Here is a 60,797-nt window from a genome sequence, read left to right as displayed (position 1 = left end):
TGGTCCATGGCAAGGCCCTGAAGCTGAAACGCTAATTTCCCTCCCAGTGGTCCTGCGTAGTCCTAGGCCCTCTTGCTTGTCACACCTCCTGTGTTCTAGAATAGCTTGGGCTGAGGGACCCTGCCCCGATAAGGTGGAGACACACAGGATATGGGCCACCAGGTCACGGAGCAGAGATTCAGCTGGGGCCCAGATGAGATGTAGAAGCAGGTGCCAAGGCAGGACTGGAGGCTGGAGTGAACATCAGTGGAGTCCCCCACCAGGGACCAAACTTTCCATGCACTGGGCACCGGGCCAAGAGCACTCTCTCCATACGTGCCATCTGGGTAATGCTGGTTACACTTACACACACACACACACACACACACACACCACTCCTCCCCCCTCCCCCCCGAAGCAAGGCCCACATTATCATTGTCATTATCTAGAGCTCATTGCCCAAAGTCACTTGCCCAAGGTCATGCAGTCAGTAGGTGATGTGTGGTGATGAATTTGAATCCAGTTCTACCTGACTCCATTTATTGGAGATGTTATCCTGCTCCTCCTCTCCTAGAGTCCTAGACAGCTGTCTCCAGTCCCTCCCAGTCTCCCATAGATAGGCCCTCCGGTGAGTCCCGAGTGTGTTTTTAATCAAGCACCAAAGCCCAGCCTCCTCTTCTGATGCTAATTGCCACAGCTGCCTGCAGGTGTTAGTTTTTATTTGTTTTTAAACCAAGACCTTATCATGAATTCAGAGATTCAGAGATGACTGTCTTTCCCTCCCATGAGCCCCTGCTGCCGGGGACTCCCTAGTGTTCCCAGAGCTGCCAGCTCCTGTGTACTGTCTGTGTGCGTGGGAATGGCTGCCTCCTGCCCAGGCCCCTTGCTCTCCTCTGCCCTCCTCCCACCTGCACTTCTGCTCTCCTTGCCCTCCCTGCCTAAAATGACCACCATGAAGTCTGATAAGGGCTCAGGCTACCACGATGGACTTCACCTTGGAAATGCCCAGGTATTTCCAAGGGACTATGTGGTCTCTGTTTGAACATTTCTAGAGACGGGGAGATCACTACTTACCAGGGCTGAGCTAGTACCATCTGAATATCAAAAATGTCTTCCTTGAAATGAACCCAAACTCCATTTACCTCTTCCCCGTCATTCCTGGCCACCCAGAATACATCCCCCTCCTCTACACGACAGCTGTTTGAAGTCAACTTGCTTCCCAACGCCAACCCTCTAAGCCAGATAGTACAGATGTTGAGTACTCCCCAGGCTGACAAGGGCTCCCCTGCAGATCGCCCCCACTTGATCAACCCTAACTCTCCATCTGTTGTGTATATGATGCCGCTTCCAGATGCTCCCCCCATCCTCTTCACTCCCCTCTGCTTCAAGGTGGCCCTGTGGCACCCCAATCAGCGTAGGGTGTCGATTCTCTCACGTCCTTGTTCAGGAACTCTGCATCAGAGGCACTTGAGCCTAGTGGTTAATAGCACGGGCCCTGAACCTAGACCAAGCCTGTGCTCAAAACTCAGCTCCCGTCACTTCCTAGCTGTGTGGTCTTACACAGTTTGCTGAACCCCTCTGATTCTCGGCTTCCTCCCTGGAAAATGAGGATGACAGCAGTGCCTGCTTCATAGGGTTGTTGTAAAGCCCACCGCCTGCCACTTAGTGTTCTTACTTTCGACTGGATATGTGTGGGTGGCAGGGGGAGGTGAGAATAAGAATTATTCAGCAAGTTTTCCAAACGTAGATATCGCTTATCCGAACTCTTAGTCTCTCAACGCAGGATTGTACCCATTCGCAGAGTGAGGGATGCTTTCATACATGTCTGGGTCCCATCTGCCCAAATATTCCACTCATGATCGTCTACCAAATTAGAATCTCTTGCAGGGAGGTGCAGGTGGGGGGCTGCTCTATGTCAATGCCTACAATGACCTTTGTATCTCTGGAAGCCCGGTATCCACCCTCTGAAGGTTCAGACGAGTCTCACTATTGGTGGAACACCTCCCTACCCCACCACACACACACACACACACACACACCCGCAATATTGCCGTTAAATCAAGGCTCTCCTGCCCCACGTTTATACTGGACACATCTTTGTCATAATAATCCCAATTTAAACTACTTACCCGGGTGGGGTGGGGAGCCTGTGCCGGGATTAAATAACGTTTTTGAAGTGCCTGATGCAGTGCTTGTCAAAGAACAAGTGCTGGGCAATGTAAGCTTGCCGCCCCACCTAGGATGTAAGCTCCCGGGTGCAAGGGACCTCGACAGCTATTTATCTTGCATCTCCTCTGAGTACCTGGCACGAGGACCCAGAGCTAGCTCCTAGGTCCTGTTTGCCAGCCCATTATCAAGTTTGAGGTGGCCTTGTTCACTGAACTACTGACCCGGATCGCTTCTTTAGTTGAGGGCTTTATGTACCTGGATCAGAACCTATAAAATGCAAATGTGTTGCCTGGAAGGGAAACCTATTAAAAAAGTGTTTAGGGCCCATTAGCCAGCTGGGGCCTGACCTAACGGAACTGGGGCCAAGGCAATCTGCTGGGAGAGAAAATTCCGGGAAGGCAAGTCCGGATGAGGGAGCCCAGGACCCCCGGAGTGGAGACTTCTTACCAGAAGCGACAGATCTGAAAAGAAGCCAGAAGGGAAAGGCTGAAAACACCCGTTCCCTTCTGTCCCGGGGGCTGGTCGCCTCTCTGTACTTCTCTCGAGGTGCCCCTCACCCCGCCCCCACCCCGCCGCCTTTTCCCAGGCCTCGGCGAGGCGGTCGGGGCCGCCCAGCGCTGGGGTTAGGTGGCTGGCTGCCTTTGAAGGCTCTGCGGTTAGTGTGTGAGCTCGGCTCGCTGCCGGGACTGAGCAAACAGGAAGCCGGCACATCCTGCGCGGGGCCGGGACGCGCCGTCGCGGCGCAGGCCGGGAAGGTTCTGCCTGAAGGCTCCCTCGCCGGCCGCTCCGGCCGCCGGACCCCCAGGAGCCCCGAGCCCTGCAGCCACGTCCCCCACCCGGCGCCCCCGATCGCGCCCGCCACCCAAGGCCCGCCGGGTCCCCGACACCGCGCCGCGCAGCCTCAGCAGTTCCCGCGCCCGCGCCTGGGGCGGCAGGGGAGGGACTTTCAGTCTGGAAAGCGCAGGCCCGGCGTGGGGGGAGGGGACGGGAGAGCGTGGGCTTTTCGCGAGTCTACCCGGCAGGCTGAGTAGGACGCAGCCAAAGAAGTATGGTTTCAGCTTGGGGGAGAAGGACCTCGTCTTTCCTGAGCTCATCCCCACGGATGGCTGCTGGGAGGGCGTAGAGCAGGCTGGAGAGTAGGGGCGAGGAAGTCGCCAGAACATCTTGGGAACAGCTCAGATTTCACAGGCGTCCCAGAATGGGAAGCCTTAAAAAGATGCACACCTTTCTTTTAACCCAAGGATTCCCCTTCTGGAAATCTATCCTAAGAACAAATTCGTGGCTATACACGAATATTTACTTTAAGGATGTACAATTAAGAGTAAAAATATCAAGGCAACGTAAGTTCATCTGTAGGGGCCTGGTGAAATAATCGTGGTGCATTCGTACAATGGGCTGCTCGGCGGCCATTACAAATCACGTCGTAGAAGAACATTTCATGGCAGGAGAAAATCTTGAGCCTGTGCTCAGTTTGACAAGCAGATGCAGTGTGTGAAGTGGGACTTTAATTTTTAAAAATTTAAAAACAGCTTTATTTAGGTATAATTTAACTACAATAAGCTGCACATTTTAAAAGTATACGATTTGTTGAGTTTTTACATATGTATACACCGATGAAACCATCACCACAACCAAGATTGTGAACTACCCATCACCCCCAAAAGGGTCCTTGTGCCCCTCCTGATCTCTCCCTCCCCTCCCCATCCCCCAAACCACTGATCTGCTCTCTGTGCAAATCATGCTGCAGAGAGAGAGAGAGAGAGAGAGAGAGAGAGACACACACACACACACACACACACACACACACACACACGAGGGGGGGAGAGAGAGGTTAAATGCTCAAAAACAGAAAAATATTCATGCAAATAGTATGGAAGATAATTTCGGAGAATTTTTGAATTTTGTTTATCCTTGTTTTCTAAATCGTATATGACGCATATGAATTGCTTTTGTAATAAGAAAAAGTAATTAAGGTTATTAAAATATCTGCCACAGATAACCCACAAAGCGAACATTCTAAACTTAGCACATAGACATTCGAGAAATGCCTGCTGAAAGGGACATTTGCTGGTGGTGTGGAGTTGCAATTGCTTTTTTATTCATGTTGATGGCTGTGGTGGTGATAAATATAAGTGGTGATGGCCAAGGGATGTTGACTCTAGGTGTGAGTGCTCTGGTGAGAACGGCTGCAGGTGTGCCGGTGACAGTGGAGATGACTGCTGCAGGGTGATGGTGGAGGAGAGATGGCTCTAGGAGTTATGGTTGTAGGGGTGAGGGCATCAGTGGGCATGACTGGCTATAGTGATAGTGTCTGTAAGGGTGATAGCTATGAGGATGATCACCGTACCGGTGATAGTGGCAGTGGTGAGGCAGATAGAGACAGATGGCCGAGGGGTGTTGACTACAGGGGTGGTTGTTTTAGCAGTGATGGCTGTAGTGGTGCTAATGGCAGTGGGAATGACTGCAGGGATGATAGCTGAAAGGTGTTGGCTGCAGGGGTGTGGTGATGGTTGTAGGGGTGATGGCTGTAGGGATGATGGTCGTGGGGTAAGAGTGTCATGGGAGTGACTGGCTGTAATGTCCGTAAGGATAACAGCCGAGAGGATGATGGTTGTGACAGTGATAGCAGCAGTGATGACTATAGGGGTGATGGCTGTAGGGATGGTTTTTCTAGCAGTGGTGGCTGTAGGTGTGCCAGTAGCAGTGGAGATGACTTCAGGGCTGATGGCTGTAGATAGGAGTGATGGCTATGGGTGATAGGAGAGGGACTGATAGCAGTGATGACCTTGGCGATGCAAGGTGACTGGGAGCATTGGCCCCACAGGCAGAGAGATGGTCCCACTTCCGGTTTCGGGACTCTGGTCAGTGAGATAAAGGGCTTGAGTAGGCCGTATGTCAGGTTGACTGGCTGAAGGACTGGCAATGGTTGCCATGAGATGGCAGGGTAGGGACTTTTCTCTGCTTGTTCAACCCAAGAGCCGTCTGCATCAGAATCTCTGGAGACTGAAGCTGGGACTTCCTTCCTCCCTAGGGGCCGGCAGGGGCTGCGATTGCTGTAAGAGCAGGTCACGTGACGGGGCTTCCTGTATGCTGCTGCCGCCGGGTGTCCATGGCCCGCACCCCCAAGCTGCCAGTGCAGCAGTCAGAGTGGCAGCCGGAGGCTCAGTCCATGCCGTGCCCCCTGGACGGTGCCGGCGAGGCTGAGCAAGAGGCCTCCGCATCTCGATACCTACGAGCGCAGGGGCGGAGCATCACCAGGGTAGAGGACCATGTTGCGCCGTAAGCCCTCCAACGCCAGCGAGAAGGAGCCCACGCAGAAGAAAAAGGTGAGGAGCATCTTTGGGAGCTCACTGCTTCCTTCCCTCTCTCAACCCAGCCTCTCCGGGACTCACGGAAGTGGGAAGAGCTGAAGGCCTTCTGTTGAGTCTGTAGGTGAGGGCCATACTCCCAAGGGCATGGGACGTGGGCCCAAAGGTAACTAGAGTAACAGAAGTACAGAAGAGACAGATTCTAGAGAAACGGAGTTACAGAATGCATTCTTAGAAGTCTAAAAGTTGTAGGATTCAACCCTACGATGGTAAGATAGAGACTTAAAATTGGGGACTAGAATCCTAGACTAGAATTCGAGAATTATAAAATACAATTCTCACGTTGAACCCTAAGACCGTACTTAATTCTCTGTTCCCTACACCGGGCCCGCCACTGGGAGCCATCTCACTCAGAGGGCCCCACTGGGCTGCCCAGCCAGGAGCCATGATGCTCCCAGGGCCCCCGCCCTTTGGCCAGAGCCCAGGCTCTGCTCACTTGGTTCAGCTCTGTTGTAGATCCCGGGGCCCAAAGGAGAGGGGGCCCACCTGAAGATGGGGCCCAGCGTGATTTCCAGATTTAAGGAAAGGGCCTCCAAACCTGCAGTGGGATGCTGGGGGCATACAGGTTCTTCCCAGGTGGAGAGAAATTATTTGTGAAGAATGAGAAATGAAGGTGCTGAGACGATGAGTAGGAGGGAGGGCTGAGGAGGAAAAAATTCTGAGGTGCTCATCTTCCTGGAGTCTTGAGGCCAGACTAGAAGATTCCTTGAAGGCTCTGCCACATTTAGGTTTCTCTAGTTGGATCTGAGGATTTCTAGACTTAATTTTTTGACTCGATCGTCAGATCCTCCCGGGCAATCAGCAAGTACGTTCCGCACATCCAGCAGGAGCCTAGGACCATCCCAAAGCAGGCCTGAACCAGGTCCAAGAGGCCAGGCGTAGCCACAGGCCAAGGTCCAGGGCCTCCAGGCCCTCACTGCACCCCACTGGTTTCCCCTGGAGCCCAGCTCAGGTGCTCCGTGGGGGAGCCCCTTTGTCAGGGGAGTAGCTTCCAGACGGAGACTGAACCAGCTGAGAAGCCGAGCATCAGGGCACTGGGGTGTACATCCTGCCCCATCTCAGGTCCTGGGGTGGCTGCCACTTCCAGCTGTACTCTCCCCACTCCAACTGCTTCTCTAAGGTTGCAGTGGAGGTGGGCGGGTGGGAAAGAGATTCATGAATCTTCTCACAGGCTCTGTCACCCCTGTCCAAGCCCCACACGGCGCCAGCCCCCGGCAGACTTACCACTGGCTGTCACTGCTCAGTGAGTGGGTCCACTTCCCCTTGCTGTCCGGCTGATGGGGCTGGGAAGCAGAGACCGCCCTACACACTGCTGGGCCCCAAACCACAGGGGAGCTGAGCTGGAGGAAAGAGTCTGAGAAAGAGCTAACACTGCAACGCTGGCACGCTGTGCCGCCTCAGGTGGAAGTGCCCAGAGGCTCACAGAAGCCAGAAGTCCCGTCTTCTTTCCCCACTTCCATTATCCAGATTCTGTATTTGGTGACTGGGCCTCTGGGATTTCCCACAGGCCTCTCCCCGGAGAGTCAAGGCCATTGTGGCACTCTGTGGACCATGTCCTCTAGGGCAGCATCGTCCAGGCAAAGCCTACCTCGCCCCTGCAGAGCCTGGGCCAGCCTCCAGAGCCACTCTCCAAGGCCCATCCCATGGGAGTGCCCTTAGAAAAGCCGACTTTCCAGAAGGTGGAGACGGCATCTTCCCCAGGCCCGGAGGCAGCGGCGTGGCTCCAGCACTGTGACTCGGGCAAGTCCCTTTCCCTCAGAGGCCAAGGTGACGTGGTGGAGGGAAAGCACAAAGGCAAGAGAGGCCTCCCTTTCCTGTCCCTCTCCTCCTTTCGGGCCTACCAAGTGGAGAATGTGCTGGGCAGAGGACAAGAAAGCAGAGTTGGAATCTACCAGGTTCCAGCTGTAGGACCCTGGACAGTTCACTGACCTTTCTTGGGCCTAAGTTTCGTCACCTCGGAAAAGGGAGATAGTTCCTGATCTGCCCACCTCAGGAGGGTGTGGATTGCCTGGAACAATACGTGTGAGTGCACTGTGTCACATGTGTACATGTGTCCACGAGAGGGTGTACGCTACAGGCGTGGGTGGGGGTGGGGAACCCGCTGCAAGGACCGAGCTTCGGTCCCAGCCCTGAAGTGGAGAAAACAACACCTAACAGCTCAGCAGGTGCCAGGTGCTGTGCTGTGCACTCCACCCATCCCTTAGCCCGTTGGCTCTTCACGACAACCTTGTGAAGTAGGGCAGGCATTGTCTTCATTTTATGCCTGAGGCTCAGGGAGGTGAAGTGACTTACCCGAGGTCACACAGCTAGTAAACTGCAGAGCAGGGATCTAAGCCAAGATTTGTTGGTGTCCAGGGTCTTGACCCCTTCTCCCTCTACTCTCTTGTCTCCCTACTGATCTCAAAAGCACTGGTAGAGTCTGATGAGCATAAAAGACTCAGCCTATCGGCAGGAGAGCTCTGCAGGGCAGGTCCAGATGGCCAGGGGATGAGTGACCTTCAAAGCAGCAGAGCAGAGTCGGAACAGGCCCTCTAGGATGGTGGGGTCAGGATGTGTCACCTGCTGTGCATCATGAAGGATTGGGGAGACGCCCGGGATGGGGGGAGCAATACCCCTTGGCTGCCTTTTGGAGACTTTTGCCTCCATCAAGTGTCTCTCTGCACTCTCTTTGGTCTGTTGGAGTGTAGGTAGTCGACAGGGGTTTGTCCTGGGACCTACCTCCCCTAAGGATGGTCCTACCCCATCACACCCCTACTTTTCGCTACATCCCAGACCTCTCACCAGGAGAAATGGAGAGGAATCAAGGCTCCCATTCGAGTGTGCAGCTGTCCCGTCCTTCCAGTCTCTCCCTGCTCCTCTGTTCCCCAATCCCAGCACACTACTTCCCCCAGGCTCCCTTCCTACAGCACACATCTGGCATCCCCCTCCACACCAGCATGCAATTCATATTTCCAGTGGCTCCTCATTGCCCACAGGCTGATGCCATGGCTGGCAAGGGCCTTCTGTGGCCTTTTATGCTCCTCTGCCCACCCCAAGCACTGGCGTACCCACCATTCCATCGCCACGCTTGGAACATCCCAAACTCCCACTCTTGACAAACCCTTCTCAACTCCACCTGGAGAAATCCTGGCTCCCCTGCTACAGCCCAGCTCAAATGTGCCTCCTTCTCCGCGAAGCCCTCCGGAGCCCTTCTTCCTCCATGCCCCCACCTGCTCTCCTGGTAGCTTCCTCCAAACAACGCTTGCAGTCGCCATTGCCCTTAATCCACTTCTATACTAGGGGGCAACTTCTTGAGCTCTGAGCACAGGAACAAGCACGGGCTTCCAGAGTCACAGACATGGGTTCAAAGCCCTGTTCCTCCCACTGTCAGCTGTGCCACTCCACCTAGGATGCGTCATTTCTCCGATTCTGTGTGCCCAGATGGGAAGCGTGATGTAAAGACAGGGCTGCAGTGAAGCTGAAGTGAGCGGACACACACAAAGTGCTTGGCAGGGCACTGGGAACAGGGGCGGTGTTTGACCCCTCGTTACCGGATTCCCACACATGCACAGGCCTGTGCCCAGTGCCCAGAGGGCGCTCGGTCTTAGGAAGCAGGGGAAGAAGATGCCAGTGGGGGCAGGGTGAGGCTCTGAGGGGGTGATCAGGGAAGGCTTCCTGCAGGGGGCAGTGCCTTTAAAACCGGATTTGAAAAACCTTTTTTATTGAAGTATAATATCCATAGAAAAAGTGCATAAATCATAAATGTAGCACTCAGTGGAGTTCCATTCAGTGAACATCCCCATGTAGGCAGCACCCAGATCAAACAGAACACTTCCAACACTCTAGAAGCTTCCCTCATGCCCCTGCCCAAAGGCCACCACTCTTCTGACTTCCATGGATTAGTTTTGCCGGGTTTTGAACTTTCTGTACGGGGAACCATATAATATACTCTGGTGGTGGGTCCCTTCTGCCCAGCGGTGTAGCCGTGAGAGTCACCGTATTGTTGGGGAGAGTTGCACGAAGCTCATTGCCATGTGCTCTTCCCTCATGGGACTCGGCCACAATTTGCAAATCCACTCTACAGCTGCTGAGCATTTGAGTTGTTTCCAGTTAAACTGGATTCTGAAGGATGGGAAAAACTATGGTTGACACAGAGAAGGGCAGAGTGTTCCAGGTGGGGAATGCAAGGGCTAAGAGCCTGGAGGTGGGCTGTTGGAAAGGCTAAGTAAGCCTCCCTGAACGTGCCTCGTGGGGCTGCTGCATCCCATGCTCACCCCTGTCATCCGCACAACAACCCAGTGAGGTGTGTGCTCCGGTCTTCATTTCACCCATGAGGAAACGGAAGCCCAGGGAAGTTGAGGAATTGACCCAGCTTTACACAGCTCGTCAATGGCAGAAGCAAGATGTGAACTCTCGCTAGCCGACACCAGGTGAAGAGACTGATGTTCGGGGAGGTCAGATAACTCACCGAAGGCCACACATCCCAGAGCTGAACTCAGCAATGTGTGACGCCAAAAAAGTAGTTCTTTCCAAGAGGCCCATATCCTCCCCTTAGATATGAAAAAGTGGCCGACGTGTACGGTACAACCTCCCACCCAGGACCCCCAGGAAGGTCTCACCCTAAAGGGAGGCTAGGCAGAAAATCCAAAAGGGCCCAAGGATGTCCACTCACACCTGGCTGGGGGGGGGGGGTCACTTCAGGTTCACCGAAAGGCATTCAGGATATTTGAGGCCGCCCCTGAGTTTAGAGGTGGGCGGGGCAAGAGGCCCCCCAGGGCAAACAGCCCTCACCCTTAGTCACCCAAAGAACTTGTCTAGTTCTTTCCCCGTCCCTGGGCTGAGGAGTGGCCTGCCAGGCCCATGTCCCGGCGCCACCCACATGGTCCTTTTAGGTGGTTTTCTCCCATTTTGAGCTAAAGCTGGGACAGAGGGGCCCCGACACAAGGTCCCAGGAGCCAAAAATCACTTTCCCAGCCACCCCCAACCCCGACTGAGCTTAATGACAGAAAAAGGCAAGAACTGCAATTAGAGGGCAGCCTGGCGGTGAGTCCACTCTTCCTCAGCAAAGCCCACCTCCAGCCCCACGCCTGCCCTCCTGCTGGCTTTCCAGGATCACTGGTCCCTGGGGCTTCAGGGGAGACTCCTGGGATTGGGACGGGTGGAGGGGAGGCCACAATAGGCCCCATCGGCCTAAAAATAGCACCCCAGCCTGCCCTCCTTGGGCCCAGGCCAGCCTGGTGCCCATCCTCTCTCTCTTCCCTCTTTTCCAGGCAATAAAAGGAGGAAGTTATCCAGGCAGCTGCCTCTTAGCCATACAAGAGGAGGAAATGAATGGAAGGTGGAGGAGAGAAGGGGAAAGCAAGGAAGAAAAAGAGGAAAGAATAGCGGGCAGGGAAAACCAGGGAAGGAGGATGGAGGAGAGGCAGGGAACAGGAGCAGTCACCCCACCGCCGTGCTTTCCCCTCCCTGTAACCCCTCAGCCCCCTTTCCCAGCTCCCCAGCATCCTGCGGAAGAGGCTTTCTCCCTGAGGCTGCAAGTGCCTCACCCAGGAGGCCTTCATGGTGGTGGTGTCTGCTTGGCCTGACCACTGACCTAGTTTCTGGTCATCTAGCTTGCTGTGACCTCTAGGAAGGTGTGGCCGCTGTCCCTGACTGCCGACTTGCTTTTGGTCAAGACCCACCAAGAGAACTGAAGTGTTCCGCTGCAGTCCCCAGGAGCCGGGGCTAGTTGTGTGTATGCTGAGGGGGCAGGTGACACTGCCCCTGCCCTGGGGGATTGTCACTGGACCCCCCTTTTGTAGGAAAGAGGATGTGAAACTTTCAGCTTTGAGCGGGTTTGGGGCTTCGGTTCCTCAAGCCCTTATCTCTGGTGTCTGCCGCCGACCCGCTCTATCTGTCTGGCCATCTGTGAACTCTGGTTCCTGTGTGTATCTCTGGTCTTGACTGTTGCTCTTGATTCGGGCTCAGCCTCCACCTCTTGTGTCTAAAGTCGGCCCTCCTCACCTGGCCCGGGTTTCTCCTGGTATTCTGCCATGTGCGTGGCACGTACAGTTAAGAAAAGCTCATTTCCTGAAAACAGGCTTGTCAGCACTGTCGACTGAAAAAAAATGCATAACCTAAAAGGTGAGAATTATGCTTTATTCAGCAGACTTTCTGAGGACTTCAAGCCCCGGAGGCGGCCTCTCAGAGAGCTCTGAGGGACTGCTCTCTAGAGGTAAGGGAGAAGCCAGGATATACAGGGGTTTTTGCAGCAAAGACCAGGTAGTGGGAACATCAAAAGATTTACTGTTAGTTCAAGGAAACCAGATATCCCAAGTAGTTGAATTTAGCACTTTTCTGTGTATGGGAAGATGCAAGAGTCGGGGCTTATTGAAATCATTCCTTTGCTATGCGAAGATAAGGGCTAGTATCTTTCCCACCCTGTGTCTCCTCAGGGTGCACCACTGGGGGCTTCACAGAGGGCAGCCCGTGTGCCTCCATCCTGAGTTCCCTCGGGGCTCACCATCTGGGCAGCAGTAGTGGTCGATGGCTCGCTGGCCGCAGCATCCTTTGTTTGCTGATATGGCCGGCAGCATTTTTCATTCACAGCACAAACAATAGGTCGGGCCTACAAGTCTGTGAACACTGGCACACGTCTAGTGTAGCCAGCTCGTCGCATTAGCAGCTAAGTTAAGTTAAAAGCAGAGATGAAGACAGAGAAAATGGCAGCTTTCTTTTACGATATTCAACCCAATCATTTGTGTCTCAAATCTGCGGGGAAACCTTCTCTGAATCAGTCTGTCCTGTGGCTTTCCAGAACGCGTAATGCCAGGTCTTACTGGCCCCTGGGGGGATTGTCTTCCTCTTCTTGGGACACAGATGCATCAGCCTGGAGGCCCCAGTGTGTTTGCCACGATCACCATCACAGGAAACCATGCTTGGGGAAGACAGAGTCTGGAGGCCAGGCTGCGGGGTTTGGGAGGGTTTGCCCTGTTATATAAATAAAGGTGATGCTGCGGTTCGTGCTGAGATATGTCTCCAGTAGGAGATACGCGTTTACTCAGACTCATTTAGTCTTTCACCACAGGGTTCTGGGGACCAGACTTCAGGTACTGGTGGAAAGCCGGGCTTAGTCTGAGGCCTGACCGGGGTGGAGGCTCCTGAGGCGAGGAGCTTGCTCTGCGGCCTGCTTTAGGGGCCGCTCACAGCTAAAGAACAGGATGAAGCCCGGTAGCCAGCAGGGCGTCGTGTAGCTTCACCTCCTTAGCCCCGTGGCCCTGTCCAGCCCTGGGGTACATGCGGTGTGTTGGGAGCAGGGACAGCTTTTTGCTCCTTACTCGGCCACCATTTTTAGTGCCACTGATGGCAACACCTCTGCTTCTTCCAGCTCTCGCTTCAGCGCTCCAGCAGCTTCAAAGATTTTGCCAAATCCAAACCCAGCTCCCCAGTGGTGAGCGAGAAGGAATTTAATCTGGATGATAATGTGAGTTTCAGAGCCTCCTTGGGGGGATCTGGTTGCCGGCCCTGGGTGGGGTAATGGTGGGGAGGTGGGGGGAAGACCCTTTTAGGATTGTTGAGGCAAAGTCTTTTTAAATACAATGGGCCCACATCTCTCACCCAGCAAAATTCTGGGCCCTAAAACCTCACCTGCATTCTTTTCGATTGCAAATTAATTGTCAATTTAAATGCAAATGAATAGGGCCAATTTAAATACAAACGAATAGGGCCTAGGACAGGTCTGGGGCTAAAAGGGAAGGGATGGGGAGCTCTCTTTCCCACCCCTCCAGCATCTGCCAGGACCCAAAAGCCGCCTTCTGCTCCCAAGTCGTGGACCCAGACATGGTCACCAGGGTTCCTGGACCTGCACATTTATTGTCACAGATTCCAGAAGATGACTCAGGTGTTCCGCCCCCAGAGGATGCTGGAAAGAGCAGCAAAAAGCTGGGGAAGAAGTGGAGGGCCGTGATTTCCCGAACCATGAACAGGAAGATGGGCAAGATGATGGTGAAGGCCCTGTCGGAGGAGATGGTGAGGCCTGGGACCCATGGGAGAGGGGACAGGGAGGACAGGCACCGCTCTGGTAGGCTTTGAGCACGGCCACTGTGACAGCCACGCTCCGGTAATGATGCCTGGCCCCATACAAGCAGGAAGGTCACCTTGGGAAGGGAGCTCCCTCAGCCATGGACATGGCAGGAAGGTATGGTCCTGAGGGAGCAGTAGTGGGGTCTGAGGAGGGATGAAGTTCTGGGTAACAGGAGCTTCCTGGGCAGGCAGGTCTGAGGAGATGAGATCACATAGCGCAAATTCATCCACCGCAAACTTTTGCTTGGAACCAGCCCCTGTGATTGGGAAGGCTTGATTCAAAGAGGCCCTATGAAAGAAAATCGAGAAGGCTGGCTTTGGCCCAGGGAGGGAGGGCAGAACACACAGCTGTGGGGCAGGCACGTCCAAGTTGCTAAAGTGACACAGCGAGTCTGGTTTGCTCCTGGTTCTTGGAGGAGGTGCCCTGGCAGCAGTGTGCTAACTGGCTCATGCCAGCTCTGGATAGCAGTTGGTCAAATTTTCGGGAATTTTGTGAGCCAGGTGTGAGATACAACCATTACTGAAAATTAACTTCTACCAACTTAGAATTAAATCTATATTTTAAAAATAAAAAGACTAAAGTCAGTCTTCAAAACTTATTTCCTAATTCTTGTACTACCTTTCACTGTCCTCTGTGCCCTTGAGGTTACTGGCATCTACAGTCTTTGGGGGGTGGAAATAGCCGATGATGCTACTCATTCAGTGACACCAGAGTGGTAGCTCTCTGTTGGCCACGGTGGGGAATATTTACAGTACAGGAGCTGGCAACTTCTACAGATCAGGGCTTTTATTGCCACTGAGTCATCTGTGAAAGTTACCACCGCACTGAGGTGTGGGGAGGCCCAGGAGCCCTAGTGTCAGACCGACTTGTCTGTGGGCTCCTGCGTGGCCTCGGGAACGTTCCTCCATTACTGCTCATCTGTAAACTTGGGACGATGGAGCACATATCCTCAAGTGAGGATTAAATGAAATCCTCTGTCTGGCACATAGGAGCACAGTCAAAAGTAGTGACTCTCCAGCGCCGTGGTCTGCCTGGCTACGCCCTAGTAACAGCTCTGAGTCTCAGTTCTGGCACTGAGGCCTTTTCTGTGTGTAAGTTGGCACTTTGAGCTGACAAAGTGCATTCACACAGCACCCCCGTTGAGCCTCATTCCATGACGTGGGCAGGGCAAGGACTGTCAGTCCCACTTCACGAAAGAGGAAACTAGGGCCCAGAGGGCGCCATGCAGCCCGCAAGAGGCAGAGCTGGGGCTCCAGCCAGGCCCCAGTTCTCCCTGGAGCCCAGGCCCATTTCCTCTGCACCCGGGGCTGCTCAGGGCTTGCTGCCTCTCCTCCCCTCCAGGGAGATACTCTGGAGGAGGGCTCAGCCTCCCCGACGTCTCCGGACTGCAGCCTGGACAGCCCCGGCCCTGAGAAGATGGCGCTGGCCTTTTCTGAGCAAGAGGAGACGCAGCTCCCAGCACTCAGCCGCCAGGCATCCACAGGTGAGGAGGGGAGGAGGGGCACACCTGCTGAGTCTAGAGGAAAGGGCGGGGTCTGGGAGGGGGTGGTAAAGAGAAATGAACCTTTACTGTCAGCCTGCTGGGACCTTTCCCAGCCCTCTTCACGTTAAATCTTCACAACAATCTCATGGGGCCGGTACTATTATTATCCCCACTTTATTGATGTGAAAACTGAGGCTCAGGGAGGTTAAGTGACTTGCCCAAGGTGACCCAGGCTTGAACTTAGTTCTGCCTTAGAGGAGCCTCCACTTGCTGGAGGGCCCCAAGGGCACAGGAAGAACCCCATTGCCCTCTTGGACCAGCCCTCCCTCACCTTCCAAGGGGAGCTAGAGGCTACGGCTCCCTGGGCCTCTGACATCCGAGGCTCGGGTGAGGGAATAGGGTCTCCAGCTGTGAAGACTCAGCCTCATGGACACCAGCCCTTGGTTTGCTGGGCTCAGGGTGCCACTTGGCATCTTCTAGATGTCCGTGGGACTGGACAGGAGCTTCCAGCAGCCCTGCCTGGACAAGGGGCTGCAGGCTTTGCGCTGCAGACCTACAGAGGCATTGTCGTTCTCTCCCTTCGGATTAGTTCCAAGTCCTCTGATCTTTCTCTGGCTCCAAAGACACCTCCCTATCCCCATTGAAAGCCACTTAGGCCCTCATCCTGCCCTTCCCAGAGAGAAAGTCTTGAGTTTCCGTGTGATGTTGTAACTCGACACAGAGTCTTATTGAGTAGAGAAAGTAAAATACTGATGCACGATGTGGCTTCCTGGGTGGAAGGTGGCTTCCAGGAGCACTGGAGTGGGAGTCAGGAAGCCTGGAGTCTAACAGACCCAGTGCTGCCAATTATAAGGTGAGAGGCCTTGGGCAGGTCACTTGGCCTGTCTGGCCTCAGTTTTCCTCATCTGTTCATTGGGGTGTTGGCCCAGTTGTTCTCTAGAGACCCTTCCCATTTGCCCAGTCTTTGATCTGTGAGCCATTCCTCCTTCTATGGTCAACTATTTTCATGCCTGGGATGCCAGGAGGGAAGCTATGCTCCTTCGGGGTGGCAGAGGGGTTGGGTCAGAATCCCTTCTGCAGTGTGAGCCTTACTAGAGCTCAGTTTTCTTCCCCAGCATGTATCCTTGGGATTTCTAGCCAGACCCCGTGGAAGGTACCTGCTGGGCACTGCCGCAGCTGTCCGGGGACAAAGGTGACCTTCCTCCCTGCCCCATTTCCTGCAGGCAGTGAGCTCTGCAGCCCCAGCCCAGGCTCTGGCAGCTTCGGGGAGGAACCACCTGCCCCCCAGTACACAGGGCCCTTCTGTGGCCGGGCACGAGTCCACACCGACTTCACTCCCAGCCCGTATGACCATGACTCACTGAAACTGCAGGTAAGGTTGGCATCCAGGCCCCTGCTGAGACTGGCAGGCTGTACCCCATACAGGTAGAGGGTACAGGAGGCCAAGGGGCCACCTTGCCCCCACTCTGTTCTGCTCTGCTCTCCTCCCACAGAAGGGAGATGTGATCCAGATCATCGAAAAGCCGCCTGTGGGCACGTGGCTGGGCCTGCTCAATGGCAGGCTGGGCTCTTTCAAGTTCATCTACGTGGACGTGCTGCCCGAGGAGGCTGTGGGACCTGCCCGCCCCAGCCGCCGACAGAGCAAGGGCAAGAGGCCCAAGCCCAAGACTCTGCATGAGCTGCTGGAGCGCATCGGCCTTGAGGTTTGAGCTGGGACCTAGTCTAGTGTCTAGGAGCAAGGGATGGGGGCCAGGGCAGGTCAGCTCTGCGGGGAGAGACAGGTCGTAGGTGGGGGCAGCTTGTAAGCGGCCGCGCTGGTGGCCTGCTTCTGCCCACAGGAGCACACGTCCACCCTGCTGCTCAATGGCTACCAGACGCTGGAGGACTTCAAAGAGCTGCGGGAAACACACCTCAATGAGCTGAATATCATGGACCCACAGCATCGGGCCAAGCTTCTCACGGCTGCTGAGCTGCTGCTGGACTACGACAGTGAGTGGCCTTAGGAGCGGGGGAGGGGGCGTGAGCGCTGGAGTTGGGCATGTTAGGCGGAGAGGCCTGCCCGGGTCCTGCCCCAGCAGCCCTCTGCAGTGCGCAGGCACTTTCCACACTTGAATTCCAGTCTCGGGCAGAGCTTGTGATGAGAAGGGGTTTTAGGAACGATCGGGCTCAACCCCCTTTGGGATCAAACGGGAGACTTAGGGCCGGAGAAGATACGGCATGGACTCGAGGCCTTCACGTTGGGTAATGACAGAGCCACGATTCAAGAGCAGGTGTCCTGGCTACTAGCTCAGTGCTGAAGAAGCTTGAGCTCCTGGGCGGGAGAGCTGGCCTGGAAACCACTCCCACCAGAAGGGCCGAGAAAGGGCAGGGGTGCTTGGTGGTGGGTGACCAGAAGAAGAGACGGCCTCCAGCGGGCTTCCCAGGGTCCCTCCACCCACATGGGGCCCCCAGGGTTTCTGAAGCCCCTCCCAGCTAAGGGCCAAGCCCCCCACATTCCTCTCCCTCCCTGGCCCCTGGCAGCCGGCAGCGAGGAGGCGGAAGAGGGCGCCGAGAGCGGCCAGGAGCCAGTGGCGCACACGGTGGCAGAGCCCAAGGTGGACATCCCGCGTGACTCGGGCTGCTTCGAGGGCTCAGAGAGCGGGCGCGACGAAGCAGAGCTGGCGGGTGCCGAGGAGCAGCTACACGGCCTCTCCCTGGCCGGGGCACCTTGAGGCAGCAGTGTGGGCCGAGGCTGGGCCTGAGCAGCCCAGGCCGCGGGGCTGGACCCAGCCTTCCGCGGTGGCCCCGGGCCGGAGGACTGGCACCGAGCCCGGCCCCGCTCCCCCAGGGGTGCCTAGGTCAGCAGAGGCCAGCCGAGCCCTACAGGCGCGGCTGGAGTGCACGACAAGCTGAGCCGCCGAAGCCGGGCCGCCTCCCTCCACCAGCTACTTGACAGCACAGCCCTTCCAGCTGCGGCCAGAGCAGGGGGGCACTGAGGGGGCACCGGGCCCATGCCCCTCACCACCAAGGCCTCCAAACCCTCCTTGCCTCCACACCACCTTCCCCTGTCGCGCTGCTCCTGAAAAGGGGGCCGAGTCGGTGGTTCAGGTCAATCTCAATACCCTAGGGAAACCTGGTCATCGAAAAGGACTCTAATTGATCACAGGTGAATCCAGATTCTCTAAATAAGGTTTGAAGCCACATGTACATGTATCTTTCCTACTTAGCCACTAAATCACTGTGCCACTTGAACTGAGTGCCTTCCTCAATCTGGGTCTAGGACAGGTCAGAATAAGAATGGATAGTTGCTGAGGGCCAACTCTGACATTCTGTGATATTAAACGTCTGCTGTCCTGTTACCTGTGGCCCAGGACACCAGTGGGGCTTACTAAGGGGGCTGGAGGGGCCTTGGGCTCCCAAATGAAACATCTCCTGCTCATCCGTTCCATACTTCCCCACGTAACTCAAGCCAAGCTGCAACTCCCCCAGCTTAAAACAATGCCCACACCTCAGACAACAAGCGCCCTCCCCTTCCACTCCCAGCCCCTTAAATGACACTTCTCCCAAGGCCAATGGCAGATGGCCCGACCTGACTTCCAAGGGCAGACCGGCCCCTCAGAAGCAAGACTTGGCCTCTCCTGTGGGTCCTTACAAGCAAAGAAAGCACAAAGCTTGATACTGGGGAGTCCACTGTCCCACCTTTACTCTGCTAAAGGTTTTGATGGACCTTGAGCTCCAGAAGGGGAGGGAGAGTCAAGGATCCTGGTACTTGACCCCAGTGCCAAGTCCATGCCCAGAATTCCCAGAGTAACCCTTTCCTGGGGCCCAACTGGCCTGAGGGCAAACAGTGCCCGCCATGTCTTGGACTGCCTGTTTAGTGGACACTTTTGGACCTAGTCCCAGGAACTCTGGTAGAAGCCATCTTGGGGGAGCGGTTTGGGTGTAAATATGAGGGGGGTGAAGGGAGATGGGTTGGTAGCAATAAACAGGTAGAACTAAATTACCGTCTCCGGTTATCTTTCCTATGGAGAGAGCGTTGGGCGGGCGGGCGGGTGGAACAGACCAGTCTCCTTCAAAGCTGGACTCAGCAAAATGTTCTCCACTGTCAGGGCCGTCTGTCCCTTCCCCAAAGATGCTCAGTGCCCTTGACCCTGCTGACCACTAACCAGCCCTCCTCAGAGCACTGGCTCCCGTGGCCACCAGCTTGCTGGGGTCTGAGGGTGGGGGGTAGCTATTCCCCTCTTCCTAGAACTATTCATTGCCCACCCTGCCCCCCGCACCCCACGACAAAGGGCCTGCTCCGAGGGCTGTCCAAGAGAGGGAGATCTGCAGTGAGCAGGACCTTCCCTCTGAGGTCACCTCTTCCTGGGTCCCACCGCGTGCCCACTGAAGCTACACCATCTCCTGGGAGGTGGGCTGGAGACTCCTGGCTTCCTTTGGTTCTCCGGCATTAACTGCACTAGGGAGGGCAAACTGGAGTGTGAGCTTTGTTCTCAGCTGCACTCGTCCCACTACCCTTAGTGGCTTCGGGCAGCCCAAATGGCCTCACCGCCGTAGTGGTACTGAATAGTTGCTGTCATTTCGTAAGCAGCGACATGTGTGCTGGGCTCCACGCGCTTTGCATGTATCTCTCCTGTGATCCTCATGCTATCCCCCTCCCACTGAGGTAGTACCATCATCTTCCCAATTTACAGAGGAGGAAACAAGCTCAGACAGGTTGAAGATGTTGAGTGGGAAGCCCAACGAGCTTTCAGAGCCCCGCCAGCCTTCCGGAGGGCAAACTATCACTCCTGTGATGTGCCTCTGACACCCTCTGACCCAGCCATTCCCTTCCCAGCATTCCATCCCTACAAAGAGCCACACGAGTGGCCACAAATATATGGACAAAGATATTCACGACAGCTTTGTGTAAGAAATTGGAAACAACGCAAATGGGGAATTAGTTAGATACCTTATGGTTCATTCATACAGTACCATTAAACATGACGTTGTAGAAAAATATTTAACGACACGGGGAAAATCTTTGTGATTTTTTTATTGTTTAAATTGAAATTTTAAAATTATACAAATAACGTACAAACGTTCTTGTAAAAGAAGTCTGTGCAATATCATGGGGGAAAAGTGAGTAATAAACTTTATTTATAGGGTGATTCCATTTTTATTTAAGAAAAGGAAACATACACAAGAATAAAGACCAGAAAAATCTGCACCAAGTGGTTACCAGTGATCTTGTGAGGGGGTGGGTGGGATTAGGGGAGCGAGGAAGGGAAGTGTTCACTTAATACATTCTTGTCTTATTTGAATTTCAAAAGTATTATTTTTATATCTATAAAAAGGAACAATATTTTAAAATTTGAAAACAATGAAACGAAATAAATAAATAGGCCTAAGCCTCCAATTTACGGTAGCAGCAAAGTCATGATCCTGCTGCCTTTTGATGGAGGCTTTTGGAAAGATGGGGAGTGGGGGTGAATAAGACCCAAAGTGCTTAAAATCCACATACACCAAGGGGAGCCTATCAGAGGAGATTCCTAAATCTTTTGAACCCCCTGGGTAATACCTATCTATTAGCTCCAAGCTGGGGAAAGGAAAATTTCAGAAAAAGAGGAATGACTGAGAAAATGATGTTTTAAAATCCTCCCCTGCCCTGGGTGTGTGTGGGGGGGGGTGTCTCAGAGCTACAGGGCTTCAGTTTGGTCTGTAGGCTGAATACAGGCTGAAAGTAGGTAGTTGTGCAAGGGCTCCAATGATCACCAGACTTAGGGAGGGGCCAGTGAAGAGGGGCAATGAGGAAATGTAGACTACAGGCCAGGGCCTGAGGGCGAGAAAAGCAGTGCCTCTGTAGGTCTGCAGTGCAAAGCCTGCAGCCCCTTATCCAGGCAGGGCTGCTGGAAGCTCCTATCCAGCCCCACGGACATCTAGAAGATGCCAAGTGGCACCCTGAGCCCAGCAAACCAAGGGCTGGTGTCCATGAGGCTGAGTCTTCACAGCTGGAGACACTATACCCCCACCCCAGCCTCGGATGTCAGAGGCCCAGGGAGCCGTAGCCTCTAGCTCCCCTTGGAAGGTGGGGGAGGGCTGGTCCAAGAGGGCAATGGGGCTCTTCCTGTGCCCTTGGGCCTTTCCAGTAAGTGGAGGCTCCTCTAGAGCAGGAAGGTGAAGACTAGCAGTTAGGAGCTCTGGCCAACCTGAGTTCAAGTCTTGGCCCTGTCACTCACTAGCTGGGTCACTTCGGACAAGCCGCTTAACCTCCCTGAGCCTCACTTTCCACATCAGTACAGTGGGGATAATAGTACTAGCCTCATGGGGTTGTTACACAGATTGAATGAACTAGTGTATGTAGAATACTTAGCACAGTGTCAAGCACAAAATTCACGCTCAATGAATGATAACAAGTCACCACCCTGCAACCTCCATTTCATTCCCTTCAAGGCTAGTCTCACCTTGGACCCCTAGCTAGTGTAGTGACCCAGAGCAAAGGCTTTGGCATTCTAAAGTGTCTTCAAATCCTGGCTCCACTGCTTACTAGTTAGTTACAGAATTTGAGGTAATTACATACACATATATTTCTTTTCTGTAAAATAAGAACAATGATCTATATTGCGATATATAAATATATCAAGTGAACACATTGCACACCTTAAACTTACACAATGTTATATGTTAATTATATCTCAATTTAAAAATAATTTCAAATAAATAAAAATTAAATTAAACAAAAAAGAATAATGAGCTAATAATACCTACCTCTTGGGGTTATCAGAGAAATAAATGAGATAGCGTATAAAGTTTCTGGCACATAGTGACAATAAATGCTGGGGATTTTTGAACTTTTTTGTAACCTCCAAGGTACTGAGCTCAAGAATGGGCACAAAGGCCACTCTGACATGTGCTTGTCTGCAGACTAACTGCTGTAGCTCAGAGACATGCTATATCAAAGCTCCCAGAGGGTGCTAGGATTCAGGGTAGAGGGTGCCAGCTCTGGTGTCCCGAGAGGCCGGTGATGGGGAGAAAGCCCACCTGAGAGCCTGGGACAGCCCTAGCTCTGCCCAGCCTACAGTACGATGATCAGCCCTGGGTATCAGACTTATTTTAGGCAATTCCGCTGGACATCCATGGGCTGCTAGAAAGAAGAGGATAAAGGCCAGATTCAAAAAGAAAAAGTGTAGATAGAGTCCAGCCAGCTCCTCTCCAGTTCAGGATTAGAGATACCGCCCCAGCCCATCAGGGGAAGCAGCTGGGGGTATCAGCACATTCTAGCTAAACCATCACCCCTGCCTGTCACTCCTTGACTTTATTTCCCCAGGTAGGTCCTGATCAGCTCCCCCCTCCCCCCAACAAAAATGGCTATCGCCTCCACAAATTCCCTCTCCTGCTCCCGCCCAGACTCTCAGGCAGCATGGTCTGCCTCTCACTCATAGAAACCCCGCCCAGGCTTCTCACAGAAGTGGAGGCCTCAGCGGGGCCACTAGAGACCAAGGGCATTAAAACAAAAGCTAAAAGAGGTTTGTAAGGGGAAAATGGGCACTGATCACGGTAGTCTCAGTGAGGTTCAACACCTTCCCCCCTCCCAAGTCAGGAAATTCAGGATGAGGTATGAGGTTTCCCAGCTGGGGAAAAGAAGTGGCTCTCCCACCTCTCCTTCACAATAGAGGCTACCTTGGCTTCTCATACAACGTGGGCCACATTCTATATTATTCAGCCAACAACACAATCAAGTGGGAAGGAACTGCCTCTCCTCTAGACCCAGCCAACATTCCTCCTCCAGGAAGGTCCTAAATAAACGGAATTCTATAGCACTTGATATGTAGGCTTCACCTTTTCCTAGAACTTCACAGTTACCAATACAGCATTTGTATACCATTGCCTCTGGGACCTGCCAGGGATAGCGTCAGAGAGAGCCCAGGGCAATGGCCCTCACAAAGGGACAGGCGATTTGACTGTGGGAACTCGGCAAGGCAACTTCCTGACTTTCTGTGCTAAAGAAACCCCACCACCAGTTCAATCTAAGTGCAGGGGTCTGCAGAGAGATTTAAGAGATTTAAGTCCAAAACAAAAACCCAACAACTACCCCCATATCAGTCTGACTATATATAGTCAGCCCTCTGCATGCCCAAAAGGGAGAGATCATTGGTAAAATTCATCCAAAATGGCAAAAAAATCCTAAAATTATTGCTGTTTCTCAACTCACAAGAGAATGGGGTCAGCAATGCCATTTCTCCTAAAGTTAACCCTAGCACATGGTCAGTTTTCAACAAGTATTTATTGAATGTTAAATGAAGGAAAGGCTCATTTCATTCAAGTGACACTTGGAATTATTCAAACTCCTTTCTCTGTCTACACCTGCTCGACTGAGGGGCAGGGGGTTATGCCAGAAAACTCTCTGGACTGGGAGTGAGGACATCTGGATTCTGGTCTCTGCTTTACCAGTAACTGTCCATGTGACCTTAGATAAGTCACAGTACTTAATTTTCTGATGAGAGAGAGAGGCAGCAAGAGTGAGCACAAGCAACGTGGACTCTACATGATCAGTGTTTTCCTTTCAGGGGTGTCATGGACAGAGGCCAGGTTTTATGACAATCATGTCTCTAATTTGGGGCACAAAACTATCACCCACTTGGCCAAGTTGGAACAGTCAGAAGCTGAAGATGGGCAGTGGCTGGCAGAAAAGGCAGTGGGAGGGGAGCTTGAAGAGAGCGAAGGGACATGGAACTTTAGGGAGGTAATTCTATGCCATGCTCCAGAGTTGTAAAACAACTTCTAAATCAAGGCCCCTTCACTTCCTGGCCCATGGTGGAGGGTGAGCTCCAAGCTTTCATTATTAATTGAGTAGAAAACCCCCTAATACCAGAAGAAAGATAAAGGACTTGGAAGGCCAATTCGCAGAATACAAAAAGCAAGAAACATAAAGCAGGGGGAGGTGTGGAAAATGTTTAACCTCATTATTAACAGAAGAAATAGAAATTAAGAAATGAAGGCGTCAAGATACCAGTTTACAGCTAGCTACTAAATTACCAAATGTTTAACTGAGGTGTGTTGAAGGAGGCTCCCTGATACAAAGCTGGTAGGACAAACTGGAACAGCCTTTCTGTAAAGCAATTTGGCCATATTTATCAAGAGCCTTTAAAAGAGCGCTCCCTTTGACTCAGTAATTCCACCTCTAGGAATCTATCCTAAGGAAATAAGATATGCCCATATATCAGGAAGTTCATCACAGCAATATTCATAATAATGAAAAATTGGAGACACCTAAATGTCTGACAATAGGGAAAAGGTTATGCACGTATTATGGAGTCATTAAGAAGTATTTTCAAATAATTTCTAATGATATGGAAAACGCTAAGTAAAAAAAGCAAGATTACAAAACTATATTTATAGTTGAATTCCAGTTATGTTCAAAAATATATATGTACAGAAAAAAGACCACAAAGAAATACACCAAAACATAAACAGTGATTATTATATTTGGTGATGTGTTTATGAGTGATTTTTCAATCTTCTTACTTTCCTGTACTTTCAAAATTTTCAACATGTGCTACTTTTAAATTTGATGAACATGTGTTACTTTTAAAATTTAAAAAGCACGTTAAAGGTATAAGGGGATGGGGCGGTGTTTGTTGATTTTCTAAATTTTCCAAATATTTAGAGGTAGAAAGGGACCTTTGAGATAATCTAGTCCAACAGTTCTCAACCCTATCAGCCCCAGCCCTCCGTTGGTATATACAATATTTTGCAGCGTACCCTTCGCCACCCTGAAATGAATCTCATAGTTAATATAAACTGCTTATACACGTAATTTCCAGAATAGCAATATAATACACTAACTATAGTATAAAGGAGAAATAAAAGGAAAGTCATTTATAATCAGATAATAGATATTTCAGTACACAAATGCCTGCACAAGACTACACTAAAAGATTAACAGTCAGATGCTTCCACTTATATATGTAGATTCACTGCGAATGCAGCTGCTACAGAGGAAGACTAAGTATTGGCAACTTAAAAATCCATGAATGGCATTGCTACTGGCGACATGATTTTCAAAGATCACAACTCTTGGTAAACTTCTGTAAAATAAAGTACCATCTTCACTCAATTTACACAATTGTTGCATTACTGGAAATTCAGTGTATGATATTAAAACTATAAAAATATGTTAGTTCCCATTCCCCTTTCATATTTATCCAAAACATGAAATCCACAATGACTCCCTTTTTTGTGAGTTGGGCTTGCATCCTTTAAAACTAACGATATTTGCAGTTCTAGCCTTTGATACAGTTTCTAAAACGCCCTGCTCAAGAACAGCAAGCAATTCCTAGAATGTATTCTCAAAACTGACACAAATGCTCTTTGAATTATTGGAAGTACTGGTCTTCTTTAGTATCACCAAGGCACAAGAGCAAATTATCATTAAAAAAAAATTTACTGTGATCCCTTGGTGATTTTCCCTAGCCTGGCCCCAAGCCTAAAGGGGTACAAAATGAACTGAGCTAGAAGAAAAGGACTAACGGGCCTAGGCTATGGGGAGAGGGAGGAGGGCTAGGTTGCTAGGTTACCACTTGAGCCAATCCAAGTGGTCTCAGAGGGGCACCAGACACACAGTTCAGGTCCCTCTCTCTGCCCCACTAGGCTGAAGGCCCTCTCAAAAGAAGGGGGTCAAAAGGTGGGGGAGGGGTCTGATCACGCACGCTAGGCACAAGTAAAGAAATGAGGCAGAAGCACAAAGAAACAGACATCCCTGTATTTCTAAAACCATTCAAATCTCCTTCATTAATTGGCTTCCCCCCGAAAAGAAGGATTTCTTTATTACGAAACACCAGAGTGAAAAACCCAGCACACATACACATTTGTAGGCTCACACAAAAGTGCAGAGATTTACATATTAAATTGCATTTAAGTTAGAAAATAGATTTAAAAACAAAATACTTCTTTTTCCCCCAACAAGGTAAAGAGATTTGGTCAGTAGGAAAAGGGGCCTTAAGGGTAAACGCAGGAAGGGCAGGGCAGGAAGAATGGAGTTTAGCTGCTATAGAATTAGAACCCACTGCCGCCACTGGTGAAAAAAGCAAAGGGGGAGATGGTGTTCTCCACTGTGGCAAGCAGGGCCCCAGGGCCAAAGGGACATGAAAGAAAAAAAAGAGGCCTCAAAGAGCCAAATTCCACCAACCCCCAGAGGTTTTGGATCCGTGCCAACCACCCTGGTCTGGGGAAGTGGGGTGCATAGGAAACTTAAGGAATGGGGAGGAAGGGGAGAGGTGGAAAGAATGTCAGCCATTGAAAAGAGCAAACAATTTAAAGCCTATTCCCCTGGGAGGGACCAATTCTTCAATCTCCCCTCTGATCAGAACTCAGACTAGGAACAGTCCCAGCCGGTGCATGGTATGAACGGGACAGATCTTCAGGCCAAGGTCTTCAATGCAGAAGATTTATATAGGAAAAGAACAAGGGTAGGGAGTAGGGAAAAGCAGAAGCTTTTAAAAAAAAAGATCATTTCACACTAATGATAAGGGGTTTCCATTCTGACCCTTGACCTCAGAAAAAGAAAGCTTCTCTAACTCACACAAGGGTCAACAGAAGAGTGGCTGAGGTAAGTTGAGGGAGGAGAGAGGAGATGGGCTAAGACAGGATGGGTTGAGAACTGACTAAAAATGGGTTCATCTGAGTGGCAGGTTAACTGGAAAAACCTAGTATCTTCCCAACTCTCCAGGCTTGGCCTTATTTTGAACTAACTAAAATCTAACTACAAGGACAAAACTGAGAGAGCCAGAAAAAGAATGAGAAAGTAGAGGCAGATAGGACCGGAATCTGAGTCAGTCAGAGTCCCAGTCTGTCTCTCTGTCTCTCTAAGGATTGCTAAACTCAAATCCTGCTACAAGAAAATAGGAAGACATAGAGAAAAAGCTAGGAGCGGCCGAATTTCATTACTTCTTTTTTTTTTTTTTCATTACTTCTGATTAACTGGGAAGAGCGAGACAAGAACTGGTAAGGGATCTTGATTACAGACCATTTAAAAAGAAATATATACCATCACTTGTAAAAGATCACTAACAAAATATTTCCAAGGGGAGGCCCTGAGGAGCCTGCTTTAATAACCAAGACTCATCTGCAATTAACAGCATCCATCTGCATAAAAACAATATCCTATTAAAGAACTTGTTCTCTTAATTTAATATAACCCCTGACCCTCCCAATCTTTCTAACACTGTTCATGGCCTTGAAAGGCCTCTTTTCATAGTCAAGAATACGGTAAACTTCAACCCAGAATGTAGTATAGGTCAATGGAGAGTTTGGGAGCTACCTCTCCAACCCAAGGGCCCCCTGGAAAATGGAAGTATGTGTAGTAACAAGCACCCCCTTCAACCCCCACCCCCACCCCACCCCCCAAAGATATCCACACCCCCATGGTGGTTCTTGAAATGGAAGGGGGAAGGAGGAGGCAGGCAGCTTGCATTAGACACAGTTTAATCGCCTTCAAATAGATTAAAAGTTCTGCTTTACACTCCCCCCCTCCCCGGAAGTCATCCAGACAGGACCCTGGCTTAGAAAAACACAGGTGCTCTAGGAAATATAGCCACATATAATACATAAATCTTCTTCCCTGAAATAGAGCAGGTCCTGAGTAGAGCTGACTGGGGGCCACAGCCCACCCCCAGGGTGAAGCGGCTCTGGGACTCTGCCGGTGGAAGTGCTGGAAGAGCGGGGCCTGGAGGAAGCCCCCGGTGTGGTTACCAAGCCCGCGGTGGGCCAAGGCCTTGGAGTGGGTCCCCCAGGAGGGCAGCAGTGCGGGGCTTTCCCTCCTCACTCAGCCGAGGCCTAATGGAAGTACTGGTTATCCTTTTTTTTCTTTTTTTTTTCTTTTTTGAGGGGACATAGGGGGAGAGGAGAGGAGAGCCTCTCTGTGCCTTAGTTTCCCCATTTGTGCATACAGGGCCTCTGCAGGCCTCACACAGGGAGTCTGAGGGGGTAGTGTTTAAGTGAGCACTCGGGCTTCCTCTGAGGAAAAGGAACCACCAAAGTGCAGACTTTTATTACTGCCGTTCCTGCTCCCAACGGGAACAAGAGTCAAAAGGAAAACAAATTAAAAGGGGCTAATGAGAGAGGAAGAGACATGAGACAGAGAGTGCGAGGGGCCGTGCCGTTGGCATCTCATAAGTTCTTATTGAGAACGGCACAGGTATTAAAAAGTTTCTGGGTAGTCTACGAGAAATGTGAATTGTTATCTATACTGCAATTACTTACATATATCTCACTGGAAAAGCGTGGGGCTTGGGTGTTAGAGAGTGGACAGGGGACAAAGGAGAAGCTGCACGAATAAATACAAGTGGAAACTGCCTACCCCATTCCTGAAAGGATTTGCTGGCAATGTTGGCACTTTGTAGCCAGGAGAATCTTCCAAGCCCACTCTCCATCCCCCTCCATTCTGAAGGCCTCAAGAATCCAGTTAGAATTCCCTGGCCAGAGTTCTCTGTGACTGCCCCTGGACTCATGATGCACAGCAGCTTGAGAGGATCTGAGTCAGTCTCAGGAACCTTTACCCCAGAATTGGGCCAGTGACCCCAAGCAGGAGAGCTGGGATCTGGGAAGAGAGGGGAGTCCAAGGGGCCTCTGTGGCTGAGGCCATGGAAAACCAGTGCCAGGGCCCAAGGGACCCATTTGTCCAGTTACCAGAGGTGACTGACATCTTCTGCAACTGCTTGGAGTCCAGAAATTTAAAAAAGCTTGCAGCAAGAAAATGCCAGTTTACAACTGGGTGAATAAAGACCAAAGAAAAACAGTAATAGGAACAGCTTACTTGCTCTCTGTCTCAGGTTATCTTCTCCCATTAAATCTCTCACAGCCCTAATCAGACACAACAAAAGTCTCTTTCATAGATAGGCTACTTCTCAGCTTCAGTGGCCTCCTGTGAGGGCTCTGGGGGCTCTGGGGGTGGCATCTCTTCAGGAGTGCTGGTGTCCTCCGGCATCTCATCGGAGCTTAGATGGTCTGTTGGAGCCTGAGAAGGAAAAGATATCAAATTCAATACAAAGCTCTCCCTCAAAATACAAATGGAGATAACCCATAGACACTGAACTCTTCCTCTGAACCCATCAACCACACTGACGCTACAGATATGCCGCCACCAACACCAAACTCAGAACCAAGACTAGACTGTCGTCTTCTCAGCAGAAGGCAATTGAAGTTTATTTGAGTTCTATTCTTAACTGTCTGTTGTGGACAGATATTTCTATTACTATGCATGATAATAATAAAAGGGATCACAAATAATTACACAGACCACCTTCCCTCCTTCACAACACAATGTTATAACATATTTGTCTAACAAGGCCTGACATGGTGGTTCTCAATCTTCTTTCGGCCCTAACACATACCTCCCTAGAACAGTGATTCTAAACCAAAGAGGGTGGGGTGGTAGAATCTTCAGATGGTATATCTGGTTTGAAAATGCCTCCTGAGTGATTCTAAAATACCACCCTTCCCCACATTCAACTGAGAATCACTAACCTGTACTGTAATGATTTAAGATCAGACTCATCAGAAAAACAATATTCAAAATGATGATAATGATATATAAACATGAGTTTGCTATACTTCAAAAAAGAAAATTAAAAATTTAAGAAAGGCAAAGTAGAGAACAATTATCTAACTTACAAATAGCATTCATCTAAGAGTAGGATTCGATTTCTTTTTTTTGGCCGCGCTGCGTGGCTTGTGGGATCTTAGTTCCCCAACCAGGGATTGAACCCCGGCCCATGGCAGTGAAAGTGCTAAGTCCTCACCACTGGACCGCCAGGGAATTCCAGGAGAATTTGATTTTAAAAGAACGTTCAAGTCTACTAAAAATCTATTAGAACTAATAAAAGAAGTTTAGCAAGGTTTCAGGATACAGAATCAATATACAAAAAAACCAACTCGGCTTCCCTGGTGGCGCAATGGTTGAGAGTCCGCCTGCCGATGCAGGGGACATGGGTTCGTGCCCCGGTCCGGGAAGATCCCACATGCCGCGGAGCGGCTGGGCCTGTGAGCCATGGCCACTGAGCCTGTGCGTCTGGAGCCTGTGCTCCGCAACAAGAGTGGCCACGATAGTGAGAGGCCCGCGCACCGCGATGAAGAGTGGCCCCCGCTTGCCACAACTGGAGAAAGCCCTCGCACAGAAACGAAGACCCAACACAGCCAAAAATAAATAAATAATTAAAAATGAATATCTGCTAAAAAAAATCTGAATTGAGTTGTGTCAAAAAAAAAAAAACTTGCATACACATGTTCATTACAGCATTATTCATAATAACCAAAAGGTGGAAACAACCTAAATGTCTACCAATTGATGAATGGATAAATAAAATGTAGTCTATCTATATAACAGAATATTATTCAACCGTATAAAGGAAAGAAGTACTGCTACATGCTACAACATAGATGAACCTTGAAAATACAAGGCTAAATCAAAGAAGCCAGTCACAAAAGACCACATATAATATGATTCTATTTTTATGAAATGTACAGAAGAAGCCTACAGCAAAAGAAAGTAGATTAATAGTTCCCTAGGGATGGGGCTGAGGGAACTGGGGGGAAAGGGAGAATGACTGCTAATGGGTACAGGGGTTTTTTGGGGGGGCAATGAAAATGTTTTAAAATGGATTGTTGTGATGATAGCACAGTTCTGTGAACATATTACAAACCAGTGAATCCTACATTTTAAACAGGTATTTTATGGTATCTGAATTATATCTCAACAGAGCTATTACAAAAAAAAGAAAGTTCAACTAATAATTTTAGGAACATACTTTATTAAAGCATATGTGATCAGTATAGCTCGGAGAGTTTCCACATCTGCATATTCCAGTGAGGAAGCCTCCTTCTACCAAGGTAACCACACCACTAACTCCAACCCACCCTCCTGACCCCTGTCATTGCTCCTATAGCATTTTATGCTTCCCTCATCAAGGCACTTTTCACTACACGGACTAATAACCTGTTTTCTCTCATCCCCACTAGACAATGAGCTCCATAAGAGCAGACGCATTATGTGACTTGTTCACTGGTGTATCCCTAGCACCTAGCACACTGGCTGGCACAGAATGTTGAAGAAATGACTAGATCTCAATCTATGTCAAGGGCACAAAGATCTTAAGGCAATGTCAGGGCAGAAGCAGAGACGGAAGCTGGAGTGACTGGACACAAAATTGCCTAATTATATCTCTAAGGTGTAAATTTAGTCTACACCCTCTACCCCCAACTCAGTCTTAAAGTCTAAAAGCCTTAAAAAGTCAGGAACACTTACTGGGCTCTGAGGCAAGAGGCTGGTACTGGCCTCTTGAGTACTGGGAGGTCGACTTCCACTTTCCTCCAGTGGCAAAATACCCCTTCGATCCAGCACACTGAAGGAGACAGGAGAGTTAACAAAGCACTTTGCATCCACCTCTCCACCCACCCACCCCACTGAATCTTCCTGTGTGTGCTGGAAAATATAAACCTGCCCTTTGGCAGTCTAGTCTGATCCTAGCACACATCTCCTACCTTCCATTCACTTTTTCTTCCACAAACCAGGGAATACCACATTAACAAGGGAACAAACAGATAAAATAAGAATGAAAGGTCATCCCTTCAAAACAACCAGCCCATGGCCTATGGTCCATGTAGATATGGCACCAAGGGACAATCCCTGGGAAGACCTCTTTTGACACGAAGAGGCCATGTTCAGAAGAATGCATCACACCAGGTGACAGGATCAGGTCAAACTGCTTGTCCCAAGAGTTCCAGGATCTTCTAGTCCTCTGAGTACCTGGGGGGCAAGGGGCCACACAGCACTTCACAGCAGTTCTTCACAATATTGCCATGGCTATAGGGATTCTGGACACGATTCTTCCCTGTCCATGAGCCTTTGATCTGCAAGATAAAAGCCAAGGCTTAAACATTATGTTGAAGAAATACATGCAGCACAGGAAGATGAAAAAGTTCTGGAGATGGATGGTGGTGATGGTTGCACAACAATGTGAATGTACTAATACCACTGAATTGTAAACTTAAAAAATGGTTTAAGATGGTACATTTTAAGGACTTCCCTGGTGGTCCAGTGGTTAAGAATCCGCCTGCCACTGCAGGGGACACGGGTTCGAGCCCTGGTCCAGGAAGATCCCACATGCCACGAAGCAACTAAGCCCCTGTGCCACAGATACTGAGCCCACGCGCCTAGTGCCCGTGCTCCGCAATAAGAGAAGCCACCGCAATGAGAAGCCCACGCACTGCAACGAAGAGCAGCCCCTGCTCACCGCAACTAGAGAAAGCCTGTGCGCAGCAACGAAGACTCAGCGCAGCCAAAAAAAAAAAAAAGATGGTGCATTTTATGTGTCTTTTACCACAACAGAAAAAAAAAAGAGAAATACATGCATAGCCACGGAAAAATATTCACAATAGAGTAAAAAAGCAGATACCTGAGCGTTATGTATTATTTCCATTTAAAAATACATAATATATTCACATAAACAAACGTGAGAACAAGTCTAGACAAGTCTAGAAGACTATAGATCATACCATTGACAATGGTGATGCCTAGGAGGTAAAATTACAGGGACTTATTTGCTATTTTTTACTCATCTGTACTTCCTGATTTTCTACAATGAATATGGATTAATCGGTAAATTTTTGTTTTTAATTCATTAATTTATTTATTTTAGGCTACACTGGGTCTTCGTTGCTGCACGCGGGCTTTCTCTAGTTGCGGCGAGCAGGGGCCACTCTGTTGCGGTGCGCGGGCTTCTCATTGCAGTGGCTTCTCTTGTTGCGGAGCACGGGCTCTAGGCGTGCAGGCTTCAGTAGCTGCGGCACGCAGGCTCAGTAGTTGTGGCTCACGGGCTCTAGAGCGCAGGCTCAGTTGTTGTGGCGCACGGGCTTCGTTGCTCCGCAGCATGTGGGATCTTCCCAGACCAGGGCTCGAACCGGTGTCCCCTGCATTGGCAGGTGGATTCTTAACCACTGCGCCACCAGGGACGTCCCAATCGGTAACTTTTTAAAAGCAAGGACTTATTCAATGCAACTGTCCCTCTCCATTCCAAACCCAGAGGCACCAGTTAGCTTTTAAGGACCTATGAACAGCTAAAGACCTTGTGCTCACCCAACCATATTCAATCTCTTCTTCCTAATTCCCTACAGGCATTCAGCTCCAAACAAAGCAGTCTGCTTTTTCTTCTACACACCTGGTTTAACAATCTCCCACACCTGGCTTTCTGCCTGCCTCAACCTCCCAGGCCCTGGAGACTCAGTTCTCCAGCAGGTAATTAGAGAATAGGCTTTTGATAGAAGAATATGTAATGAGGAGAGGAAAAGTTGACTCACATCTTCATTGGTTGTCTGGTTGAGAGCCACAAGGAAAGTGTGGAATCCAGTCAGTCCCACGACGGACCAGAGTGTGAAGAAGCAAATGAGTACTTCTAGAACAGTGAGGTGTTGGTTAAGGAATATTGAAGAAGCCACACCACGGAACTTGATGCCGCAGCCCATACTCATGACACCAGTCACACCATCTTTACCCCTTGGAACATATACCACAAATATATATCCATACATAACAACGGGTGAATTCTAAACTTGCTGGCTATATCCCTCATGAAAAGTAAAGGATGCCTGTTTATCCACTACAAGTAGCTCTCTAACAGATCTAGTCTATTTAGGTGTTTGTCTGTTTATTCATCATTGGCTCTTCGAAGGGGACATTTAGGAGGGGTCCAAAGCTAAACAACGTTGGCCATCACTGCCAATGGAAAACACATCAAAAAATAAACTTTATAGATGAAACAACTGGTGGGAAAGAAACCAGAATGTGATTTCTAGAAATCCCATCTGAATCTCCTTTTCAGAAATGTAACTTCTGTACAAAATAAGCTTAGCTGTAACAGGAAGGTGGGACTTCTAGTAAGTGATGCAAGAGGTCTATTGAGAGCAAAGTATAGCCCACTAGAGAATGCAGGGCTGAGCCTGGGATCAGAAGGACTTGGGAGGGAGGCAGTGGAGACAAAGTTGAAGGAAAGACCTCCCTTTAAGCCCTGGCCATCCTCCATTCTAGTTGCTACCACTAAGGCTACATTTAAAAATTTTAGACGTTGGCACTCTCTGATGTCTGAAAAATGAGATGGTGGAGAACTGCAGACAGAAAGCATGCTGAAAAGTAGTTTAAGAGGGCTTCACGGGGACATCCTGCCAGGGGAGGATATGTTCCAGGAGTTTCTTTCAATGTCTCCAGGAAGCCAATTTTCAAGGATTCTGTGAAATTGGGAGGAGGAGTAGAGAGAAAGATTAGTAACTTTAGTAAAAAATACACACATACCCTAGTGCCTACTCACTTTCTTCCCTCCCTATCCCTTGTTACAAGCCGGCAAGAGATAAGCCCTCATTCAGGCAAGGGACTCACACCTCCAAGCTGGTACTCTCTTGACTAAAGGGTCCACCTTCTCAATACAGGACCCAACACTGGACTAGAGAGTCGGCCACAAGCCAAGCATCTGGCTCCCCTCCCTTTTCCCTAGCCTCCAGCTATGGCCATGGAGCGGGAAATTCATTCACAGATGAAAGAAATCAGAAATATCCAAGAAAAATCCTCTCTCTTCATCAATCCATATCTCTTCACTGCTCAAAATCCAGCTCAGGACTCATCTCTCCCCAGGAAGCTGCCTGGATTAAGACCACTCCTTTAACTCCTCATCCCATCTGCCCTTGGGCTGTTTTATGTGTGTGTATGTGTGCATGTGCACACGCGCACACACACACACACAGGTGTATATTTTCTATCTCCCAAAGTAGACCATGAGCCACTAAAAGACATTTCTCTGGTGTAACCCCTTCTACCACCTGACACAAGGGCAGGTCTTATGAGGCAAAAGAGGTGACACATACAGGCAAAAATACATCCCCAACCTTTGGGATCACCTCAGAAATGCCCAGTACTCTAGGTACAGACCAGTAATTATGGTGCTGGTCTCCAGCAGAGGGCCACTGAGAAGACCAACACACTCGGTAAATCCTAATTGATGTGAGCTGAGGTTTGGAGCTCTGTTCAGGAGGAGATAGTAGTGCACACTTCTAACTGGTCCTAAGGTGGCTTTGCAATGGTAAAGTCCCGCCAGGATACGGAACCACTCTCCTAAGCTGTCCTCAAGTCTTCTCCCACCACCCACCCCTCCAGCAACATACACTGCCCTGTATACTCACTGAGGGCCACGTAGACGATGTTGAAGGCAAAGACATAGATCGTGAGGAGGGACAGAGAAAGGATGAAGAGGTAGAAGTAGCGGTAGTTCCTCTTTCCAACACAATTCCCCACCCAGGGGCAGTGATGGTCGAAGCGCTCTGTGGGAGAAAGAGAGAGTCCAGTGCCAAAACCTCCAAAACTAAGCACAACCCTGCCATCCACTTAATACCTAAGTCCAAGACCCCTAGGATCGCTGCCTATTTCAACTGTAAAAAAACACTGGTTTTGTATACACTGATGTGTATAAAATGGATGACTAATAAGAACCTGCTGTATAAAAAAATAAATAAAATTCAAATAAATAAATAAAACCAAAAACACCTATTTCCTTCCAAAATAAATTAAAAAAAAAACACTGGTTTTTATTTTTTACAGTGTTTTCACAGCCATCTCATTTGATCCCCACAATCGTCCTGGAAGTTGGGCAAAAGAAGATATTCTTTTCTCCATTTTACAGATGAGAAAACTGAGACACTGAGGGGTTAAGTGATCTGTCTCACTGTCAGTTAACAGCAGAGACCTTGCTTTTCCAAAGAAAAGTCTTAGTAAGTGTGTCTACTAAGCACAGGAAGAATAAATAGGTGTAAATAGCCAAGGGACTTTTGAAAAATGAGTAGCGTGGTTTTTCTTAAACTCCAGTTAGTAAAAAATTATAAACCTACATACCTGGAATGGTGTGGCATAGCTCAATGGAATGGAAATCACCCAGAAACAGAATATATAAAAATTTACTGTCTGAGAATGGTAGTGCTTCAAAACCAGTAGAGAAAGGAAGTATCATTCCATCAACAACTCAGAGACAATTGGTTACTTGGTTGAAAATAAGGTTAGATCTTTTTCCCTCACACTATTTACCAAAATTAATTCCAGATGAATTAAAGAGTTAAATGTAAAAACAAAGTGAAACCTTAAAATAACCATAAAGAATAGGTGAACATTTGTCTCCTGTATGGAGAAGGACTTTCTAAGCATAAAAGTAATGGAAAAAAACCACAGATGACAAAGAAAAATAGATTTGACTCCATACACTTTAAACAATATTTCATAGATGTTAAAAATACTATAAAGAAAATTAAAGAGGAAAAAAAACCCCGAGAAAGTATGTGAATTTTGTAACTTAGTCTATGAAAAGTCCTTACAAATCAATAACAAAATACAAATACTCCTTCAAAAATAGTCAAAAAGCAAAACAGTTAATAAATACCATATAAACATATATTTAAACGTTTTCAGATTCACTAACTCATCGCAATACTAATACAACAATAAGATACTTTTCTGTCTATCAAAATAAGAATATAAAAAATAATATTCAGTGCTAGTGAGAACACGGGAAAACATACACTCTAATATACTGTTTGTGGAAGTACAAATTGAGAGAACCTTTCTGGAAAGCAATTTGCCCGTATGTATCAAGAGCCTTAATAATGCTCACACCCCTTCGGCAGAATAAATCCATTTTTAATAATTTCTCATAAGGAAATAGAGATGTGCACAGAAATTTAAGTTCAATACTTTTTTATTAATTTTTTTATTGTGGTAAAATATATAAAACATACAATTTGCCATTTTAACCAATTTTAAGTGTAAAATTCACTGGCATTAATTACATTCACAATGTTGTACAACCATCACAACTACCTATTTCCCAAAATTTTCATCACCCCCAAACCACCGCTTGGATTGTCTCCATCTTTTGGCTTTCATGAACAGTGCTGATGTGAACACTGATGTACAAGCACGTTTGAGCTCCTGTTTTCAGTTCTTTTTTGGTATTGTTATGGACAGAACTGTGTCCCCCTAAAATTCATACATTGAAGCCCTAACCCCAGTGTGACTGCATTTGTAGACAGGGCCTCTAAGGAGGTAACTAAAGTTAAATAAGGTCATAAGGGTGGGGCCCTAATCCAATACAACTGGTATCCTTATAAGAAGAAAAGGAAGAGATACCAGAAGCGCACGAGCACAGAGAAAAGGCCATGTGAGGACACGGCAAGAAGGTGGCCACCTGCAAGCCTCACCAGAAATCAACACAGTCGGCACTGTGATTTTGGACTTCTAACCTCCAGCACTATGAGAAATTCAATTTCTGTTATTTAAGCTACTCAGTCTGTGGTATTTTGTTGGCAGCCCGAGCACACTGGGTAATATAGGTATATACCCAAGAGTGGAATTGCTGGGTCATATAATTCTATGTTAACTTTCTGAAGAACTGCCAAAATGTTCTCCACAGCAGCTGCACCATTTTACATTCCCACCAGCAATGTATGAAGGTTCCAATTTCGCCACATCCTTAAATTTAATAATTTTTTTAAATTTAATAATTTTGATTGCAGTTTTATAATAATGAATAAAACAGGATCGTGAATAATATCTACTGATATGAGACCACCTAAATAAAGTAGAATATAGCCATATGATGGATTATGCAGTCATTAAAATAATATATTCAAAAAACATTTATTAAAGGTGTAGAAAAATGCTCAGGATATAATGGTAAGTGACAAAGGCAGGACTAAAAACTCTAGTATGATCCAATTTCACAAACAAGAGAAAGACTAGAAGGAAATACAGCAAAATGGAGAGTGAGTTTGGGATTAAGTTTTATTAATACCTGTACTTCCCATATTTTCTACAATGAACATGTATTATTATTATTTTATTATTTTATTTTTTTGCGGTACGCGGGCCTCTCACTGTTGTGGCCTCTCCCGTTGCGGAGCACAGGCTCCGGACGCGCAGGCTCAGCGGCCATGGCTCACGGGCCCAGCCGCTCCGCGGCACGTGGGATCCTCCCGAACCGGGGCACGAACCCGTGCCCCCTGCATCGGCAGGGGGACTCCCAACCACTGCGCCACCAGGGAAGCCCAACATGTATTATTTTAATGAATGAAAAAAGCACAAAGAATAAAATATATCATTTTTAAAGCGCAGTGAGCTGTGTACCAGTCAAAAAATAAGGCTGTAAAAACAGGTGCATCTCCTAGTTAAAGGGCTATATCTTTTCAGAAAAGGGAAGGAAGATATAGCCTTACTTTAAGCAAACCTGCCACATAAAAAACACTGAAGAATGCAGATTTATACAGATATATTCAATATTTTTACCATCAATATATTATAAATCACACTTTTTTCTGATAATATTGATACAAGTAATACATGCTCATTGTAGAAAACTTGAAAATAATTTTTTTCTAATGAAGGAAACAAAATCCCTTATTACCCCACAACCTATAGATAATAGACAATAAACGTTCTAGAGTACTTCCTTGCATAATTCTTTATACATACTTATATTTTTTTAAATGTGTAACTGAGATCACACTATAAATGTAGCCTATCTTCTATTTTATTTCATTTAGCTTTCTGGTATGAGCTTTACCCATAGAAGTCCACTGTATGTTATGTCCCACAATTTATTTGACCATTTATCTACTGATGGACAATTAGTTTCTTTTCAATTTTTCATTACTATAATAATCTGGAGGTAAATATGTCCATACCTAAATCTTTACCACATCTCTAATTATTTTCTTGGGTTAGATCCCTAGAAGGCAAGTCACTGGCACCAAAGGGTATACATGTTTTAAGGTTTTCATGAATTTTATTAGGTTGCCTTCCAAAAAGTTTGTTCCAATTTACACTCCTACCAGTGTAGGGTTAAGCGTTATCAGGTTTTCCTTGCTAAATTTCTAGGTTTAAGATCTTGTTTTAATTTTTATTTCTTTGCTTTTTAGTAGAGATGAACCTTTTTTTCATGTGAACTAAGTAATTGCATTTCCTGTTTTATCTGCTGTCCATATTTCTACTGAAATGTTATTGCTTCTTTTTTAAAAAATCAATTTGCATGAGTTCTTTATGTTTAAGAATATTAATAAGGAGAGGGAATACTTTTTGAAAACCTTCACATCACACTTCCTTGAAATATCAAGTTTCCTGGCTCATTTAAAATGAGTTTCAATTTATAAAAATCCTATCTACATATAGCTTTTACCATATAAAGTAAGATATATCTTCCCAACCTTAACCTAAAAAGAATTGGCTAATGAGAGGAAAGCAATGTACTCAGGCATGCTCCATGGCATATATAAAGAATGCTGGAAGTATGCCTATTGATAATATAAGGAATTGCACATATCTGCCTATCAACAGACGTATTTACTGCCTGTTTTTGATCTTTCCCAGGGCTCAGCATACACTAGGCAGTGATTACAACTAAGTCACATATATGTAGCTAGAAGCACAGATCTCTGTATTATGCACACATACACCCCCCACCCTTGCAGCAGAAGCAGAGAAAGAACAAATGAGGGTTTTGGAATCAGAGCTGTTCCAGCTTCATCTCATACTAATTTAATTATATGAACCTACACAAAGGTGCTTCATCTATTTCTTCATCTGTAAAATGAGGATAATACCTATCTTATGGAGTTCTTATGAGTCTTAAATGAGAGAAAGGGAAAGCACTTAGCAAGTGCCTAGTATATATTAGGAATTCAATAAATGCTAGCAATTTTTTTCTTCCTGGGAACACCACTTCTTATTTAGCCCTTCCTTCCCCGATGCTGCCCTCCAGTGGACTAGGATTCTCCTCCCCCTACGTAAGGTGGGTTCCACTTGAAACAGATCCAGTAGAAGAAAATCTAGATTTGAAAAACAGGTAAAGTTTATTTCTTTATTTACCAAAGAGGTTTTTTTTTTAAACTAGAGGATATTTAAATTATGATTTGATCTACAGAAGTACAGCTGATTTGCAATTGTTCGGAAGCTTGTTTCCCATCTTAAGTTTCTTAACTAAAAATCTAGCTTGTTTCCTATCTAAATCTATCCTCCCACCCCCACTGATTTTTCCTGAGAAAAATCACCCTGACCCTCTTCTTCAACTCAGCCTTTCCCCAGGCAACATCTCTTTGGTTTTACTCACCCACACAGTTGTCACAGATGCTGCAATGAGAGGCCCGGGGAGGCCGGAAGATCTTGCATGTATAACAGTATTTCAGCTTCACAATCTGGTTGTTTATCTGGAAATTCTTGATACGAGGGGGTGGTCGCTGGCCTTGGGGTACTGCACCATTGGTAGCTTCTGTAGATCAGTAAAGACAGTTAACACCACTGCTAGCCATTATTTGAGACCAAAAGCCTTACCACCTCTCCAAGAGCAATGGGAGTAATCAAATGTTCCCTAGGCCCACTGTCCCCGCCAGGCTGGCATTTCCAGACTAGACTCTCAACATCACAGAGTATCCTCCCCAAATTCCACTGAGTGCCATGCAATTATTTTGTGTACACGTAAAAAAGTGTTTCTTCAAGCTTTTTGGCTGATTACAAAGAAAAACATTCATAATAGAAGAAATAAAAATGGCTAAAAAACATATGAAATGAAAACATATAACTTTACTGATAATCAAAGAAATTAACATAAAGATACCATTTCCACCTTCTATATTAACAAGTATTAAAAAGAAGAACCTAGGGGCAGGACAGGAATAAAGACGCAGACATAGAGAATGGACTTGAGGACATGGGGAGGGGGAAGGGTAAGCTGGGACGAAGTGAGACAGTGGCATGGACATATATACACTACCAAATGTAAAATAGATAGCTAGTGGGAAGCAGCCGCATAACACGGGGAGATCAGCTCGGTGCTTTGTGACCACCCAGAGGGGTGGGATAGGGAGGGTGGGAGGGAGGGAGACGCAAGAGGGAGGAGATATGGGGATAGATGTATATGTATAGCTGATTCACTTTGTTATAAAGCAGAAACTAACACATCATTGTAAAGCAATTATACTCCAATAAAGATGTTTAAAAAAAGAATAAAAATACCCAGTGTTGGCAAGGATAGGGAGAAGGTATTTTTATACATTACCAGTAAGCAATATGGCAGTGACTACCAAAATTTTAAATGTGCTTACTTTTTAAAAAAATTTATTTATTTATTTATTTTTGGCTGAATTGGGTCTTCGTTGCTGCGCGCGGGCTTTCTCTAGTGGCGGCAAGAGGAGGCCACTCTTCATTGCAGTGTGTGGGCTTCTCATTGTGATGGCCTCTCTTGTTGCGGAACATGGGCTAGGTGCGCAGGTTTCAGTAGTTGTGGCACATGGGCTCAGTAGTTGTGGCTCGCGGGTTCTAGAGCACAGGCTCAGTAGTTGTGGCGCATGGGCTTAGTTGCTCCGCAGCATGTGGGATCTTCCCAGACCAGGGCTCGAACCCGTGTCCCCTGCATTGGCAGGCAGATCCTTAACCACTGCGCCACCAGGGAAGCTCCTAAATGTGTATACTTTTGACCCAGCCATTCTACTTCTAGGAACTTATCAAAATTACAAAGAGATGTACAAAAGATGGTAACACAGGGTATTTGTCACAGAAGTCCCTTTTAATAGTGAAAGACTGAAAATAACCTTAATATTATAATAGAAGGTTGGTTAAGTACATTATGATACGTGCATGGGATGGAATATTATGCAGCCATTTCAAATGATGTACACATTTTAAATATTCACAACATACTGAAAAATGAAACTGTACACTAAAAAGAAGCATTTTACCTTGCAAAAGTAAAATATATGCATGAAAAAAGACTGGTAATATTTAGAATCAGAAAAACAATTATTTAAAAATAAGAGTAATACATGCTTATTGTAAAAAATTTGGAAAAAACAGAAAATATGAATAGAAGACAAAAAAATCACTGATGGTCTCTCAACTCAGGGATATTTATGCATTTTGGTATATTTCCTTCTACTCTTTTTTATTTTAAATAAATTTTAACTTATTTATTTATTTATTTTTGGCTGCATTGGGTCTTCATTGCTACACACAGGCTTTCTCTAGTTGCGGCGAGCAGGGGCTACTCTTCGTTGCAGTGTGTGGGCTTCTCATTGCAGTGGCCTCTCGTTGCAGAGCACAGGCTCTAGTCGGGTGGGCTTCAGTAGTTGTGGCTCACGGGCTCTAGAGCGCAGGCTCAGTAGTTGTGGCGCACGGGCTTTGTTGCTCCACGGCATGTGGGATCTTCCCGGACCAGGGCTCGAACCCGTGTCCCCTGCATTGGCAGGCGGATTCTTAACCACTGTGCCACCAGAGAAGTCCCTTTCCTTCTACTCTTAACAAATAAATAAACATTCATGATTTTTTAAATTTGAGATTATATTTTAGATACAATTTTATACCCTGTATTTTTCACTTAACGTTATACAGTAAGCATTTTTCCATGGTTGTTAATTTTTTTCTGAAAACATCATTATTGGCAATACAATTTTCTATCATATGCATGTACTGTAATTTATTTAACCAATTCATGTTATTGGGCATTTAAGTTGCCTCTGGTATTTTGCTTTTTAAATGATGCTGCATGCAAAAACTTAAAACATTACAGACAAAGCTTAAGTCCCCTTTGATCTCCACCCTAATCCCAACCCCCTCCTCCCTTCCTCAAGAATATGTTCATGTGTTAAAATTAATTTCTAAAACATAAAGAAAAAAAGAAAAGCATGTTGAAGTCTGAGCAGTAATATATGAAGTTGCTGGCATTAAAATAGCTAGGAAAAAGAAAAAATGATGCATTAAAAATCCTTCTACAAGTATTTGTGTAAATCTCTGATTATTTCCTTTAGCTAATCCTGAGAGAAGTGAAATTACTGGCTCAAAGGGTATGAACCCTTAAAGCCCATATCACTTATTGGGAAACTGCTTCCCAGACAGATTGTATCAATTTGCATGCCCGCCCATCTGCAGCATATGAGAGTGCCTGTCTCATTGCACCCTTGCTGTGCAGGATAATTCTAAAAACAGAATATTTTTTCAATTCACTTTGATTTTAAAAATATCTGCCATATGGAACTTTTTTCCTTTTTTAGCGGAGTGGGGTGGATGCTGTGAAATCAAACAATAACAGTGTGACACAAGTCTTAAAGAATGGGGATAGCTATTCATTAGAGGATGATATAAGTACCAGCATGCCACCCTAACATTCCTCTGCATGTACTTTACATGAGGGCACCTGGGAGAGAGTTCAAGGCTCTCCCATCCCATGAGGTGCGCTATGATGCAAGGGAACCAACCACATGTCTTCTTCTCTCCCCCACCCAGACCCTACCCACAGCATACCCAGTACAGGGCTGAATGTAAGTTGACAAAAACTTGCTAACATAAACATACGTATGAACTCAAGAACGCACTCTACTATTGAGAGAAACATGCTAAATGCAGAGGTAACAACCTGACAGCTTAAGCCTGGGCCCCGGGCCCAGCAATCTGGCAAAACAGAGCTAACCTTGCTAACAGCCTGCTGTGAGAGGCAAGATCAAGCCAAGGCACTGCCTTGACCTTCAGTTTCTCTATACGTGATGGAAAGAGGAGGACAAAAGACTAACCCAGAGAGAGAAAAGACTACACTCACAACTGTCCCTTCCTATCTTGCTCCTAACTAGTCCAGGTCTCCCCCAACTCCAGCTGCGCCAACACACCTCGCCTCTGTTTCCTTCCCACAATTCCCACCTTCTCCCCACCCCTAAGTAGTTTGAGCTCAGATGTGCACAAATCTATGTCCCCTTACCGCAACTAAAATAGGCTGAAATTTTTCAAAAAGAAATCCACTAAGAAGCTAAATAAACACAGCTAAATAAACAAAAGAAATACAAAAGCTGGAAGCCTTCAAAGCAACCTAAAAAAGTATCAAATCAAAACGTTGTACACCTTAAACTTACACAAAGTCATATGCCAATTATATCTCAATAAAACTGTGGGGAAAAAAAAGAAACCAACTAGAACTGGGAGAAAATATTTCCTTGACAATAGCATGCATATAAACAGGAATAAACTCAATATGAGAAGTATAGAAACTATGTTAAAAAAAACTATAAAAATTCTATTAAAGGGCACAAAATTCAGTCTAAAAATACAGAAAGATGTACTATTTTCTTGGGGATAAGAAAATAATTATAATTATATAAGTGTACACTTATAATTATATAAGTGTAAATTCTCTCAAAAATAATATATAAATATAATACCTATTAGAACCCCAATGTGTCTGTCTTTTTAATTCAATAAAATATTAAAATCCCAACAAACAAACAACAACAACAAAGCACCTGAAAGAACTAAAGGCTAACCACAGATTGGTACACCAATGGTACAGCTTTTAGTCTTACAAGTCCTGGGTCCCTTTCTTCTACTCTACGTGGCTTGGATGCTGACTCTAGCTACTTGGGTACCAGATTTGAGAACAATTTAGGTAGGCACCACTGTTGGATCTGGTGGGCTCCAGTCCCTCCTAGTACTGGCATCAGAGCCTTCTTTCCCAGTGTGAGCTCCAGGAGTCTCCCAGGAGTGTGAGCTCCCAGGAGTCTCCCAGGAGCTTCCTGGGAAGTTCTGCTTCAATTCATGAAGGCACCCTGGCTCCTGGTTAGTGTAGCTCTTCATTTCTGTCCCAAAGAGCCCTACCCTGAGCTGCAGACTGTACTGTGATTAGCCTGTAACTACTTCCTTTACCATTCCTATAATTCCCAATGGTTCCTGTCCCCTCTCATCTTGTGTGTTCCCCTAAAGCAGGAATCCTTGGTTAGAAACCCACTCATGTGCTTCAAAAGATCTATGAATCCCTGAAATTATATCCAAAATTGTATGTATGTGATGCATATAAGAATATTTTTATGAAGAGGTTTATAGTTTTCATCAAGAAAATCAAATGAGGGACTTCCCTGGTGGTCCAGTGGTCAAGAATCCACCGTCCAATGAAGGGGACGCAAGTTTGATCCCTGGTCGGGGAACTAAGATCCCACATCTGCGGGGCAACTAAGCCCGCGTGCTGCAACTACTGAGCCCGTGCACTCTGGAGCCTGTGTGCCACACTACAGAGCCCACACGCTCTGGAGCCCACACGCCACGACTAGAGAGAAGCCCGCGTGCCACAACCAGAGAGAAACCTACGAGCCACAACTAGAAAGAAGCCCACACACTGCAACGAAAGATCCCGCGTGCTGCAACTAAGACCCGACACAGCCAAAAATATAAATAAATAAATAAATAAATTTGAAGAAAATCAAATGAATTGGGCTTCCCTGGTGGTACAGTGGTTAAGAATCTGCCTGCCAATGCAGGGAACACGGGTTCAAGCCCTGGTCCGGGAAGATCCTACATGCCGCAGAGCAACTAAGTCTGCGTGCCACAACTACTGAGCATGCACTCTAGAGCCCGTGAGCCACAACTACTGAGCCCACGTGCCACACTACTGAAGCCCACACGCCTAGAGCCTGTGCTCCGCAACAAGAGAAGCCACCGCAATGAGAAGTCTATGCACCACAACGAAGTGTAGCCCCCGCTCACCACAACTAGAGAAAAGCCTGAGAGCAGCAACGAACACCCAACACAGCCAAATTAATAAATAAATTAAATAAATACAAAAAAAAATCAAATGAGTTGACAACCCCCAAAAAGTTTTTTAAAAAATCCTCTTGGGAACAGTGCAGCAGGACCTTGGCAAGATATCCCTCCTAAAATGCAACACAGAACAGGGAAGAATGAAGTTCATATTCTTCACAGGGTAGTAATGATCTCAGATTCAGGATCTCAGAGGGAAAAGGCTAGAAGTGATTATTAGTCTGCAACTACAATTATGATTCCATTCTCTTACTAATCAAAGCCACCCACTGTACAATATCTTGCCAGCTGGTTAGAAAACTCACCTATCTCCATTTCTATGAAAGCTGCTTCATCTGGTAGGGCCCGAGGGATCACTCCAGGATCACTGAAGCTGGTCCTCAACAGTGTAGCCATGGAGAAAAGGAAGAGCATGGCAGCAAACACAGGGATGGCAGGTGACAGCTGGACAGCCAGGTAGCGGCATCTGAAGAAAGCAAGCAATTGAACATCTAGTTATTCCTACCCTATACTGACCTGGAATTGTTACCAGTATGTCAATCTGATCTCCACAACAAAATTACAGTACCTCAAGGGCAGGGACCATATTTTTTACTTCTCTCGAATTACTGAAAAGTCCTAACATTTGGTTCTGCACATACTAGGCGCTCAACAAATACTTAACTGATCGATGCCACCTATAACATACAGAAGATAGCCTAAGGAACCTCCGTTACCCTCAAGCCCAGTCCCTCCCATCAGCCTGCTGGGGGTCACATTTCCTCTGTACCTCAGCAAAGGCTCATACCTGTTCAGGTCAGGGACCCAACTGAACCTGGATTGTAAGCACCATAGGTTGCTCTCACTCTGGGAATGTCTAGAGCTTTTCATATCCACTCATCTGGCGTTAGGCCTGAGCTCAAGGAGGGGGAAGAAAAGATGAGGACCAGTCATGAAGCAGAGTCCCAGTGTCAGACAGACGGTATGTCCAGCATGCTTGAAGGCCAGTGAAAAGCTTCAGGGCTGCTGACTGACTCTGCAACATCCACTCACTCCTCTTCCTTCCTCAAAGAGCTGAGCCAATAGATGACTAGTGACCATAAGCAAGGGAATAAGAAAATTGTATCTCCTTAGCACCCCTTCTCAACATCATGTTTGTTCCCCTCTTTCCATAATTCACCTGGAAGGCCATTCCTCTTTCTCTCTGGATATCCCAGCTCTACTCTTCTTTCAGATCCAAAGCCATCAATGCCGTCACTGTCATCATCACAGCCACAATTTATTGAGAACACACCAGATGCACTAAGCTCTTTAGGCACATTACAGCATCCACTTCTCACACTACATCTATAATAGCTGAAGAATCTGGGATTTAGCGAGGTCTTGGCTCTTCCAAAGGCCTATCCTAAACTGCACTGTTTTTCACTATGTTGACCTCATCTCCCCCAACTGAACTTCATAAGAGCAAGAACCTTGTCTTTTAGGAGTGGGAATGCCTGGGTTTGAATTCTGGCTCTACCAGCTCCTAGTTGGGTAACTGAGTTAACTTCAGTCTCCTTATCTGTGAAATGAGGATGATAATGACAGTATTTCATAGGGTGGTTGTGTGGTTCAAATGCATGAATAGAAATAAAGTGCTTAGAACTGCCCTTGACACATAGTAAACGCTAAGTAAACGTCAGTTATTAACATTATCATCACGGTTCTCTATCTCCCAGAGCCTAATACAAGTATGAGAACAAAGAGGCTATCAACAAATACTTGTCGAGTTGAACTGAGTATCAAACCAAATAAATGGGAATACGTAATTAGAGTTACCACTGACCTATTTTTACTCTCCTCCTCCTGAGGCATATTTTCTCCTTCAACATAGACATCTTCTCTTGGAGGCAGACTATAAGTGGATGAGCAAGGACCAGAGGCAGAGTGAAGAAAGTAAGCTAAGGAAAAAGGCTTATCTCATCTGCACAGGGATTAAGCAAGCTGCTGTCCACTCAGAGTAAACGTTTAACCCTGGGTTGTACCTTTGCTGCAGGTTTGGAACAATCCCCATGAGATCCTCCTCCTGCCTCCGTGCCACACACACGACTGCATGGGGAGTTCAAACCAACTGTACTGAGCAGTTTGCCATGAAGGTGAACATACGGAGTGAACTTGCAAAATGATTTCTGTGGCTTTTTGTTTGCTTGCCTGCTCGTTTGTTTTTTAATAAAATCCTTGGTCTTAGCTTGCTTTTGTAAGATTTTTTTCCTTCTCCTAAAAGCCAAGGGTAGGATCTGGCTAACTGAGTTCAGGGTAATGAAGGTCCTTCCATATCACTCGCTTGTGGATTACCCTCTTTTCCACTATTCCCCTTCACTGGTACAGATTATTAAGAAGTGAATTTAGAAAAGTCACCTCCACTTATCAGGGACCCAAAAGGACACAGGAGAATCACGAGGCTCCGTTTCACAAACAAGCCAAATGAAATTACCATGCTGACAGAAAACAGCCATCTTCCTCATCACTGCCCATCTCTAAAATCACTCTTGAAAACAAAGAAGTGACGTCTCCAGGATTCAAACTGCCCTGGGTGTATAGTCTCCAACGAAAACCCTTAGAAAAATCAGAGCCATCTGATTGGCCACCTAAGGGAGTTTAAACTGTTTTATTAGAGGGAAAAGATACAGAGAAGGTAGAACACACACACACCCACACACACCCCACACACACACATACTAATGTCGCCCCCATGCACAGAAGACTCAAGCTTAACTAAGTCCTATTTCAACACCTGCTTGTTGACCAGACAAAGAACAACTTAGATTTCAATTACACTATGCCATTAAGGATAAAGGTCTCTGTAATCTCCACACAGACTATCATCTGCACCTGCTAAAACAATCCACTCTGTATGTCAACAAGTACACAACAGGCCCATTGTATTGTTCTCCAGAGACAAGGATACTGGCAGCCAGTTGTCACTAGTGAGTGGGTGTGGCTGGCAAGGCAGATGTGGGACCAGCAGGCCTTTCTACCCCGAATAAGAAGAAATAAGAGAGCCAGCGGCCAAGACCACTGTGAACTACAACCCATCTGTCTGTCTTTAATACCCACCTAGGTCAGTCCCATAATTGCAGTAAGCTAGAGATCTGTCTTGTATAGGAATAAGCTATGTGAAGATTTGGGGGTAATTCCCAGTATCGACCTCAAAAGTCAGGAGTACCCTCAAACATCACTAATTTGTCCTAGTGAAACACGGATCTGTCATCCACAAATATAAGCTGTTTTTGAAACCCCGTAGTAGTTTCCATCTATATCGATACGAATAATGATATCCATACACTTCTTGACACAGAACTCTCCTTTGTCTTCAGAGTACCACGGGGTTAGAAGTTGCTTTTCTCCCTTGTGAATCTTATAAATGCAACCATGTGCCCACTAAGTCTTCATTTCTGCCACCTGAAGAGACATCATCATTTTAAGCCATCCTCTACCAACCTCTCGATTGGCCTCAGGCTTCCATAGCTGGACTAGACGACAGGACTCCCACATGGTGGTACTGACCAGCAGTAACCAGCAGTGCCAGGCTGAGCTGGTGTGTCATGTCCCATCCCCCATCCCTAGCACACTAGCGTTCATTGGAGGGACAATGATAATGACACAGACTTCAATTCACACAAAAAAACTCAAAAGAGATTCATGAGGGGAGCTGGTAAGAAACCAGACAGATTCCATGGCAGGGCTGCCTCACAGACTGGCAGTGTGGACTACTGTTCTATACTCTGCTTCAAAGTCTCCCTAATAGCTATCTTGCTATGCTTTTTGTTGTTGTCCTTTTATCAATGCAATCAATCAGCCAACAAGTATTTATGGGTCTAACAAATGAAGAGCAAGAGAAATGGGAGTTAATTTTGTTGAGGAAAACATAACTAACATATGAAACAGCTAAATAAGATAAGACCAATAATCAAGTGTTCACATGGTGAGTCAGACTCTAAGGACTGTAAGTGGTCAGAGAAGAGCTCTCTTGGGAAGCTGATGGCTGCTTGAAACTGCTCCCATAGCAGCCATTAAGGTTGGCTTTAAGGAAGAGCTGTGCTTGGAACGGCAGGAATGGCCCAAGGGTTGGAGCCCCATAATGGCCCTTGATCCCAGATAATAGAAATAAGCCTTTGCTATAAGTCCTCCCTGATATGGATGGCTGTCTGTCCTTTTACATATGACCTACCTCTAGAGCACAGTAAACACGTACAACCACCCATAAGACTGGTTCAACATTCTTCTGATGACACTCAGAGTCTGCTACGAGGGAAAAAGTTTCCTTGGACACTAAAAACATAATTTAATATCACCCTCCAGATTTACTGCTATGTGAAGGTCAAAGGAAAATGCATAACCCTGTTTTGCTCCAGGAGCAGTGGGGAAAATTAACCAAACAGGGACCTTTTCAATTGTGAGGCAATGAGCCATCCTCTCACTGAGGAAGGCCAAAATCTCTATCCAGGCAAACCTGCTAAGTAGTTGCCAAATTTCAGTTATAATAATAAATTTCACATTTCAATTATAATATAAAAAATTTCAATTATAATATCCTCCTGATCAAGAACTTAGAATAGTTCCCTGCTGCCTATTATATTAAGCCCCCCACTCCTCAGGCCAGTATTCCGAGGCCCTCCTTGAACTGGCCTTATCTAATCATTATCATAAGGTTCTTGCCTCCTCCTTGCTCCATTCCAGACACATCTCCCTCATTACCCTGAATTCACTAGCCTCTTGTTATTGCAAGAGGCATAAGATGCCTTTTTTTGTTCTTAAACACAATACCACCTCTGGCATCTCTGAGGAGGAAGATTTAGGACTCCTCTCCCTCAATAAACATCTCAACTGATGTAGGCATGCTAGGGACATCCCTGTTCTTTGTGCTCACTTTTCCTAAAATAGACGATCACTATACTCAATTAAGACTCATTCTCAAAAGATGGGAGACTCATTCAGTGGAGACTGACAGTGTGAAACTCATTACCGCAAAAGGTAGTAGAGGCTGAAAATATACAGATGAATTCTGAATGACAGAACCGTAAAGAATTGTTAACGGAAAGCACACTGTTCAGGAGACATGACCCAATCCTTCTTCAGGGGACATGCTTTATCAGGAAGTTGAGTTTAGCTAAGTACTGTTAACAGATTGATATCAAAGAGGCAACTATGCCTTTCTAAAACTGTCTTTGGTTGACCAAGTCACAGACAGAATCTTGGGCAGGATAAGCACAAGACTGAATCTCCATAGAGCAGCTCTGCAGAGAATACTCTCTTGGTTAGAGATCATGATAAAGTCACTTTTTCCTCTTCCTAATCTCACCTAAGGAATTCAGGAACCTGGACCTTGTCACTGTAGGCACAGATATTCTGCCATGTCAGAGTCTGGCTCTGGTCTACCCAGCCCTGTGTCTCCTCAAACCTGCTAAGTTTGTTATCAGATTGCCTCTTCTCTTCCTCCTGTCCATGGGGACACGGTGTCCCTTTCATCACCATCACCCACAGGGTAACATGGTAGGGAGCACACACTGCTTAATTTTTCTCTGAGCTGTCCTCATCCCGGCAGCAGGGACTAGGGGCAGCGACAGCAGTGATAACCTCTTGTAACACACAAAGTTTACTTGCTAAGTTCACACTTAGACATGGGCTCCCTTGTCCCTGCAAGGCTACCAGAATGCCATGCTGGAACGCTGTCAGTTTTCCACAAAGATGCCTTCGTTTTCTAGGAGCATGGGCTAGGGAGGCCAAAATAACCTGGAGTCCACTAAGGTAACACAAACACTAGCTAGCAAGATCCCAGAATATGCGTGTCCAGCACTCAGCACCATGCACATCTTCAGTAATCTGCACGTCTTCACGATTCCGTATTCAAAAGGTAACAATGAGATGAAAAGTAGTGTCATATAGGGCTTCCCTGGTGGCACAGTGGTTGAGAGTCCGCCTGCCGATGCAGGGGACACGGGTTCGTACCCCGGTCCGGGAGGATCCCACATGCCGCAGAGCGGCTGGGCCCGTGAGCCATGGCCGCTGAGCCTGCGTGTCTGGAGCCTGTGCTCTGCGACGGGAGAGGCCACGACAGTGAGAGGCCCGCGTACCGCAAAAAAAAAAAAAAAAGTAGTGTCATATAAAGGCACTGGCTGGCCGATCGATCTTGATGAAATAACCCCATTTCTGTAGACTTGGTTTTGTCACCTGCAAAAGGATAGGGATAGTCTCCAAGGCCCCCTCCGGCTCTATCACTCTGTGATTCTGTGAGTCAAGACTGTTACATTTTAAGTGCATCCAGAATGTATCAATTCAGTAACATTTATTGATCACCTACTCTATGAAAGGCCTGGCAGAGGGCACTGTGGGGGCCACACAGACACAGAAGATGGTCCCTGACATTGAAAGAGCTCGAAGTGTAATCACCACAGAATTCAGAAATATAAAAAATGTCAATTACATATTAAATGACTGGTATGTACAATTAGTCCTGAGAATGCAGAAATTACTAGAAAAATTTCATGAAGGAAGGAAGACTCAAGAAGGGACTTGAAAAAGAGGTAGAATATGAATAGGCTAGAAGTGGGACAATTACTAAGCAGTGCTACAAAACTTCTTTCAGTTCATCCAATTCAACGACTCCTCTGTACATCAGGAGCACCCAGGAGGGTCAGTCCAACAGGGTTTGATAGTGCCTTGATACGGTTTCCTCTAGATATAGCACAGTGAGGCATAAGCACTGATCATAGCAGCAAACTACTTCTACTTCAGGGGTCAAGAGTCACACAATCATTCTTGCCACAACAGAAGTCTCAGGACCTTGACCCCACTAGTGATCTGGTCACAATGTTAAAAGAGACAGCTAGGAAGCCACTTCCAGAACACAGTGCACTTGGTCCTTTCCCCAAGCTTTATGAGGAAGTTGAATTTGACTAAATACCACAATAGCCTTTCAGTAGCTGGACAGCTCACAGGTTGTCAGTGTCATTCTGCTATAGTGTCCTAACATTCCCGGCCAAGCTGTTTGCTATGTGTTCATCACACAAGCTGGACAGGGTTTGGGCAAAAAGGACTGAGAATGGTTCATGTGCTCAAAGCTCACACTTCCTAAATACCTCATCCTAAGAATACATTAGGAAGTTTTTTTTTTTTTTAACTAAAGTATTTTTTTGAAGTATAGTTGATTTACAATGTTGTGTTAATTTCTGGTGTACAGCAAACTGGTTCAGTTATATATACATTCTTTTTTTTATATTCTTTTCCATTATGGTTTATCATAAGATACTGAATATAGTTCTCTGTGCTGTACAGTAGGACCTTGTTGTTTATCCATTCTATATATAAAAGCTTACATCTGCTCACCCAAACCTCCCACTCCATCCCTTCCCCACCCCACCCCACCCCCGCCGGCAACCACAAGTCTGTTCTCTACGTCCCTGAGTCTGTTTCTGTTTCATAGATAGGTTCATTTGTGTCACATTTTAGAGTCCATATATAAGTGATATCATATGGTATTCATCTTTCTCTTTCTGACTTACTTCACTTAGTATGATAATCTCTACTTGCAAGGAAATTTTTTTTTTTAAGTACTGTACAATTTACACTCTGCTTCAAAATTCAAAGACATTTTTACTACAGATACAATTACATTTAAAATACAGCTACCTACTGGTAATCTTCTATCCCCTCCTTTTCTGTGTGTGTATTTGAATTTTCCAGACAGACACAAGAGTTATATAGAATTTCAGACTCTCAGAGTTGCAAGAGGCCTAGTGATAATCTAGCCCAATTTCCCATCCTGGGCAGGAATCCACTCTGTGACAGCAGCCCTGAGAGATGGCTACCCAGTTTCTTTGGAAACACTTCTAACAATACAGAGCTAACTCGCTCCTGGATGGACCACCTTTGTTCATTTTACGTATTCAACCTACTGTCTGTCCACTGAAAATTACAGGTCCCTCCTTTGAGAAATCTAAACGTGTAAAGGCAAAATCCAAAAATAAAAAGATGTCCACTGGCACTACTAACACTGCATGTTTTTCATCAAGGGGCGCCCACATGCCTGACCAGATTTCTCAAGCCATCTGGCTGACCCAGGGCTGTGCCACGGGTGGTTATAAATCACCTCGCACTCGTTCCTATGCACCTGCTGCAAGCAGGACGCTGTTACTAAATGCAGGTCCAGATGTGCCTCAAGATCTGAACTTTCTTCCTCAAGGCCAAAATGCAGCAGCCAGGGGACATATAGTCTACGCTCCTAGACAGTTTAAAGATGAAAAGAGACAGCCCTTTGTCACTGGTGGTTCAGACACCCTCAACTGCCTGAAGGCAGGGGGCTAGATCAGCTGATTTTTTTTTTTATGCGCGGTACGGGGGCCTCTCACTGTTGTGGCCTCTCCCATTGCGGAGCACAGGCTCCGGACGCGCAGGCTCAGCAGCCATGGCTCACGGGCCCAGCCGCTCCGCGGCATGTGGGATCTTCCCCGGACCGGGGCACGAACCCGTGTCCCCTGCATCAGCAGGCGGACTCTCAACCACTGCGCCACCAGGGAAGCCCCCAGCTGATTTCTTGAGGTCTCCCTAAGTTCTCATACTAGTGAAGGAGCCCATATTCTGCCCCCAAACCCTATCCACCACCACGTGGTGGGTAGTAAATTACAGACCCCAAAGAAAAAGGTCAACCAGAAAGAAATGTCATTCCTCAGAGGCATGCTGGTATCCTCTGTACAGCCTGTCATTGGTTAGGCTCAAGGCAACTGCCACCTAGAGTGCCTGTGTGTCTGCATATGACAGACAGATGCATGCACACTCACAAACACAGATTCTACCATTCTCAGTAAAAAAAGCATTCATTGCCAGGGTCCTCTCCCCTTTGGTCAGATGTAGCCTTCCCCACTCCACTGCTCAGCTAACACGTTTACTTCCTTCTCCCCTCCGGCCTCCTTACTCCCTCCCCCAAGCCCTACCCTCAAAAATATTTACCCCACAGACAGCTGGAACCCAGGGCAGTTTACAAACAACCTCGCCCTTCATATCTGAGGGCAAAGCGCAAGAAATAACTTGGGGGAAAAAGTCATCTTGGTAGAAAACCCAACCTGCCTCTGTCAAACAGTAACTTGGCTAATTACAAGCTTCATCCCACAGGCAGTTTTCTTCAGAGGCCTTCAGGGCCGAAGTGGAACAGATCCGTATCAGACTCTGTCTGGCTCCCAGATACAAAAAGGGTCAAATGCCAGTAGCTCCAAATTTCAAGTTCCCTTGGCCAGTCAAACCAGAGGTTTCCTGGGCCCAGAATTACCAGCTCACTCAGGGTCTAGAAATAAATCTCATCTCTGTTTTGAATGGTTCCAACCACAAAACTTTAACCCTGGGCGGGGCAGGGAGGGTGGCAAAAGAGCTAGTGATTCAGCAGAGGAAGGAGTGAGAATGATAGAAAGCAGAGTTCATCTCTGCACTTCCAAAAAGAAGCAAGTTAGGAATAAAACAAAGAAAACTTGGAGAAGGGTGACGAGTGGGGAAACATTTTTTTTAATGTTATGCATATGCCTGCCCACCTGCACACACTCACTTGTACCACACATAGGTACACACACACACAAGTACACACACACACACACACACACACACTCAGCCATGAAACTCAGACTGGAAAGCAGCTAAGAAGCCAACATCAAACTGTCTGACTTTGCCAAATACTTTACAAAGTCAGCAGCAATAGCAGCAACAGAAGTGCCTTTGACAAAGAGGTCCTTTGACCTTACTTTCCTAGCCCTGTTATAAACTACGTCCCCCTCCTTCCTCTGCTGTTACTCAAGCCAGCTGCAAACATCAAAAAGTCCGGTAAAGGGCTTCCCTGGTGGCGCAGTGGTTGAGAGTCCGCCTGCCGACGCAGGGGACATGGGTTCGTGCCCTGGTCCGGGAAGATCCCACGTGCCGCGGAGCAGCTGGGCCCGTGAGCCATGGCCACTGAGCCTGCGCGTCTGGAGCCTGTGCTCCGCAACGGGAGAGGCCACAGCAGTGAGAGGCCCGCGTACCGCAAAAAAAAAAAAAAAAAAAAAAAAAAAAATCCGGTAAAGCAGCCCAAAAAAAAATCACTCTTGATGCACTGGGTAAGCCTGAAGCCCTTATAGAAGAAAGACAAAAATGAGCCCCAAGAGACCAGAGCTCATTTTAATTACCCACGAAGTCTGGCCAAGAAGCCCTGTCCTCCGTCCCATGGCCACACCCCCTCATGGGAGCTCCATTTCCAGGTCACGGGGCACAGGAACTGTAGCAGGCTCCTATTAGGTGTGGTTCACAGTCCACAAACACACCTCTTGGCTCCTCAAGGCCTTCCTCATAATACTGTAATCCCAAACCGATCAGCATTACTCCCAGCCCTAGAGTGTACAGCATTCTCAGCATACCCAGGAGTCATGCCACAGTACCCTAGAATCCAACTGGCCACTTCCCTTGAGCAGTGACCTACACGGACTTCAAACAGTGGCTCTAGTACTAGCTATTACATCACAGAAAAAATAACTCCAAGGCTGGTATCAGGCACACACAGAATAGAGAGTTGTTTATGTTGAGCGATTCTGAGTGAAAGAAAGAGCAACTCACATTTAATAAGCACATATGTGCCACACACACAGCTAGATTGTGGCACAGCTGAGGCTGGAACCAATCTGCAGGTTCCCAATTCAGTTGGCTTTTCAATTTAACAGCTGAGAGCTGAGCCCTAAGGAAATAGGACCCAGAATAACAGAATAAGTGAGTATTATGGGGTGGAGTTATGACCACGGGGCGTGCCCCTAGGCTCGGGAGGGGTAGGGAAGAGGCAGTCTGTCACTAAGCACCTAAGGAGACCACTGAAAAGGGGAGGTGAGTAATAAAGACAAACTCTTTTATTTCCCAAGTGTTCCAAGGGTGGCCCCAAATCAGTGCTATAAAATTGGTATCAAGGGTCTTGGTGTTTCTAGGAGGTACATACTCTGCTATAAGCTCAAAGCAATGAATTCAGTTGGCATGATCTATAGACATTGCCCAAGAGGACAATGACAGCCATCCAAGGACTAGCCACAAACTCCCCAGAAAGAAGGTTCTTCCCCTGGACCCAAGGTAACCATAATCAGGCAACTGTACTCAATGGAAACTCACTCGAAGGCGAAGAAGAGTGTACACGTCCCCAGGATGAGGAAGAGGGTCAAATAGAAGATGCCCTTTTGCCGGGCCATCATCACGCGGCCATCACAACAGAAGGTGTTCCTGCCTGGGAGTTTCTCCCATTTCCGTGTCACCTTCTTTCTCACCACCATCACAGACATGATTGGAATTCCTGGTCCAAAATGGGTTTTGTGATTACAAGAGGGAAGAAACAAAAGCTGAGCCCAGCTTTGAAATCACGTTGCCTGCTATTGCTGCCGCTGGGTCAAACATCATCAGAAGTCCAATTTCTAGCCCTAAGAAAAAGCACACACACACACACACACAAATGAGACAGGAACAAGAAAATGCAGTTCAATCTTCCTTTCCCAGAGGCAGAAAGATGAGCACTGCTTGAAGGGATGGGGGTGAAGAAATGGGAGAGTTTATTTCCAATCTGTTTTTGTCCCCTAAAAGAAGAAAAGGTTAAAGGTTCTCAAAAAGAGAAGGGGGCTAGCATATCTTCTTAAATATACCCCTTTACTTCCAATATAATACTGATGATGTGATTATCATAGAACCTTGGAACTAGAAGGGATTTTGTAGTTGATAGGCCCAATTACTTTGTTTTGGAAATGAGTAAAGTGAAGACCGAAGAGGGGAGATAACTTCTCCAGGGTCACAAAGCCATGAAGCGAAGCCAAGAAAACAGGTCTGCTGACTTTCAGTCCAGGGAACTTTCCACTATACCATATTTTTCTATAATCATCACAAAGAGGACTCTAAAAATAATAGTAGAGTTTCTGCCCTTAAGGAGCCATTCCCACCCCTCCTCCAGTTCTTCGCCTTCTTTCTTCAATTAGCCACTCAAATGTGAATCACACCAGGGAACAAGTCATCCTCTGGCAGAGCTAGGAGGTTGTGGACACTCTGTACACAAACCCAGGTTGTATTTACTCAAAACAGATTTCCCCTAATCAAACCCTCCTAACTTCCTGAGTCCGGGAAATGAACCAACCTTGCTGGTCTAGCCTAACATTGGTGGGAATCTTAATGAAACCACATCACAGACCTGTAGGTGAAAGGCTGACTTAAGCAGGAGAGGTTCTGATATGGCTGGGGGGAGGAGGGGCGGGAGGGGGGGACGGCAGCAGTCAAGAAAAGTCATAAAGGTACTTTCTGGGACATTTCAGAAGTACCATCTCCACTTAGCATCCTGAATCCCCAGGCCCAGCCTTTCTCTGCCACTGCCACCCTTCTCCTCCTCTCAGGTCGGGTGCTGTGGCCTCTATTTACTGATACCACATGCCCCGCGCTGGCAAGAATGAGGCGGAAGCCTGCAGCCCAACTGACTGATGAGAAACAACCAACTCGAAATCATTCCTGGGCTGGAGAGGGTAAGGGTCCCAAGAGAGACGAGGAACTGAGCAGGAAAAGGAGAAGGTGGAAGGCTTGGGAAAGGGGAGGGGGCACCAGAGGTACAGAGAACACTTCCTTTGTGTAAAACTAACCTGGAAAACAATCTTCTCCTGATAAACCGGCCCAGCGAGAGAAGAGAGACCAGGAAGGGGAGCCGGGCCTGGGAGAACAAAGATCAAAATCCGTCAAGAACCAGCGACCGGCCCAACGGCACGGGGCCGAGGCCGGAGTCCCAGGCGGGCGGCGGGTGCGGCCTCGGGAGGCCCGCCCTGCCTCGGCCACGCCGCCGACCACCGCCCCGGGCAGGTTGGGACGTGCGCCACCTCCGCACGCTCGTACACACTCACACACGCCCCGCCACGTGTAGTCACCCCCGGCCAGGGGCTCGGAAGTTGCCTAGCCGAGAAGGGGAGAGCCAGGGTCCGCGCGTCCCGGAGCAGCCGCGGGAGCGGTAGACCACGCGGCCGAACCCCGGAGACCCCCACCCCCACCCCTTGTTACCTGAACCCCGGAGACAGAACTCGGCCGGGAACCGAGGCCAGGAAGTGCACTGTCCCAGGGGACCGCGTCGGCCGCCCGAGGTGGCAGCGGCTTCTCCCCAGCCCGGAGGCTGCCTCCTCCTGACAAGGGGCCCCAATGGTCGGGGCCCTAAACCAGCTGTGGCAACCGCCCACCACTGGGCGAATGGAACGCTCCTCACGTCACCAGGTCGTTCCAGTAGTTGCTCGCCCTCCATTGGCTGATCCTCCTCTGTGCCTCCGCCTCTGCCACCCCTGCCCCGAACTACCATTGGCTGAGCCAAACGCCGCTCGACGATGCCTCCGCCCCACTCTCCCACCCATCTCCCGGCTTCTTGCCCACCTGCCAAGCCATTGCCAGACTCCCTTTGGGGTCTGAGCGCCAATGTGAAGTGTCGCCTTCTATTAATATAGTTCCAAAGAGACTGGGGTGAAGGGTAGTGCCAATGGGACCAGGAGGGACAGGGGACCTGCCTCCCCCCACACGTACTGTGAGACGCTGAAGCAACACTGGCTCACAGATCCCGGTGCTCACCCCAAACTAGGTCCTCCCTGGGCCTCTCCAGCCCTGCTTGCATGAAATCAACTGCGACTCGGGATTTTACTCTTTACCGGCGTAAAAACAAGTCCTCTGCCTCCCAAGTCCTATTCACTAGGTAGGGACCCCACCTCTGTCCCAGTCACCCTGGCCTGCAGCTCTAAGGCTTTCAGAACAAAACAAACAAACGTAAAAAGGAACTTGAAAGGAATAACTGTCCCCAAGAATAGAATAATTTTGCAGTATCGTAAACAAAAAAATTGACAGTGATGAGTTTAGAGAAACTCTACTTACAGGACGTAAATTCTTTCAGGTAGATAATGAAGTAAAGATTGCTCCAAAATGCTTGTAAATTCGTATTAGATTTGAAGAGCTTGTGAAAATGAGGCGGCGGGCGGGGCGGGGAGAGCGGGGAGCGGGAATCCAAGGCAGAATCTCCACCCACCAACCACATTGATTCTTTCCTTCTGTCGCCTTCCTCAGCAGGGCAGTTATTACCATGATGAGCCACTGCTACTGATCTGAGCGAGTGGCATCCTTTAGAGTAAGATTGGAGTGGGGAAAACAGTTGAGAACCAGAGTATCAATATTATACAGTAGACTTTAAAAGACACTAGGTCTGTTTCCACTAGGATGGCTCTTGGCTTCCAAATATAAAGGGAAATAAGAGAGAGGGCTAAAGGTGGCCTTTCCTTACCTGTCACGCGGTTAGGGAGAGTGCCCAGATTGTCAGCTATTTTCCTGAGCTTGAATAAAGTTTCTCTAGGGTGAAGGTATTTGCAATGAATACAAAAGAGACTGCCAACGCTCTTCCCAAAGCAGTTTTTTGTGTTAGTTGAAGGACCACGTGCATGGTCAAGAACTATTTCTCCTTTTACAGGATTTGGGTCCCACATGATATGAAGCAAAATGCTACCTAATGATAGTTACATTTGACACTTTCATGGCACCCTTCAATCAAAAATTTTAAAGGATTAAAAAATCACTAGGTAATTCTCTTATGAGAGAGATGTGTTATAATTAATATGTAGGGGAAAGTATGTCTTTATAAAGGTTCTATTGTTCCCCAGCACTCATGCTGATTATAATCATCGGTTTAGTCTTTATGAACCTTATGATCAGTATCATTGCCTCCAGTTCTCCCCTTTAAATCCTGGAGGCTGCTGGTATTGCACACACTTGGTATGGAAGGGAGAGGAACGTCCCTCAGCCCCATCAGGCCCCTGGATTCCCAAGCCTGTGTACACCAGGTGCCCTTGGGAGTGGCACAGTCACCCCAGCAGCCATCCTCCTAACTGGGGAGCGGACAAAAAGAAACCTCCACAGCATCCAAACATACTTTGTCCATATCTCAGGTGCAGATGAAGCCTGGCGCGTCCTGGAATCAATGTGTCACGGCAACGCATTCCTGAGCTCTGCCCCTCCCTCCTCTGGGTCACATTCCCTCTGGGATTAAGTGGCTGTGTAGGTCAGGCTTGCTTTATTACAATCTATTATTATTTGTGCTCACCTCTAAAAGAAAAATAAGGAAAATGTATATGGACAAACATTCCATACCGATTCCTTCTATGTCATTAC

General features: G+C 47.5%; 2 protein-coding genes across 6 annotated transcripts; one reads left to right on the top strand and one right to left on the bottom strand.

Moving 5' to 3' along the window:
- Nucleotides 1–4,070: 4,070 nt before the first annotated feature.
- SASH3 (SAM and SH3 domain containing 3) lies at nucleotides 4,071–19,019 on the top strand. Its single transcript, XM_067722768.1, has 8 exons — nucleotides 4,071–5,474; nucleotides 12,862–12,957; nucleotides 13,356–13,502; nucleotides 14,899–15,040; nucleotides 16,264–16,412; nucleotides 16,534–16,743; nucleotides 16,879–17,029; nucleotides 17,561–19,019. Exons 1-8 carry the CDS (start codon nucleotides 5,418–5,420, stop codon nucleotides 17,749–17,751), a joined length of 1,143 nt encoding a protein of 380 aa, XP_067578869.1. The 5' UTR covers nucleotides 4,071–5,417; the 3' UTR covers nucleotides 17,752–19,019.
- Nucleotides 19,020–27,464: 8,445 nt separating this feature from the next.
- Nucleotides 27,465–59,609, bottom strand: ZDHHC9 (zinc finger DHHC-type palmitoyltransferase 9). Of its 5 annotated transcripts, none has more exons than XM_067723943.1 (11): nucleotides 59,514–59,609; nucleotides 58,256–58,323; nucleotides 56,760–57,061; nucleotides 45,944–46,104; nucleotides 40,183–40,341; nucleotides 35,219–35,356; nucleotides 34,227–34,273; nucleotides 33,350–33,454; nucleotides 31,800–31,903; nucleotides 31,299–31,395; nucleotides 27,465–29,012 (listed from the first exon to the last, which is right to left on the bottom strand). In XM_067723943.1, the coding sequence occupies exons 3-11, from the start codon at nucleotides 56,924–56,926 to the stop codon at nucleotides 28,896–28,898; spliced, it is 1,095 nt and encodes a 364-aa protein (XP_067580044.1). In that variant the 5' UTR covers nucleotides 56,927–57,061; nucleotides 58,256–58,323; nucleotides 59,514–59,609; the 3' UTR covers nucleotides 27,465–28,895. The 5 variants fall into 5 exon arrangements, with proteins under 5 accessions (XP_067580044.1, XP_067580043.1, XP_067580047.1 ...); XM_067723942.1 differs by lacking the exon at nucleotides 59,514–59,609 and adding an exon at nucleotides 58,665–58,878; XM_067723946.1 differs by lacking the exons at nucleotides 56,760–57,061; nucleotides 59,514–59,609 and adding an exon at nucleotides 58,665–58,878.
- Between the last annotated feature and the right edge of the window lie 1,188 nt (nucleotides 59,610–60,797).

This window comes from Pseudorca crassidens, chromosome X (genome assembly GCF_039906515.1).
Source record: "Pseudorca crassidens isolate mPseCra1 chromosome X, mPseCra1.hap1, whole genome shotgun sequence".
NCBI lineage: Eukaryota > Metazoa > Chordata > Mammalia > Artiodactyla > Delphinidae > Pseudorca > Pseudorca crassidens.
The sequence above is the reverse complement of the archived record's forward strand: the minus strand, read 5'-3'. Positions and strand labels throughout refer to the sequence as shown.

Bases quoted from the DNA above. Each gene is read 5' to 3' on its own strand.
- SASH3 (XM_067722768.1), top strand. From the start codon at position 5,418: ATGTTGCGCCGTAAGCCCTCCAACGCCAGCGAGAAGGAGCCCACGCAG. The intron at 12,958-13,355 runs GTGAGTTTCAGA...TTATTGTCACAG, and splicing joins AATTTAATCTGGATGATAAT to ATTCCAGAAGATGACTCAGG. The intron at 17,030-17,560 runs GTGAGTGGCCTT...GGCCCCTGGCAG, and splicing joins GCTGCTGCTGGACTACGACA to CCGGCAGCGAGGAGGCGGAA.
- ZDHHC9 (XM_067723943.1), bottom strand. From the start codon at position 56,926: ATGTCTGTGATGGTGGTGAGAAAGAAGGTGACACGGAAATGGGAGAAA. The intron at 40,342-45,943 runs GTGAGTTTTCTA...ACTGATCTACAG, and splicing joins TTTCATAGAAATGGAGATAG to AAGCTACCAATGGTGCAGTA. The intron at 33,455-34,226 runs ACATATCCTCCC...AACCAACACCTC, and splicing joins CATTGAAAGAAACTCCTGGA to ACTGTTCTAGAAGTACTCAT.